The 68,336-nt window shown below is 36.1% G+C and overlaps 10 protein-coding genes and 7 non-coding genes across 19 annotated transcripts; 12 read left to right on the top strand and 5 right to left on the bottom strand.

Moving 5' to 3' along the window:
- The first annotated feature begins 3,553 nt into the window (after positions 1-3,553).
- LOC149405502 (Pentatricopeptide repeat (PPR) superfamily protein) lies at positions 3,554-6,715 on the top strand. Of its 3 annotated transcripts, none has more exons than XM_089601621.1 (3): positions 3,554-3,631; positions 4,512-5,482; positions 6,011-6,715. In XM_089601621.1, exons 2-3 carry the CDS (start codon positions 4,528-4,530, stop codon positions 6,583-6,585), a joined length of 1,530 nt encoding a protein of 509 aa, XP_089457747.1. In that variant the 5' UTR covers positions 3,554-3,631; positions 4,512-4,527; the 3' UTR covers positions 6,586-6,715. The 3 variants fall into 3 exon arrangements, with proteins under 3 accessions (XP_089457747.1, XP_089457740.1, XP_089457733.1); XM_089601614.1 differs by having other exon boundaries at positions 3,621-4,296; XM_089601607.1 differs by lacking the exon at positions 3,554-3,631 and having other exon boundaries at positions 4,357-5,482.
- On the top strand, positions 3,692-3,781 carry LOC149405504 (small nucleolar RNA snoR26). The gene has a single exon (XR_016295951.1). It is a non-coding gene; the product is annotated as a small nucleolar RNA snoR26 (small nucleolar RNA).
- On the top strand, positions 3,844-3,918 carry LOC149405503 (small nucleolar RNA Z199). The gene has a single exon (XR_016295940.1). It is a non-coding gene; the product is annotated as a small nucleolar RNA Z199 (small nucleolar RNA).
- Positions 6,716-6,918: 203 nt separating the features above from the next.
- On the bottom strand, positions 6,919-8,783 carry LOC149405501 (coiled-coil protein). The gene is made up of 6 exons (XM_089605322.1): positions 8,520-8,783; positions 7,881-7,995; positions 7,671-7,796; positions 7,556-7,605; positions 7,331-7,418; positions 6,919-7,225 (listed from the first exon to the last, which is right to left on the bottom strand). The coding sequence occupies exons 1-6, from the start codon at positions 8,700-8,702 to the stop codon at positions 7,128-7,130; spliced, it is 660 nt and encodes a 219-aa protein (XP_089461448.1). The 5' UTR covers positions 8,703-8,783; the 3' UTR covers positions 6,919-7,127.
- A 3,319-nt stretch (positions 8,784-12,102) lies between these two features.
- SOUL-1 (SOUL heme-binding family protein) lies at positions 12,103-12,897 on the bottom strand. Its single transcript, XM_089606473.1, has one exon. The coding sequence runs from the start codon at positions 12,707-12,709 to the stop codon at positions 12,161-12,163; it is 549 nt and encodes a 182-aa protein (XP_089462599.1). The 5' UTR covers positions 12,710-12,897; the 3' UTR covers positions 12,103-12,160.
- A 2,104-nt stretch (positions 12,898-15,001) lies between these two features.
- Positions 15,002-15,091, top strand: LOC149405499 (small nucleolar RNA snoR26). The gene has a single exon (XR_016295952.1). It is a non-coding gene; the product is annotated as a small nucleolar RNA snoR26 (small nucleolar RNA).
- A 34-nt stretch (positions 15,092-15,125) lies between these two features.
- On the top strand, positions 15,126-15,216 carry LOC149405498 (small nucleolar RNA snoR27). The gene has a single exon (XR_016295949.1). It is a non-coding gene; the product is annotated as a small nucleolar RNA snoR27 (small nucleolar RNA).
- Positions 15,217-15,645: 429 nt separating this feature from the next.
- LOC149405497 (small nucleolar RNA Z199) lies at positions 15,646-15,719 on the top strand. The gene has a single exon (XR_016295938.1). It is a non-coding gene; the product is annotated as a small nucleolar RNA Z199 (small nucleolar RNA).
- Positions 15,720-15,883: 164 nt separating this feature from the next.
- Positions 15,884-15,972, top strand: LOC149405496 (small nucleolar RNA U54). The gene has a single exon (XR_016295937.1). It is a non-coding gene; the product is annotated as a small nucleolar RNA U54 (small nucleolar RNA).
- A 52-nt stretch (positions 15,973-16,024) lies between these two features.
- On the top strand, positions 16,025-16,120 carry LOC149405495 (small nucleolar RNA R64/Z200 family). Its single transcript, XR_016295946.1, has one exon. It is a non-coding gene; the product is annotated as a small nucleolar RNA R64/Z200 family (small nucleolar RNA).
- A 2,473-nt stretch (positions 16,121-18,593) lies between these two features.
- LOC149405494 (tubulin beta-7 chain-like) lies at positions 18,594-21,596 on the top strand. Its single transcript, XM_089607241.1, has 3 exons — positions 18,594-19,159; positions 19,440-19,709; positions 20,650-21,596. The coding sequence occupies exons 1-3, from the start codon at positions 18,766-18,768 to the stop codon at positions 21,336-21,338; spliced, it is 1,353 nt and encodes a 450-aa protein (XP_089463367.1). The 5' UTR covers positions 18,594-18,765; the 3' UTR covers positions 21,339-21,596.
- Positions 21,597-22,074: 478 nt separating this feature from the next.
- On the bottom strand, positions 22,075-24,070 carry LOC149405493 (putative L-type lectin-domain containing receptor kinase S.7). The gene has a single exon (XM_089607240.1). It carries the CDS (start codon positions 23,714-23,716, stop codon positions 22,604-22,606), a length of 1,113 nt encoding a protein of 370 aa, XP_089463366.1. The 5' UTR covers positions 23,717-24,070; the 3' UTR covers positions 22,075-22,603.
- Positions 24,071-34,360: 10,290 nt separating this feature from the next.
- Positions 34,361-38,571, bottom strand: PTAC13 (plastid transcriptionally active 13). The gene is made up of 4 exons (XM_089601278.1): positions 38,116-38,571; positions 36,104-36,282; positions 35,346-35,670; positions 34,361-34,516 (listed from the first exon to the last, which is right to left on the bottom strand). The coding sequence occupies exons 1-4, from the start codon at positions 38,518-38,520 to the stop codon at positions 34,442-34,444; spliced, it is 984 nt and encodes a 327-aa protein (XP_089457404.1). The 5' UTR covers positions 38,521-38,571; the 3' UTR covers positions 34,361-34,441.
- Positions 38,572-41,434: 2,863 nt separating this feature from the next.
- On the top strand, positions 41,435-43,913 carry LOC149405491 (uncharacterized). The gene is made up of 7 exons (XM_089607837.1): positions 41,435-41,779; positions 41,920-42,184; positions 42,275-42,478; positions 42,760-43,390; positions 43,485-43,591; positions 43,682-43,741; positions 43,867-43,913. The coding sequence occupies exons 1-7, from the start codon at positions 41,588-41,590 to the stop codon at positions 43,911-43,913; spliced, it is 1,506 nt and encodes a 501-aa protein (XP_089463963.1). The 5' UTR covers positions 41,435-41,587.
- Positions 43,914-43,984: 71 nt separating this feature from the next.
- HCEF1 (high cyclic electron flow 1) lies at positions 43,985-51,094 on the bottom strand. The gene is made up of 8 exons (XM_089607836.1): positions 50,579-51,094; positions 49,531-49,755; positions 48,768-49,274; positions 48,588-48,653; positions 46,809-47,291; positions 45,578-45,802; positions 44,271-44,777; positions 43,985-44,180 (listed from the first exon to the last, which is right to left on the bottom strand). The coding sequence occupies exons 1-8, from the start codon at positions 51,002-51,004 to the stop codon at positions 44,109-44,111; spliced, it is 2,511 nt and encodes an 836-aa protein (XP_089463962.1). The 5' UTR covers positions 51,005-51,094; the 3' UTR covers positions 43,985-44,108.
- A 2,478-nt stretch (positions 51,095-53,572) lies between these two features.
- LOC149405489 (uncharacterized) lies at positions 53,573-56,398 on the top strand. Its single transcript, XM_089607239.1, has 3 exons — positions 53,573-53,717; positions 54,613-54,930; positions 55,982-56,398. Exons 1-3 carry the CDS (start codon positions 53,651-53,653, stop codon positions 56,146-56,148), a joined length of 552 nt encoding a protein of 183 aa, XP_089463365.1. The 5' UTR covers positions 53,573-53,650; the 3' UTR covers positions 56,149-56,398.
- A 2,942-nt stretch (positions 56,399-59,340) lies between these two features.
- LOC149405488 (uncharacterized) lies at positions 59,341-61,559 on the top strand. Its single transcript, XM_089607238.1, has 3 exons — positions 59,341-59,511; positions 59,781-60,098; positions 61,129-61,559. The coding sequence occupies exons 1-3, from the start codon at positions 59,445-59,447 to the stop codon at positions 61,293-61,295; spliced, it is 552 nt and encodes a 183-aa protein (XP_089463364.1). The 5' UTR covers positions 59,341-59,444; the 3' UTR covers positions 61,296-61,559.
- Positions 61,560-68,336: the final 6,777 nt, after the last annotated feature.

The raw sequence follows: 68,336 nt of genomic DNA, 5'->3' as shown, positions 1-68,336 counted from the left end.
AAAGTCGCACCCAAAAGTCTTTTTTGTACTAGTGTATGGCGTGGGATATTAAATGGGTTTGGTGTCACGCCAAATATGGTGTGACATTATTCCCTACACCAAAATATTTTTTTAGTCCCTATAAAGTTTATAATTTATATATTTGTATTGATTTATAAAATTTTATCATATTTATCCTTAAATTATTCATTAAATTTATTTTCAAACACAACATTAACATTTGGAGTTTGGGAAAAACTAAAACGACATTAATTTTAAAAGAGAAATAAAATAACATTACTACGACATCGTAATGTAAAAAAAAAAAGAACATTAAAATAAAAAAAAAAACAAAATGCAACAAAATAAAATTAAAAATAAATTTACAATACATAAACTAGTAGTCGGGAAGATTAGCGCCGGATCATCCAAGACCGGTGAAATATTGTGAATATGAATCAGAATTGGAAAATTGTGTTTGAGATTGTTGTTGTTCTGCTATCTTTTGTAAAACTTTGGCTTGTTCAGCTTCCCAAAAATGCACGAACCTGAGGATCTGATATTTTATTTAAATTCATTTTCATTATTTTATTTTCTTCTCTGATTGTTTTCAAATTATTAACCTTATCTATATTTTCTAAGAGGCGATCCCTCATATCACCTGACTTCTTCATCTGCTCAAGAAGTAGTTTATTTCCTTCATCAACTTTGCTGATGGAGGAAGCTACTTTGTCATCCGTTTTCATTTTTAGTTTGGCTTTTTTCACTCCAATCGGTCGCTCAGAAGGAGATGGTTGTCTAACCGACTCAGGCGTTTGTTGTTCGGACTCCGAAAAAGAACACGAACCTCGAGATGTTTGTCTCGCACTTGAGGCTCCGTCTTGAAATTTTTCAAAATTCTTGATGATGTTCCACACATGATCAAACTTCCAACATTTCTTGAATTTTTCATCATCTGCAAGCAACACTTTAGCTTGATCCATCTGCAAGTAGATATATAACCAATTACAATAACATAATATTAAAAAAAAAGATAAAAATAGCTAAAATACTCACAATATCTTCAGCTGAAGCACCGCTTGGGTGTCTATTCTCAATTTTCCGAATGCATGCATGCATTTTCCTTGTAACTTTCTCAATTACTTGGATTCGGGACTGAATTGATCGCTTTGAACGCATCTCCGAAGTTGGTTTTTTTGCATTGTTGTAGCTGTCTTCAACACGGCTCCAAAAACTATCAGATGATTGGTATATACCAATGATAGGGTCTTGAGAAATCTCCATGGAAACTCGACAAAGAAGTCGGTCTTCTTCATGAGAGTATTTAGAAGCTCGACTTGTCATTTTCTTGTAATGTATCGTACTCAAGGCTCAGTAATTTTTTGGATGAAAACACAACTTATGGAAGATACTATTTATAGAATATTTTCTCACTCAAGGCTTTCACGCTTCCCGGGCTCTGACGTGATGTGACTAATCAATGCCACTACTCATCAAAGCTCTCACGCTTCCCGGGTTCTGACGTGATGTGACCAATCAATGCCATTACCCATCAAGAATCTCACGCTTCCCGGGTTCTGGCGTGATGTGACCACTCAATGTCACTATTGAGGGTTGAATTAGCGGAGAATGATGATACACGATTTCAAGAGTTTTTCAGTCGCTACAGACAAATAAGAGACAAAGATGCACATATCACGCTCCGAAATGCATTGATCGACCATTTGTGGGAGAAATATTCTAATTCAGATGTGTAATTGTACTTTATTTTATTTTATTTTACGTTATTTGTTTTGTATTTTATTTTGTTTTTAATAAATATCAAGTTTACTTTGTGTTAATTTGTATTTTGAATAATTTTATGGAGTAATACTTCATTATTAAATATAAATAAGTGGTATAATTGAAAGATATTAAATAAATATAAGGGTATAGAAATAAATAAGAGAAAGTTGAATATAACATTAATATTTCAATTTGGTGTAAAAAATAGAGTTCGGTTGGAGATGAGATAGTGTTTGATATGATATGTACTGTAAAATAGAGTAGAAAATTGTGTTATCGGGTGGAGTTGGTATAACTAGTATAATAGGTATGTTTTATATTATTGTCACATCAAGATTTATTATATCAGCAATGATGTGCGAACTTACTTAAAATTTTTAAGTAAGTTCGCACATCATTGCTGATATAATAAATCTTGAGTTTTAAGTATGTGATATTTTCTCATTTAAAACTTGTTTATATTTTCTCATTTAAAACTTGTTTATATTTTCTTTAACGAGCCTCCTCAAATGAGTTTTAAGTTAAAACTCATTTGAGGAGGCTCATTAAAGAAAATACAAACAAGTTTTAAATGAGAAAATATCACATAAAATTATTAGTATTTTTTTTATCAAATTACAGGATTACTGTATTTAAAGTGCAATATTTATAAAATAATGGTTGTTTTATGTCTTTTAGAAAATCGGATTTTTTTAAATTATATATAGTTATTTGAAATTATTTTTCCTATGAACGAAACTCTGAACTGTAATTAATGTTTTATAGAGCAAAATATAGTTAACAAAAAACTTTGAAAAATTTATAAACATTATTTTTTTTTACAAATTAAGAAATACACTATCCAATTTCTTCTTGTGGCATTTGCGGCTGAAGTCACAACTTCAGTCATTTCTTGCATTTGTGTCACTTATTTGCTAAAATTCCATCCGTATCACTTATTTGCATTTTTGTCACCTATAGAAAGTCTAAATTACCCTCACCTACAAAAGAGGTTGGTTCCGGCGGAGATTCGATGAGATTCAGCGCGATTCGAACGTAAAATTCGCTCAACTCACGAGGATGGTGGAGCGGGTTCTGCAGACCGCGCAGACCAGCCCACCGGAGAAGGAGGCTGGCGGCCGAGTCGCGCCGGAGCGTCCAGGGGTGCAAGCGAAGGCGGCGGCGGTCGGAGATGGAGTGGATCTGCAGAACCGTGCGACCTCATCGAGCGTGAACCCGGAATCCGGCGCGATTCTTAGATCTAGATCTAAGAATCGCGAGGAGGAGGCGGCGACGAAGCCGTGCTCAGCCGTGAAGGCGTCCCTGAGGGACGTCGGAGTGGCGGCGGCGGCGGCGAGCGTGATGCTGGCCGGGAACGCGATGGCGATGGACGTCCTGCTCGGAAGCAGCGACGGCGGTCTCGTGTTCGAAAGGAGTCTATTTTTTTTTTAAATATTTGACTGCGAGTCTACTTTTTGTAATTTGTTCTGTGAGTCTATTTTTTTTTCGAAATATTTGACTGCGAGTCTACTTTTTGTAATTTCTTCGGTGAGTCTACTTTTTTTTTCGAAATATTCGACTGCGAGTCTACTTTGAAATCTGCGTAAGGGTATTTTGGTCCTATTTTTTTTATCAAAGTGACATCTATGCAACACATTTTTTCGTCGTGACTCATTTGCAATTTGGAGTCGAATTTGTGACTTTGATGCAAATCTCTCTTTCTTCTTTGCCTCGTCGTAATAATTAAAGGCCAATATGCGGAAAGTATTTACATATCACAGATAGGCCCAATATTGCATTTTAGGGTATTGGCTTATTACATATGTAGACCTATAACTTTAATATATTTATACTTCGCTCATCGTCGTTCATCAGCCGACTAGACGAGGTAATTTCATTTTATTTAGCGATTTTCGTTTATTTTCCAATTGAGCTATTCACTTAGCAATTAGCATCAATGATGAACTTCTACAATTGTTATCCTTGCACTTTGATTTCTAATGAAGAAAACCACGGGAATTTTTGTTCTGAGATGCTTTAGTGCGTATGAACTGTTTGATCTATTGCGTAAGTAATATTCTTATTCGATTGTAGAAAACTGAATCAGGTGATGAGAAAAATAACTGCAACAATATGAATTATTCCATGATACCTGTACTTAAGTCTCTGATGATTTTTTTCTCAAGTTTTATATTTGTGTCGTTTCTGAAGTAGTCTTGCTGATATGATGAGAATCATTTGGTCCGTGTTTCTGATTTAACCGTGAACCGATAAACCAAATTTAGCACTCTGATCAATTTTTTTTATTATTTTTTTCAGCTATATTACATTAAATTTTTGGCTCTGTGATTGCAAGCCTTAACTAGACAATATACGCTATACCGATAGTTCTATACTGATAAAGAACTAGGCAATTTTTGTGTGGGTATATAACTATGTCCGTTTATATATTTAATTAATTAATTACTATCGAAGACGAATCATCATCGCAGCGGCGCTGCTCGGCCCCAATTCCGAGAACTGCCTAATTTGTTTCTCCTCCTCCATATTCTGGTCAGTTCTGAAAAATAAAGTTTCTTAATAAGCTCAAACAATTATTTTATTAAATTTCATCATTGAATTGACACACACAACATAACACCTCGGGTTGGTGGGGAGTTTCGAGTTGTTCATCTGAGTAATATGAATACTTTCATGAAATTTATTACTCAGTCACTTTTACGTTTTTATTAGATGTTGTTGCGAATAAAGCCTTAATCTTTATTCAGGAAAAATAGCCACCCAATGGCCTCAGCTCCGGTCCGAAGCCGCCACATTTTAGCTCGTCTCCACTTGACGCCGATGCGATCTTCTCCTTTCTCGGCGGTCTCACGGACCGGAAAACCGGTGGACGAGCTTTATTTGTCGCCGGAGGAGAGACTGAGAGGAGTGTTTCACCAGAGGCTGAGAAGCAGAGCCGCGACCGAGCAGGCTTTATCGAGCGTCGGCGTCGAAGTCGACGTGGATTTGCTCGCCCGAGTTCTCGACCACGGAATCTTCGACGGCGAAAAGATGGTCAGGTTCTTCGGGTGGGCGATCAAGCTTCCGACGATCCCGAAACGCGCCGAGACCTACCACGTGGTCCTCAGGGCCTTGGGGAGAAGGAAGTTCACGAGCCACGTGGCGGCGGTTCTGAGCGACATGAGAGCCTCGGGAGTGAGCCCCGACCTCGAGACTCTCTCCATCGCCGCCGACGCCTTTCTCGGCGCAGGCCACGTGGCGCGAGCCGTGGGGATGTTCTCGGACCTCGGAGAGCTCGGGTTGGAGCGCGGAACGGAGTCCCTTAACGTGATCCTCCGGTGCCTGTGCAGGCGATCCCGCCCCGACTCGGCCGGCTCGTTGCTCGAGTCGGCGAGAGGGAGCGTCCGGTTCGACGGGGAGACTTACAACGCGGTGATCGAGGGTTGGTCGAGCCGCGGGCGGGTCCGCGAGATGGAGAGGTGGGTCGAGAAAATGGTCTCCGACGGGCTCGAGCCCGACTCGACCACGCTGGCCCACCTCGTCGCTGGCCTCGGGAGAGCGGGCCGGGCCCACGAGGGAGCCCGGCTCTTCGACGAGATGGCCGCGCGGGACCCGCGTTCGGCCTCGGCGAAAGCCTACAACGCCGTGATCTCGAGCCTCGCCTCGGCCGGGAAGCTCGACGACTGCCTCGGCTACTACAAGAAGATGACCGCGGCCGAGCCCGAGATTGAGATTAAAGGTGGATATTCTGACCGGTTAATATTAACTGATCGATTTATTTACTTTTTTATTAGAAAAATCTCACGGACTAGGCCAATTTGCAATCTAACCAACGTTTTAGATATGTTTAAAATCTAGCAATATTTGATGACGTGGCTTCATTAATCAGATATTAAGTACATAATTGTCTCTTATCATTTTCATACGTTAATTTTGCTAAATGGCGATAAATGGCTAATTTATTAAAATAAACGACATGTTTCTAGTTTTTTAAAATCAAGTTAGAATTTGGCTAGATAGCTAGAATGTCTATTTTTTTACCGGTTAAAATTAACCTATTGATTAATTTTAACCGTTCTTTTTCGGTCAAAATTAATCAAGTGATTAATTTTAATTGGATATTTCATGATTGACCGCGGTTAACCAACCACCCAAAAAAAAAAAATATTGACACTAACGGTTAATTAGCTAGTCGCTCTAAAAAAACATGGTTAACCGTTCAAGAAGGTTAAGAGTTTAACCGGTTAACCATTTTGTCCACCTTTAGAGGAGACGTACGGGATTCTGATCAAGGCTCTGCTCGGGAACAAGGAGAGGAGGGTCGCGGAGGCTCTCGAGACGCTCGACGAGATGCTCGGAAGAGGGCTCGTCCCGAGCCCCGAGACGGTGGAGTCGTTCCTCGGGCCGTTGTGCCGGTACGGCCCGCCGGACGCGGCGCTGACGGTGTACGAGAAAGTCAAAACCGCGGGCTGCGCCGTATCGCGGGGTTCGTTCAAGACGCTGATCGCGAGGGCGGCGCGGTTCGGGCGGTGCGGGGCCGTGTCGAGGCTGTGGAGGGAGATGGAGGATTGTGGGCCCGGGTACGAGGCTGACGTGGAGGTCTACGAGCACGCCGTGAGCGGGCTCTGCGAGGCTGGGTGGATCGAGGACGCCGTGGCGGCCATGGAAGAGTGCCTCGTCAGAGGGTTTTGCCCGAGCAGGCTCGTCTGTGCCAAGCTCAACCACAAGCTTTTCGGGTCCAATCGGGTTCGGGTCGCTTACGAGCTCTCTCTCAAGATTAAGAAGGCTCGGCTCCATAAAAACTCCCGTACCTATTGGCGCTCCAAAGGATGGCACTTTTGAGGAAATGTTTTGAGTGTAATGTTAAAAAGGATTTCTCTGCAATTTTTCTGTTATTGTCTGCAGGGTTTGTACATAACACTGATTTAATGAGAAATTGAGTAGGATTATAGATAGAGCATTTGTTTCTTTTATTTATTTTTTATTTTGCATGAACAGATTGTGATAACAGTACAAAATATACTTGCAAAGTATATAAAAAAAATGGACTGATAACAAACATTGCTAATGTAAATTAGTGGAAATAGGACAAGTAGGGTGTAAATTCAAATACCAACATTATGGACTGATAACAAACATTGCTAATGTAAATTAGTGGAAATAAGACAAGTAGGGTGTTAATTCAAATACCAACATTATTAATCCCATTTATTTAATTTACAATGGTAAAAGAAATTGGCACTCAATATGAAGTATATTCATACAAGACAAGAAGAGTGTAAATTCAAAAGGCATCAATATAAATAGTAACATGTTTGAGCAAACAAGTTAAGGACAAAACTGCTAAAAGTAAGAGGAGCATATAAGAAACTTGTGTAAAGGCATCATAGTTTGGTTGAGCCGTTCATTCCGTCCCTGACTCGGTTAAACGCAGCGACCATCTTCGAGCGCGCATTGGCTATTTCTACAACCTTGTCCAGCGCTGCGAATTCAATCGAAAAAGCAAAAAACAAAACACCATTGAGTGATGAGAGAAAGTCGAACTGAGATTTTCGTATAGGTATCACATGAAATGTTTCTTGTTAACCTGTTTCGAATGAGAGTTGAGCGGTACGAAGCTTTGGCGATACCAAAGTACCAAATACCGACAATGATTTCAATCTCTCCTTCTGAACCTAAAACCGGTCCATAAAAAAATTAAAAAAAAAAAAAAAAAAATCAGATTTTTACTAATATTGAAAATCCTATCAATCCAAAAACATGCTCACCAAAATCAAACAATCAAATCTACGACTGACCGTTATAGACTTACTTGATCACCACCATCGACGAGCAGAGCTCCATTCTGCGTCGCGGTTTCCTCTGAATTCATATCATTTTTAAATCAGACAAAATCCAATTAGAGCTCATAAAAAGGACACTCTTACCTGATGCTGGAAAAGTCTTCCCGCGTCGCCGTAGCTGCGAAGAATCTTCCGATTTCCCTTCGCCGGGGCTGTCGGAAAAGGATGCCCATTTGCGCAACTCGAAATTTGCCTCCGAAACATCCTCGCCTGCAAAAAAAAAAAAAAAAAATAGTAAAACCCAGTTTGCAGTGCAATATATTATTCATAATTCTAAGCTTGAAAAATTAGAACCTTGATTCGCTGTGTGTATCGACGTTAGAGCAGAACGAGGCTTCAAATCCAACAGCGAGCCATTTAATCGTGACATGCCCATCGAATGCCGAGCGCCGGCCAACTCAAACCAACCCTTTCAATCAAACAAACACACAACACAGATAATAAATAAATTTATTTTGAATGTTCGTTCGAGAGACAATGTTAAAATCACACATTCGAAAATCCAAACGAGCACCTGTCCAAAATTCCAAAAATATTGGATCATGATCCAACTTAAATGAGCTAAGAGAGCAAATTATTATCAAGACAAGTTAAGGTCACACATTCGAAAAGCTAATGGAACATTTAATTACAAGGATCACGAGTTCTTCCTCGTATTGAAATCGGAAAGGAAAGAATGAAGAACTATCCTTAATGTGTGTTTTAAGAAAAATCATTTAGCACTAGACTTAAACACGCACAGTGACATTGCTAATGGATCGAATTTGAAGCTAGGTTTCGGTGATCTCTAAACTTCCACAACTATCCAATACAATCTCGAAAAAAACCAGCCTCGGAATCCAAAGCTCGGTTCGAATCCCCAGGGATGACTTGGCTGCGTCGCGAACTAGGGTTAGGGTTTCAAGGATTCGAAAGTTTGCTTCTTTTTTTTACCTGGCGAAGAATGAGAGACAGAGAATCCATTAGGATGAGATAGTCATCCGCGGAATCCAAAAATTGCAAGACGTGTTCGTCTTCAACTCGGCATTGATTTCCGTTTCGTGATCGTTCTTTCTCTTCTTCTTCGAGCTCGGTGCTCATTGTTCTCGGAGTTTCTTCTTCTTCCCTGTCTTCCATGGAAGTTCTGAGATTGACTGATCTTTTCCTTTCCGAAGCTACAATATAAGAAATAAGATGCACAGTCCAATTTAATTTTATTATTTTGACCTCTTTATTTGCTTTCTTGGTATATTTATTCCATTTCTCTTATTAAACTTATTATTTACCCTTCACTATTTACACTAACATTCACTCATTTACTTGTATAGGATAAAGATTGATTAATGAATCATGTAAAATTTTATATTATATTGTTAACACACTTATGGTGTTAGTCTTGGTGTTATGTCGTATTTGATGGCTCATCGCTATAATCACTCTAACTAGGACATATGTGATCCTATTTTAACGAGTTAAACCAAAATTAAAAAAAAAAAAAAAAAAATTGGGGGAAATCGGACCCTTATAACCATACAACAAAAGTGGTTCCTAGGATAGCCTAGTGGTAATTCCACACCACCTTATGTGTGGAGGTCGTGGGTTCAAACCCCACTGTTAAAAAAAAAAAAACCATATAACAAAAACAAATTCATACTGCTGATCCAAGTTCTAAAGTTTCTTTAACTCATTATAATGTGTCATCATGGGCGTTCTGTATGAAAATTGGAGGAAGAAAAGCTACCTTTTGTTCATTTTGGCTCACGGAAGTACCGAATTTTGTGTGCACGGAAATGGAAAAAAGTCTTCCGGTGACAGGCGGAAATGGCACGAAGAATAACACAAACCATTATGTATCGTTACTTTTGTGAACGTTATTCATTTTGTGGACGTTATGTGTATGTGGTTTTAACATCAAATCTGACTCTTTTATTTTACACTATATATACACAATATTTTCTTTCGATTTTTACAACAAACCAACATTCTCATACTCAAATCTATCTACAAACTACAATTCTTTCTACAAACATTCTATACACTTTATATTACATACTTTTGATTTATAAAAAAAAATATAGTTAAGTTTTTATTATATAGTTTATATAATCTTTAAGTATCATATAACTTTATTTTATATAGTTTAGTTTACATATTAGCAAGGAAAAAAATGCCGTTTTCGTTGCCGTTTCGAGCCTCCTGATTTACGGAAAATCGTCATGCCGATGGAATTTCAACGGAAAAATTGTGGAAAAGGGCAAGTAAAATGCCGTTTTCCATGGAAAACCGACGTGCCGACGGAAAACCGAACGGAAATAATGTGGTAAAATATATTTAAAATATATACATGTAATACATACATATATTTTTCAATTTTTAAACATATATAAAGAAAATACATTATGTATATAATCTTTTTCAATAGAAAATTGTATATATATATATATATAATATTTTATAAATGTGTGTTATTAATAATATTTAATATATATAATTTATAAATGTGTGATATTATCTATTAGAAATTCTATTAATAATTGTTAAAATAATGATGCATCGTATTTATTAATATATATATATATATATATATATATATATGAATACATTTATATAAATATATTTATGTATTATATATATATTTCAATTTTTTCGAATTCAATAATAGATGAGTTTTATGTTATAATGTTTTTAAATTTATGTATGTAGCAAAAAAAAAAAAAAAAATAGATCCATTGAAAAAACTACACCCATATATGTGTTTTTTAATTTTATGTTTTTATACATATCTTTTAGTTTTTTTCGTTAAAAATTAAGTTTTGTACATATATAATACGTTTTAAAAAACATCACATATGTCATTATATTTTAGTAGAAGCATCAGACTAGTAAAGCACCACTTTACCTATTATTTACTTATTTTATTATTTTTCATCCTATCAATAAAATTGATGTGATGTGATAGACCCATCATCACTTTGGATTCCACTCAAAATTAATACACGCTTTACACTCTCTCTCTTCTTCCTCACCAGATTTCCAGATCTACAAAAATTATAGATCCGCGCTCCTCTCTCTTCCCCCCTGTCTTTTTCTTCTTCTTTTTCTTCAACACACACCGCCGGAATTTCAAGGTTCGCCGGAATTTCACCAAAAAATCTGGAAAAAAATATATATGATAGATCGTCACATTACAAACAACTTTCATGAAGAGGATTATATGAAAAAAAAATCAAATTACTCAAGAAATTGAAGGTGCAAGTTTCAGAATCTAGGGTTTCCAAAACGACTTGGAAATTCCTTCATATCGGCGGAAATTCGTCGACATATTGTTGATTTATTCCTTCAGCGTGACGAAAATGGTGGAAAGTCGCCGATAGACGTGGAATTCCTCCGACACCCGAGTTGTCTCCTCCACAGCCGCGAGTCGTTTTTTTTTTCTTTTCCTTCGAATTTCTTCGACTTTCCTGGATAAGAAGATGGTTTTATACAAAGCTTGGAACGATAACTACCGGCATAAAACGACGGAAACGAAATGTCGTTTCGTGGAAATTCCAGCGACATCAAAGATGGAAACGACAACTTTCTCTTCCGCTCGCCGTTCACCCATGGAAATGGAATTTCCAGCCGAAATTCCTGGAAATCCGGCGGCATTTGATTCCTTGCATATTAGTACTTTTGGTTAAAACTTTAATATTTGAGTCCCTTTGATTTACCATTTAAAATTGATTTTTTTTATTAATAACCGAAAATTAGCGGAAATGCTAATTTTTATTATGTCTAACGCAAAAAATTTTATTAACGCAATTGTCACTTCCGTTAAGCAATGGAAGACACTCTAACAAAAGTGGTATTTCAACTTCCTTCCAATGTCCAATATGATATGGGTCGTAGTTGGTCGAGTTAAACAAAAATTATTTCAAAAAATTGGGGAAAATTATGGTTCAATCCTTATAACCATATAACAAAAACAAATTCATATAAATGTTCTAAAGTATCTTTAATTCATTGATTACTCCTCACACACGGATATCAGAGCCCAATCTACTTCACACGTTATCAGAGCCCCAGACGGCTAATGGATACAATTGTTGGGATTTGACCCAACACGAGCCAACACAAAAAGTTGCCGTCTTGAAGAAGCGTGTTATAAATCTCACATTTGAAGTGAATTAAGAATTTTAAACTAACAATATTTATAAAGACCACCGTAGAAGGTTTCGGAGATGGCGAAGAAATTGAGTTTGAACCACGTTCTCTTTTTTACAGTCCGATTGTCTCCAAGTGATTAACGTCTTTACGGCCTAGGTACCGCCTTTGATGGCAATTGGATTGATCATTGAAGAAACTATTTTTTACTTAGAACATGCTTTGCTGCGTGCAAGTTCAAATTTATTCCTATATCTTATTACGTCCCAAACTCGTCTGTTAACTAAATTTTTCTCTGATCTTTGATGTTTAAAGTTTCACTCAATATTTTAACCTGACCAAAACCCATTCGGTTCACCGAGCATCAACACGCATGCATAAAAACATTTATTATTTCATTTCACCACACACACACACACAAAAAACGACATTTTTATTTGTATAATAAAAATTCACTCAATGGGCAACAAGACTTCATTGGTCCTAAATGGTGGCAAAGTCCAAGGCGGGTTATACCTCGCCAACAAAACCTCTCCGGCCACCTTATACCCGTCCCTCTCCAGCCACTCCCTCAGCCTCGCCGCCTTCTCCGCCACTGCCGCCTCCGTCGCCACTCCGGCGAACCTCACCACCCCGTAACTCCTCTCTCCCTCCTCCCCAATCTCCACCCTCTCGTCCGCCGGCCTCGGCGCCTCCTCCGCTCGCTGGAACTTCGCCGGCAAGAGGAACTGCATCGTCACCTTCGGAGCTCCGGGGTTGGTCAGCACCGGGGCCGTCATGGCGATCTTCTCCGGCCCGGCGTTGTGGGGCTCGCCCATGACGCCGATGTAGTTGGCGAGGAGGCTGAAGCCGCCGTCTCTGTCGCCCTTGAGCTCCGACGGCTCGTACGTCACTTGGGCCGTCACCGACGGAGGGTACTTTCGGATCTCGTACTCCTTTGTCGTTTTCACCGTCTCGTATTTTGGGGTCTCCACGCTTATCTTCCCGAACACCATTCCCATCTTTCTACACTTGTCGTTTCGTTGCCTTGTTTTTCTGATTCGCTTATATGGAAACACTTGTGTTGGAGGCTTGAAGAAGTATCTATATATGTAGATGTGTTGGTCAAGTTTGCTTGAGAAAGGGGTTTGGAATTTTTTATTATTTTTTTTTTTCAAGGCTTTTGGGAATGATTTGAGGCTGGGATTTAAGGCTTTTGTGTGGACTCTATCGATCCACGACTCGTGTCGTGAGTTATTTTTATAGTAGGATTGATGATCACTATAACTCCCATAAACTTAAAATAAAATAATAAGACATGGCTATAACATGAAACATTAATATATTATATATCTTAGACTTATATATCTATGATTACATGATACATCTATAACAAAAAAAAATTATACTGTTTGACTTTCTTTTTAATTTCATTTCAATTTTTTTTTTTTTAAATTAGAGAAATTATAAGAAAATATGCGTTTCTCAAATTGCTTAGCAAAATGGCAATTATTTGAACAGGTTTAAATTAATATTTGTTTCTTTCACTAGTTCATATTTATTTTGTATATTATAACTAGTATGTCATTTAGATGTTTCCTAATTCATTTAAGCTTTTCCTATTTTTAAATACATTATTGATTGAAAGGGTACGAGAAAAAAGCTCGAAAACCATGATTCAAAGAGAAAAACGCATTGAGTCAAACTGTTATTACAATAGAATGGTTACAATAATTGTTCGAAGAAAAGCGCAATGAGTCGAGCAAAAATATTTCGACGATGTGGATTTGAAATCAAACTTTCTACATAAAGAACTTTCTCCACGAGGTTATTGTTGTTGGCCAATATCAAAACGAATCATCCGATCATTTTGGTTAAGTTGGCGACGTTGCCTACTTTTTTCTTGCATAACGAATAGTGTGGTTGTTAAATGACTTTGTATGACGGATTGAAATATTGCTTACCGCAATCGCCCAACACCTTCGATTTTAATGTTAACCTGCGTACCGTCTGAGGTATACCGTGGTATTTGACTAAAGTTAGTTGAATTCTGTGCCGCGAGGTATATAGAAAACGTTAGCGGCTTTCTTTGTTAGCAACAAAATATATATATAAAAAAAAAAATTATGCAGCCAACTAAATACTAAAAAAAGACTAAAATGTAAGGCTATGTTATGTTTTTTAAGAGTCCCACATTACTCAAATATTTCAGCAATAAGAAATTTAAATTCTATAAATATGAAAGAATTTTCTGAGATGTATAGAGCTTGGCCCTTGCTCAATTAAAGCTTGCTTATGGGAGTGCTTCTCCAACTTGAGTTACGTGTAATTGCTCTTAATTCCATGAGAGATCCCTCCACACGTGAAATCGTTCGCCAACGACGATACAAAAATTTTATAAGAACAAATAAATTCAACACAATACTAATGTTTGTCTAATATTGAGACTTTATTAATAAGAAAATGGAAAAACAATGTTGGCTTATGTAAGAGACTCTTTGACGACAGTATGCTATATAATGGTTCAAATAATACAATAAGCATAAGTAGGAAGCTCTTTCTTAAATTGTATAGAAAGTGATCTCAGCTTCGTCGTTGAAATTGGATTATATAGGTAGTGGGGCATGTAGAAGTTAACTTCTCACTTTACTCGTTTTGCTTTTTCTATATTGTCGTTGGTCGAGATAGCAGGGGTTATGGGAAGAGGTGACTTCGTATTTGGACTCCCATCTCGTTGACATTAGTGTTGAAGAACTTGTGTTTATTAGAGATCGTGTCTCCAAGATGGTAGGTTGAGTTGAGAAACTAAGTTGAGACGTCGATTTGGGTCATGCGATGAACATTATTTTTTTTACAACTTAAGAAATACATTGTCCAATGGGAAATAGCCTCAACTAGTAATAATTTTGATAATTTGGATCAAAATAGTAGCACTTATGTTTTTTGACACTTTTACGAGTAACTGTAAACATTTCGTATACAGTTGTAATAAACTGTAGATTTATAAGTCTTTAATTAACAATAATTGTAGATATATAAGTCTACATTTATTATAAAAGCGTCAAAAAATAATTGCTATTAAGTTAAAAGTATTAAAGTTGTTAGAGAGTTTCTTTGCGTCGTCGTAACTATTACAGGCCCAATATGATAGGCCCAATATTGCATTTTAGGGCATGGGCTTCTTACATTTGTAGACCTATCACCTTTATATATTTATACTTCGCTCATCGTCATTCATCAGCCGACTAGACGAGGTAATTTCATTTTATTTAGCGATTTTCGTTTCTTTTTCCATTGAGCTTGTCACTTAGCAATTAGCATCATTGATGAACTTCTACAATTGTTATCCTTGCACTTTGATTTCTAATGAAGAAAACCACGGGAATTTTTGTTCTGAGATGCTTCTTTTTTTATTATATATATATGAACCCGATTTTACTGGATCTATGATGTTTTACAATACTGCGTTATCTATCTGCAATTTCCTTTCGAGGAATTGAAGAAGTTTTTTTTTATACTGAGATCTCAGCTCTTCTGTGTTTATCCAGAACTAGGATTTCGTTTATATTGCAAGTGTTGATTTGAGAGATTGGCGTGGTCATTTATGTAAAATTTAAAATTAAAAGGGCATTGGCGAAAATAAAGGGGAGAGTAGTCAAATGTGGCTCTTCAACGCCTGTGGGTTCTCTGCAGGCTTCCCTGCCGTCGTTGCCCTGTAAATTAAACACGTGGCATCATAGTACGGGTTTTGTGCTTTTTTTTGGGTATTTTTGGATTTTGAAATTTATTTCAGTATTCTAATTTTACCCAAAAGGAATTTATATTCACTAATCCGCCTCCATTAGCCATTTCATTTCTTCAACTTTCTCAACTAATTATTTTACAATTTCGCGCTTTAGTGCGTATTAACTGTTTGATCTATTGCGTAAGTAATTTTAATATTCGATTATAGAAAACTGAATCAGGTGATGAGAAAATAACTGCAACAATATGAATTATTCCATGATTCATGTACTTAAGTCTCTGATGATTTTTTTTCTCAAGTTTTATATTTGTGTCGTTTCTGAATTAGTCTTGCTGATATGATGAGCAACATTTGGTCCGTGTTTCTGATTTAACCGTGAACCGATAAACCAAATTTAGCACTCTGATCTATTTTTTTATTATGTTTTTCAGCAATATCACATTAAATTTTTGGCTCAGTGATTACATGCCTTAACTAGGCAATATACGCTATACCGATAAAGAACATGAGCAGAGCATATTTAAATACATGATGAGAGCCTCAAATTAATCTTCTGTTTTTTTTTTTGTTTTTTTTTTGTGGTTTGACTCTACTCTGCTGTGATGAAGTATGAATTAAATTAACACATGTCAGACTTCGGAGACATTTTTGTCAGTGAGATTAAAAATTCACATTTCCTGAGCATGAGTAGAGTCATTTATTTTACTTGTTTTAAATTGTAATGGAAGTCTAGGTTTTAGCTATAGTGTGACATAAAATTTTGCCCTTCTTTCAGTTCAACAAAGCTGTTGCAAAAATATTTGTAACCCCTTTTTTGGACTAAGAGTGGCAAAAATCTTAATGTGTGTCCCATTAAGCCTATTAGCTTTTACTTTTTCTGTGAAATACAAGTATTCTTGATATATTATAACAAATATCCGATGCTGTTTTAATTAACGTGACATTGTAGTTTGTTAATCGAGATTTTCAGATCTCAATCAAATTTTGTACTAACCTGAAGGGCGTTATTTTGGAGATCATGTCAAGCACCAATAATATCTCGTTTATGCCGATTGTTTATTCGGAGCTTGCCAATATATGCTCAGATGCCAATATGCCATTTATTAGACTTGCCAATACAGCCATTTGGACGAAACAAAGCTTGTACAAGCTCGTAATCGTATATGTAAAGTTTACAATAAAGATGACCTATTTCACAACCTTGTGATAGGCTTTCTCACGTGATGTGATGTGCGTTTATTGGATTTAGTCATTGTCTCGATGTCTCATTATTCTTTGTTGGAAATTCTTCAGTAATGTTGGAAGATTTTGGTGTTTGTATCATTATTGTTTAAAAAATACAACCTTGTTAGAGATTTTCTAATGGAAAACATCCCAAATTGGACAGATTTTTGTATAAACATACCAAAGTGGAGTTAGTGACCGATTCAACAAGTACAAGCCATTCTCGAGCCTCCCTTAAAGAACTACCTGCCTTGTGTTTGTCATTCACCACACAACAATCAAAGCAAAATTCAAATGTATAAAACGTCAATAGAGGTAAGTTTTGAGATGATACATAGGTTCTATTTCTATCTGTGGTATCCAAACATCGCTCTGTAACTAAAGGTTATTGGTCTTCTAAGGTGTTGTGAATATTGTTTTTTTTAAGCATTTACCATTTCCCACAGTGAGTTTTTAGATTCCCTGAATATTTTGAATTCAGGCTTATCGGTCACGACAAAGTCGTTGGTGTAATTTACCATGGCATTTTGAACAACAATAGTGGTGTAAGAGTTGGACTGATTGATTCGAAACTCTTGAGAGTGGCACATTTTGAAGCCGAGCGACGATTATTGGATATTCCAATGGTAAACTCGTTAGAATCGTTCTAATTAGATCTTTATCGGTAATGGTTGTTGACAATAAAAATTGCATTGGCGGTTGTTTCCATATTCGCAAAGAAAATTGTGATCGAGTGATTTCCAATTTTTGTTGTATGAAGATGAACACACGTATTCATTAGAATAAATAAGAACATTGGGAACAAGTTTGAGAAGAAGATTATTGGGAAAGATCTTGAGAGAGAACATTCTCAAGTTGTTCTGATTGATTAATGATTATATCACAAGAGTTGACTAAATTCAATGACATTTGTTTTAACCATAATCATGTAGCAATGGTAGTTAAGAACTAATACAATGTGTCTGGTGTGGAATTCTCATATGATTAGTTCACAATTGTCACTTCGAATAATTTGTCCGTGAGATGAACAGTTTTTCCGTCTGCTCCGGGACGGATCCGAATGCTAAGTACGGCTTACTTCTTAATACTCAGTTTTTAAATTATTAAAATGAAATAAAAAATTAAATTGTATGATCTAAACTCTTTTTTCTGTTTGGTACATTATCATATGTAGAAATAATTTGTAAGAGCTTCTTTAATGCATCCAAAGTAGAGATGAGACAGTGTTCTACAAGATGGAAATACATATGCATTTCCTAGCAGTCATTCAACTTTCAAATACAAATTAACCACTATTCAAAGATGCATTTGTAAATTGATTAAAAAAACGATACATTTGTAAACAATAGCCACGATTTTCTAATTTTTTTTGCTTAATAACCACGATTTTTTTAATTGTGTTGTAATTTTGCTTGTTTATTTTGTACATTTTTTTTAATAAATGCACTAACCACAATTTTTTACTTGGTATAAAATTTTGTTAGTATATTCTCCATAATTTTTATTAAATTATCTAGACACAATTATCTAATAAATGAACTAGCCAAAATTTTGGTACAAATCATAATGTAATATTCCGTTCTAAAAAAATGGCCTACAGTTTCAATAATGAAACTTCTATTCAGTATTATTTGTTTTCTTAAATATTTGTAAGACTAGCGTAATTTGTTATTTGTGTTACACATAATTCTGTACCTAATGTTTACTTAAAATTTTTTGTTTGTGTTACAATTTCGTACTACGCGTCCTCAAACCACCGAGGAATTATGTTTTCTTGAAATGTAAAAAATTAAACATAACTTAAAATCCAATTTTCAAAACAGAACCGTTATTCCTCTAACAAATTCAAACTCAAAATAAGTAATCAAAAATAGGAAATCCCTCCAAATCCTGCCTTATTTGTTCCCTTTCCACCCGTAAATTTAAAAACAAAACTAACAAATAAATACCAAAAAAACGCAATTCTCTGTCTGAGACACAGAGAGAGAGAGAGCGAGCCAATAAACCCAACTCATTTTTTCTATTTCCAATACACGACAACAGAGAGAGAAAAAAAAAACTTTTCTCTCCATTTCTCTCTAGATCTTCCAACACTTCACCGAGAACAAAATGCGAGAGATTCTTCACATCCAAGGAGGCCAATGCGGGAACCAGATCGGAGCCAAGTTCTGGGAGGTGGTTTGCACCGAGCACGGCATCGATTCCACCGGAAGGTACATCGGCGATTCGGATCTCCAATTGGAACGGATTAACGTGTACTACAACGAGGCCGGTGGAGGAAGGTACGTTCCCAGGGCGGTTCTAATGGATCTCGAGCCCGGAACCATGGATAGCATCAGATCCGGGCAGTACGGTCAGATCTTCAGGCCTGACAACTTCGTCTTCGGTCAGTCCGGCGCCGGAAATAATTGGGCCAAGGGGCACTACACCGAAGGCGCTGAGCTCATCGACTCTGTTCTCGACGTCGTTCGCAAGGAGGCTGAGAATTGCGATTGCCTTCAAGGTCTCTCTATCTCTCTCTGATCGCTTTTGTATTGTTTCTCTTGTTCAAGGTTATATAGGAAAGCGTTTAGGCATTACTATTGAATTGACTTAAGAGACTTACTATGTGTTTGATCTGATGAGATTATATCTTGAATTTTGTTTGATTATTCAATGTTGGTTTCCAAGGTTTAACAATTGATTTGAGGTCTTGTTGGATTTTGTTTGATATGGTTTCTGTGGTTATGTTGAGATTATATTGCTTGATTGTGCATTGAATTTGTGTTATCGGGGATTTGTAGGGTTTCAAGTTTGTCACTCTCTTGGAGGAGGGACCGGATCGGGGATGGGCACGCTTCTGATATCGAAGATCAGAGAGGAGTATCCGGACCGAATGATGCTCACATTCTCGGTTTTCCCGTCCCCCAAAGTGTCAGACACCGTCGTCGAGCCCTACAATGCCACGCTCTCCGTTCACCAGCTCGTCGAGAACGCTGACGAGTGCATGGTTCTCGACAACGAGGCTCTTTACGACATTTGTTTCCGTACCCTCAAACTCTCCACGCCCAGCTGTAAGTCTGTTTTATATTTTTGAGCATAGCATTCTTATCACGACCGTTTATCTAGTTGTCAACAGTTACAGATGATAATAGATCGCAGTCAGTTTTTGAATATGTTGGTGGTGGTTATTGAGGTCAATTGTGTCTGTATAAGGTGTTCAAATCATGCTGAAGTAGTCAGCGGTTCATTGATGTTCTGATGCTTTATTTGACAAAAGCGTACTAGAGTCACAGCTGGTTTTTTTTAATCTGTATAATAATATTTGTTATAGGTGATTGAGAACAACTGTTAGTTATAAATCATTCTCGTAATGATGAATAGTTTGCAGGTTTATTGATGTCCAGTGCTTTTGAAATAGTTTGCGGGTCATCGATGTAATCATTAATTCTTCTTGATTAAAGCTTAAAGTTTTTGAAAATTCAAGAGCACTAATTTTTTTTTTTTTTTAAATTTCTTTATTTCTTGAATTGACCTGAACCACTTGATATGGGGAACAATGTCGGGGGGGATGCTCTTTAATACATCACAGTCAGTTTTTGTATCATGAATGAAAATATATTGCTGGTGGTGATTGAGATCAATTGTATCTGTTGTTTAAATTGTTCTGATCATGATGAAATAGTCAGCAGTTTCATTGATGTTCTTATATGTTTAATTTATTTATTTATTTATTTTCCAACATAAGTGTACAAGAGTCGCAGCTTGTTTTTTAATCTGTATCATAATCTTTGTTATAGACGACTGAGAACAACCGTTAATTATAAACCATCTATATTACGACGAATAGTTTGCTGGTCCATTGATGTACTAGTGCTTTTGAAATAGTTTGTGGGTCATCGATGTTATCATTAATTCTTCTTGTTTGTCATTTGATCAAAGCTTTTTAAGTTTTTCAAAATTCAAGAGTGCTAATATTTTTTTATTTTTTTATTGTTTTGTGTGTGACACCAGTCGGTGACCTGAACCACTTGATATCGGCAACGATGTCGGGGGTCACGTGCTGTCTGAGGTTCCCGGGTCAACTGAACTCGGACCTGAGGAAGCTCGCGGTGAACCTCATCCCGTTCCCGCGGCTCCACTTCTTCATGGTGGGGTTCGCTCCCCTGACCTCTCGCGGGTCCCAGCAGTACCGGTCCCTCACCGTGCCCGAGCTGACTCAGCAGATGTGGGACGCGAAGAACATGATGTGCGCGGCGGACCCTCGCCACGGGCGATACCTCACGGCCTCGGCAATGTTCCGAGGCAAAATGAGCACGAAAGAGGTGGACGAGCAGATGATGAACATACAGAACAAGAACTCGTCGTACTTCGTGGAGTGGATCCCGAACAACGTGAAGTCGACGCAGTGCGACGTGCCTCCGACGGGGCTGAAGATGTCGTCGACGTTCATCGGGAACTCGACGTCGATCCAGGAGATGTTCCGGCGCGTCTCGGAGCAGTTCACGGCCATGTTCCGGCGCAAGGCGTTCTTGCACTGGTACACCGGGGAAGGGATGGACGAGATGGAGTTCACCGAGGCCGAGAGCAACATGAACGACCTCGTCTCCGAGTACCAGCAATACCAAGACGCCACAGCCGAGGAAGACGACTACTACGACGAGGAAGAAGAAGCCGAGCACGAACACGAGGAAGAGCATTGATTGATCGATCGATATTAACGGTTTTGTTTGGTGATTCCCTCAACTTCCGGTTGATGGGTTTCTCTCTGGTTTAACTTTCTGCTTTTTTGAATAAGGGCGTGTGTGACAATGAGTGTTAATCATGTATAAGTGTTTGTCTGCTCTGACTTTTAGTTCGAATTGGTCTTTTTATATATAGTAGTACTAAACCCCCCCTTGTGATGATGGATGCTATTTTTTAATGTTAAAATTGAGATTTGGGATTTTTTGGGATATCAATTATTCGTTTGTGCTACAATAATAGAAAATGTCGGCGAGAATGTTTCATTTTACGCAAATGTCGGCGGTTGATGGGAACACCGACGCAAAATCTGTACAGCAAAAATGAGAAGATCTTGCCGGCATTTCCAAACTCTTCGTCAGTTTTCTTCGGATTTCAGGCTTTTAAGTGATTTTCGACAACGAAAAGTGAAAAAGGAGTATTTTTTTTTCTTTTGATTCAAATAAAAAACGCATTTAGTTATTTTGCCTTGCATAGTCCACAAATCTTCAGTCACAATTTATAGGACCGGTTCTAATTTGATCGTTAAAATTGTGTTTGGTAATATCAAAATAACTTTTTCCTTCTACCAGAGTACCAAATGGTATAGGGCAAATACATTTAATATAAATCTTCTCTTTTTCGTTTTATAACACACTTGACTCCCAGCGTACGCAATAGGTAAATAAAACTAGTGGACGAAAGACTTTGGTCAATCTATTTATCTCACACTCCTTGCAAAAAATACAATAATACTAAAAGGGTAATTCAGCTCACAGGAAAAGTTTTGGCCTCGTCTACCATATCATTGAATGTAGCTGAAAACTTAGTTGGTGTATAATTAATAAACGCATTAAAGACATTTCGATTAAAAAAAAACGCATTAAAGACACACACACCAAACCCTACACGGCAAGTCTCACCACCTCAAGAAAACATATCCCACAAAATATCCTCTCAAAGCACTTGCAAAACATCTCAATAATTAGTTCTTCAAACTTCAAAATCCAAAGACTCCAATATGTTCACACAAAAAAAAAAAAAAAAAAAAAAAAAACACAAACAAAACCTACCATTGCTACATTTTTTTTCATGACCAAACGGCATAAATAAAACCCAAAAGACTAAAAAAACATCAATTTACAGCACCAAAATAAAAAAAATTATAATAAAAGACAACTTTTTTTTTTCTTTCTTCCTTATCTTCAAAGTTCAACATAATCAAAGATCTAGTACTTGCTTAGGATTAGGATTTAGGACCATCTTCGACGGCCTTGTCATCTACATAATCCACTTTGAACTTCTTGTACTCAAACTCCACAGACTCTTCAGGCACAACCGGTCTCTTGTTCCCAAACACACTCCACAAATACAACCCCATGAACGCCGTCAGAGCTCCACAAGCCACTCCGAATATCATGGACGCCATGATTTTGGTCACGCAATCTCTCTTCTCCTCCACAATCTTCATCGGCTTCGAATGACGGCCATCCATAGACGACTTGCTCGGATCCAACGGCTGAGAATGCATCGAGTGAGGGACGTGTCTTTGCTCGAACCCCCAAGAGTGGACTGTGCACGAGGAAGAAGAAGAAGAAGAAATTGAAGAGTTCACACCAGCGAAACCCATTAAAGCCTCGTGGTTTGACCAGAGCTTGGACAGGTCAACCGGGTACCAGAACAGAGGGTTGACCGGCTTTGACCCACTGGATTGACTCAGCCTGACTTCTAACCTCTTCGAGCTCGCTTCGTAGTCGATCCAAGCGACGGACTTGTTGTTCCCTCTTCTCAGGGTCAAATCCACGGTCGAAGCGTTTCTAGCTTTGTTTGACTTTGACTCCAAACCAACGGCTTCGATCCCAGCGTGGACTCTCACTAACCCATCGTCATCAGAACCGTGTAAAGTCCCGAACTTTACTGTCAAAATCTTATCTTTCCCATGGCTGCGAAACTCGGTGAGATTGAAATCGCTTGGAAGCAAAAGAAAGGCCAAACCTTGCGAAACTCGGGGATGATTATCGCTACTATTATTCTCTCCCTTGGACGATGGCAGAGAGAAAGAGAAGTGCGTTGAAAACGAGACTGATTTCTGAGGCTTACCTTCGATGAGCTTCATGGGTTCTTTGTAGACGACTCTCCCGGAAGTTCCGAGCTGAATAGCCCCAAACCCATCTCCTCCATTAACGACCAGCTTTGAATCTCCGTAGAAAGCGAGCTTGGGATCTTTACCTCCTCCAAAGTGTGGGAACGAGAACGAGATTGAAGAATTTGAGTCGCTAATAGAAGGTCTGATCACGAGGCATAAAATTGTGAGGAAAAATAAGGCTGAGATAGGAATGGAAATGGGTGAGCAAGCCATGGCTTGAAATGAGGTCGGAATTGAAATCTAGTGAAGCTGGAAGAACAAAGGTTTTAGCTCATCTGGGTATTGTTGTGTTGTGTTTGTTTAAAGGTGAGATTTTTTTTTTCCTAGTTAGGGTTTGAGAGTTGAAGAAGAGAAATGGAGAGAGCATTGGGAAGAAAGTAAAGAATATTTTGGTTGTGGGGGTTGGCTTGGAGGTTGTGAAAATTTAATACAGTCTCTCACTCTTCTTTTTCTTGGTTCTGCAAAATTAGGAAAAAGGAAGAATTTAAAAAATAAAAAACAATCTTCCATACATTCACTTTCCTTTTCCAGTGCGTTGATGGCCATGAGTGAGTGAGTGGGATTAATATAATAGAGGCATTCTTGCTTTAGTGCCCTTGTTCTTTTTTGTGTTTTGTTTTATAGGTGCCTAAAGCAAAAATTAACTCATTTGTCGTTTCATGTCCACGTTAATATTTAATAGGGAAAAAAAAAACTGACAGTCAACTTTATGATTAGATAGTCATGCCGACTCATTACCAAAAGAAATTTCATAAGCTAGATTTCACAAGTAGCTAAATATCAAAGATATATACCTTAGTTTCAAAATATCTACAAATGAACGGTTGTGCATAAAAAAAGACAAAAATACCATTCAAAGCAAATAAAACATTTTTTTTTGTTTAAATTTCATATCTTATCGTAACCTATCATACTTCATCGTATCCTATTGTAACCATCGTATCTCATCGTAAATTATTTTAAGTGAACATCAATTTCATGGTAAACATCGGTTGAAATTCGTCATATTCTATCGTATTCCATTGTAATATATGTGAAATTACAGATTTTTCTACACTAGATCTAACATCCTAAATCATTATATAAAAATAGATCACTAAATGAATTTAAGATGACTAAATAAGTGGGCTTACCTATTATTCAACGAAAATACACGAAATCAACCGACGTAGAATGATTTGAGGGTGGTTTGAGAGTTAGAGAGAGGGAGAATAGAGGAAATGAGGAAAATTAGAGAGAAAGATGGTTAAATAGGCTGAAATGATATTTTATCTTTTTTTTTTGTCAAAAATTCATTTTTATATATTTTACAACTAAGAGGTCCGTTCTTGATATTTCATAACTTATGAGGTCTATTTTATGAAATTTCTCCTACCAAAACTCTATTATATTATATGATATTGTTGAAGTTTTTCAATGTTAAAACTTTGAAATTAAATATATAGCTTTTATGTTAAATAAATAATAGTACACTAGATTTAATATAACACTATTCATTTGATATAAAAATTACATTAAATATTACTTTAATTTACTTAATTCATTATTCGTAATAAAAAAATATATATTTTAGTTGATCCAAACTTAATTTATTTATTTTTTATTGTTTGAAATTTTATTCATAAATTTAATACAATCACGGTATTAATACTACAAGAAAGTGGCTGGTTTTTAGATAAATTTATTTATTTAGAAAAAAGACAATGATTATTTTGTGACAATGTTGTCACAAAATATTCAATATGATAAAATCTGTCACAGTAATAACTTTACATGATAATATCATAAATAATAACAAAATCGCCATCGTTTGTCCATCTCCCTTATTTTGACCCTATAAGTCAAATACAAGACAAACACTAAGGGCATGTTTGGTTTAAAATAAAAAATGGAATGTTAATGGCAATGGGAATGATAATGGCAATGACAATGGAATGGTATTATATTTTTTTGTTTGGTTTGTAATATTAACTCCAAAAGAATGGAAAGTAAAATTTACCATATTACCATTTTCATAACTTTACCAACTTTATCTTTTTTATCACTACCACTTCGTCTTCTTCTCAGCATGGACTGATACAGTAAAACAAGATGAACTAAAATGGACTTTAAACCATATTTCTCAATAAAACTTCAAATCCATTGTCTATTTAGGAGAATAATCTGAGGGCCCGATTTTTTTTCCCTTTCATTGGGTGTTGTGCAGGCAAAACCAATTTCAATTTTTTTGGATCTTTACTGGTTAATCTCCCATGCCTAACAATTTCCATACACAAACTCGACAAAACAATCGATAAAAGAAAAAAATGAAAATATGTTGAAATCGCTTTGCGTTCATCTATGAACCTACTCTAGACTACTCGTCTCCGTCGTCTTCATCGTCGGCGTCGCATCTTCTCCGGCAAGAGAACGGCGGCGAAGGCGGGTGGTGCCGAATGTCTCGTCAAAGACCTTCACAACCTCCCATATCAAAGTTACCATTTGCGGTGGCTCGGCTGTCGACGGCGCCTTCGAGATCCCTCCGGCGTCAATCTTCACTGTCGCCGCCCTGGGAATGATCGTCTCCGTCGTGCTCTACGAGAAGGCGCTCGTTTTAGTTTTAGATTACAAATATAAATATATATTAAATGATATAAAAGGTCAGTTTGGGAAGAATATTTCATTACACGGTGGAATGGTTCATTCATCCCAATTTATAAAGAATCAAATTAATGCAATGATCATTCCGTATAATGATGATTACCTCATTTAAAAATGAATCAAATAAAAGAATAATAAATTTAAGGAATCCATTCCATTCCATTCCCTTAAAAAGTCACCAACCAAACATACCCTAACTTCCTATCCTACCGTATAAGAAGCTCCACCACAAGATCTTATTTTGTTGCAATACTACTAGAGAGTACATACTCCAATCAAGTTCAAAGACATAACTTACTAGCCTTCTTTTTAGTTGCTAAAAGACAATCGATAAAATTAAAAAATATATGTAATGATTTTTTGTCGTCCAATAAATAATAAGGGGTAATGGCCCTGCTACCTCCAAAACCTTTATTTTATGGTGTATTCTTAACCGTTAAAATCGAGCACCAATGTTCTTTATCTTAAAATTTAATTCCTTACATTGACACACTTACATAATTTTAACACGTGAAAAACTATATTCGCCTATGTTGGACGACTAACTAACAACACATTATTGGTGTTAATATAAAAGTATGCTTAATTGACTTTGATTTAGCATATTATAAGCGAAACTAAACAACAAAAAACATTTGGCATGCATACTTAGAAATATTTGACCATAAAACATATCGAGTTTGAGAAGCACTTGATAGCTATAGTAACACGTGGTAAGGTCAATAATTTGGAGGAGTCAAATAAAAATAAGAGAAATACTTAAAATGTATGGACACAAGATGCTTAAGTATGGAGAGCATTGGCTTTATGCTCGTCATTATTTGCTCTTTGTCCATGGACTATATTGACAAGCTCATGTGATTATGTCAATGCCTTGATGTAAAAATTAATATAAATATCTCTAGCACGGAGGAATTGAAAAAAGGCTCCCTTATTTTTATCAAAATAAAAATGTATAATCACTATTATATACAACAATATGTATCCGTCAATTTTATTAAAAAAAAAATGATATAAATTGTGTAGATATACTCTCATTACTCAATTCAATAGACAATTGTTAGCAACACAACTTTCAAATTAAAAGTGTTACTCACTACTTTGTTATAGTACCCTAAAACAAGAGAACATAGGAGTTGTTTTCCTCAATCTTAAAACCAAAAGTATATTGTATCCCTGCAATGAAAAATGCTGTAACAATCTGTATTATTTTATTTCAGTGTATTATTTCTTTTTCGTTTTCAATTTTAACATATGCTACATGGTTTCCTAAACTAGTAAGAAAGAACATAGATTGGTTTGGTATAAAATTTCAATGTCGGCGTTAAGAGAAGATATTTCAAAAGCAGGGACTAAAAGAAGGGGTATCAATGTAAATAAGCAAAACTGATTTGAGGATCTTCACTGAAGTTGGTCGAGTCAAATGTGAAAATATTTTCTAAGACCTTTTATGTAATTTTTCTTCAGTTACATTTTCCATGTATTCCTTGACTACGGACTACGGACAACTGTAAACTTATTTATTATTAATATTATTATTCGAAAGATAGAGCAAAAGCAATGATATATATTGAGTACCCAAATATGCAACAAACCTACTCAACTTTTGGATTTAGAAAAGACAGCTGTGCAAAAAAAAAGGCGACTGAGTGTGCGTAATTTAAAATAAAAAAATAAAAAAAAAATCTTATAGCTGATGTGGGATTCCCACTATGCACTTGCCACTTTTCACTTTAGTTTTCTTTTTGTAATGGAAAAAGGTTTTAGTGTGAGTTGGGTTTTTGAGAATTTCAGAATCTGAGATAGAGATGAGATGAGTGAGAAACTATTGGATTTTGGTTTTTGGGGACCATTTTGAGAGTATAGCAACTGTTTGACAAACACCAAACAGAGAGTGTTGTGTTTTCTCTGTCTAATACTTCACCATCGCTAACGCTTTCTTGCTCCCAAAAAATAAAATAAAAAACGCATGCTTCTCCATTAAATTATATTAAAATAGGTAAGTAGACTTTACTTTAATCCCTTGCTGTAAATCTCAATAGTTGGAGGAAAACTATTTTCGAGAACATACATCGGACGGAATAAAATATTTTTTTCAGGAATAATTTTTTTTTTTCAGGAATTAAATATGAAAGAAATCATAAAATTTCCACGGATGAACAATTTATTTTATTTTTTCAACGAAATGTTATATTTCCTTTTTTTTTCATATTGATTATCCATGTTTCTGAACACGGTATCCCAAAAAATATTGCTAGTGTATTCTACAAATCTTAAAATTTTATGCAAGTGTAAATATAGATAAACATGAAATTTATACAATAAATATATTTTAAAAAAAAGAATGAAAAGATGATGATAAGAACAAGGAAATAATCCAAATTTTAATGCGATATTAAAACATTATTGCGCGCAAATACGTAGGGGATAATAATAAAATTGTGATAATTTAATTTTTTTTTTTTTTTACCGAAATACATTATTGTTTATCAAGTTCGTCAACAAACACAGTTGTATATTGACATGTTTGTTGATAATCACGGTTATTTATGTTTTGATATAATCTCAATATTTAAAGATATCACTAATATAATAATTGAAAAGGTAAAGATAATTTAGAAATAACAAAGGATTCCAAATATGGTTTGTATTGGATACCAAAACTTGAGATAAAATAAATACCAATCTTACGCCTCCAACTAACTTGTGTCATGTAAATATGTCATTGAAATCTCTCCGAGTAAGTCTAAATGAAAATACTCGATGAAAGAGTGCCTATAAATTTTATTGATAATACTATGAAAAAAAAACGATACTAATTGATGGTTACTTTAAAAAATCAAGTTCAATATAATTTATGAGGTCGATATTGACTATTGTTTTGTGAGCTTGTCTTGAATGTAGAATTTCGATATTTTCCGACCGTCTCAAAACATAGACCATCTCAAAAGCTAAATAGCAATGCCTACCGTTGATAAAAATGATATATATATATATATATATATATATATATATATATATATATATTAAGAAAATTGATATGGTAATCGCATCTAAATAAATAGACCGTATATAATGTAGCTAAATAGCAAATGTACGTCTATTATTGAGTAAATAGCATTTAAAATATGCTGTTGATTCTGAGATGACACAATAAATGCAAAGGTGAAAGGTTTGGGGGTTGATTTTATTATATTTGCGCACAGACACTTTGAAAACCTAATATTTGGACATTAATTGTTATGTGTATATATATGCACATATATAATTACAACTTACAAGCGTACCAGTTTCTCTGCTCTTGCATTGAATGATCTTTTACCAATGAAACACAGTTACACAGATGAGCATTAACTCTTCAAGTGCTTTGATTCGTGACACAATCAATTGGTCGCAAAAAAGCTATAAAACAAATAATAATACAAAATATGGACCCACTTTCGTGGATTATTTTCCATTGGTTTTGGTAGTTTCTCATCTCATCTCTCACCATCCTTGGACCCCAAAGAATTCAATTTTGAACTTTAATTAATTCGTGGATTGTGACGATGGATGAAGAAATTGACGGAAAACAGAAGGATAGTTTTTGCTTGGAAAAATTAAAAAGGTTGTTACACTTGTTCTTGTTGGAATTTTGTGATGTTGTAGAGATTCTATACACACCTGTTTTCCATTTCCAATACCAATTTTTTTTATGTGAGACAAATTTCCAATATTTGACCATCTGAAAAAAAAAGTTATAAGAAATGTTTGTTTGAAAGCACTGTTGGAATTTTTTTTTGTGAATTGCTTTTTTCCCTTTTATGCATCATGACATGCTTGTAAAAATATATTTGAATTTGAAACTTCCATACTAAAAATAAAATAAAATAGACAAGTCTAAATATCAATTTCTGATAGCCCTCATCAACATATGAAAGAAAATGCTGATAGCTACACTTCAGGGAATAAACTATAGCCTTTAAAACATTGAGGCTATTCATATGCATTAAAGTGAGATGAAAATAAAATAAGAAAACAACCTTTTGTTTGTTTTAGCTTTTTAGTATGGGAAGACAAGAGGATATATTGAATTCTCTTCCAACAAACAAAGAACTTTAGCTTTCAAAAAATAAAAATGAAAATAACGTCACTATTAGATAAGATAAAATATATATATAAAAAGTTAAATAAAAGAAAGATAACGAAAAAATTGATAAATGTTGTGAAAAAACTCCCAAAAAATTCCCTTACTTTTACTCATTAGCACATATTTTTCTTGGTCAACACAAAATAGAATCCAAGTTTCAAATTTTAGCAATGAAAATGTTACAATGGTAGATAATTTGAGCTAAAGAGCCTTAGTCAACTCTGTATACATCTGCTAAAAAGGTTCAAATTGAGAGATCGACGATCATTTATAAAAAAGAACATATTGAATTCATAAGCTAACGAAAACCACCGAGTAATCAAACAAATACCAGAATGTGGTCGCAAACTTCTAAAATAATCGTCCAAACCCCAAGGTGCGACAATTATTACAATAACAAATCGAACTAAAGTCGTGTAGTCGACGGTTATGAACGTGTAACTGCTAAACATGGACAATCCGACTAAACAAAAATATCATCACAAAGAACCTATTATTTTGTGACAAACGTTGTCACAAAATTGAGTGTTGGTTTGTGGTAATATTCCTATTATTTTGTGACAAACGTTGTAACAAAAGTGAGTGTTGGTTTGTGGTAATATTGTCACAGAATAGTCATATACACCCCTCAACTCACTTTTTCACGTGTATACTAACAGTTTAACGACCAATGATTCATTATTTATGAGTATGACCAATGAAAACAAATACACAAACGGTCTCTATAAGCCTAATGTGTTAGTTTCGTAAAAACGGTTTTTTGATTTAAATCCGTTCGGTTTAATCCATTTATTGTTCGTTTGCAACTTATTACATGAACATGAACATGAACGAGACCATTTAAAACTAATGAACTTAATATGTTAAACTATGCGTACTCGTTGTGAAAAATAGTATATATATGTGTGTGTGTGTGTAATATATATATATATATATATATATATACATATCTATATATACATACATATCTATATATATATATATGCGCTAGTAGGACCATTATCTTTATTATTGGAGAGGATTTTTCTGACGAGTACTGGGATTATCTTATTGAAATTGCTGGCACATTTAATAGGAATTGCCTTAAAAAGTTCTCATCATGTTAGGACCACCATAGGATGTGACAGACAATTAACCAATTTATAAATAAATAGCGAAGCAAAGAAAATAAATTGCAAGTAGTCTATATAGAAGTTATTGGCCGCTGTGGAACTCGTAAATATATAAATAAAGGTAATAATTTATCTCAAAATATGTACATCTATATTGGCATCGTTTGGCATAGCTTTGTTTTAAAAAAAAACGCTTTTAGATTCAGTTTTTGGAAAAAACTGTTTTTTTAAAAAACTGACAGGTGTTTGGTAAACTGTTTATAAAACAGTTGTTGCTGGTAACAAAAGCTGATTTTGCGTTTGGTAAAATAAATATATTATAGTAAAAAGACTAAAATAGACATAAAATAAATATTTAACAGTGCTATGGATAATCACGTGAGGATATTAAAGTAATTTTATATCAAATACAAAAACGCTTTTTCTAAAAGCTAAGATTCGTAGCTTTTGTGACTCATGTACAATTTTTAAAATCGCTTTTGAAATTTTTACTAAAAACTGCTTTACCAAACAGTAATATTGCAGTTTGGTTTTTGCTAACAGCAAAAACAGGCTTAAAAAAGCTGTGTCAAACACGCCCATTATATATATATTATATATATATATATATATATATATATATATATATATATATATGTGATACCTAGGATAGCCCAGTGGTAATTCCACAACACCTCCTGTGTGGAGGTCGTGAGTTCAATCTTCAAAAAAATATATATATATGCAAAATAAGCTATTGGGGTTCTCAAAAACTCTGGTGGATTTCGCTTAAAAAGATTACAAAGATTCTCACTTTGCATTAACCCCATAAAAATAGTCAACATGTAACGGTTCAGTGCACGCTTGTTCTAGTATTTTGACCAATATCTACCTGCTGTTTAAATTGGGAAATTACCCACCTAGTTCTCTTTATTTATCTACAAGAAAAAACAAAAACAAAAAAGAAGTACTAAGTTTAATACCTTGCCTAGGGCTCATAAACATGCATGGATATTGGAAGCCGTTTAATAATAATGATAGTGATGATACAGGCTACTATTATAATGTTAAAGCAAAACTCAACCCATACTCATTTGTCTCGATGAGTGAATCCAAAGATTAATAGATGGATTTGAGACACAAAAATTGAGGTTATTTGACTAGGAAGCCCTGTAATAATGCTGAGGTGATTACTGAGAAGCCCTTGTAAACAAAAAGTTAGCTATACTATCCTTAACTGAATGATTATTTGAATGACATCTTGATCTCAAAACCAACATATTTTCTTAAGCCGATGATCTGTAAACTATTGATTTTCTGGTATTTAGTCCTCATTCATATAAATATGAAATCTATCCTTAAGCAAGATAAAACATATTTGTTAGCTTAAGTAATTTATCAATTTTATAGAGAAGAAACTATTTAAATTATATTATAAATTAAAGTTACTAATTAATTTTTAAAATTATAAATAAGTTATTTAAGTTTGTAAATATATTTTCCTGTTTAGTTAAATTTGTAAAAAAATTGATTACCAGTTTGCATAAAAAATAAAAAACTAATTTATAGACCAAATTATCAATGCTAATATGCTTGATTCTCCATTTTTACGATAGACTTTGGAAACACCTAAAATAACAACATGATTGAGCCAATTACTCTCATTATTCTATAAATAAATAGGATAGTGATTTTTTTTTTTTTTTTTACTATTTTTTTACCTTTGCATATATAATGTACAATTGATTTTATTGAACATTTAAACACAAATTACAAAAAAAAAATTCCTACAAATTTAGTAAAGCTATTTTCCGAAGATTGAACTCACCCCTTCGCACAAAAATAGACCTAAGGAAATTGGGAAATGATTTTTGTCTCGATTCACGAGTGGGAACGATCCACTCACGTGTTGACACGTGGCAACGAACTGCCACGTGTCAACACGTGAGTGGATCGTTCCCACTCGTGAATCGAGACAAATAGCTTTACTCAAGGAAATTTAGTATCACCCATAACAAGTCCTTGAGGTTGAGGATAATAAAATATTCATATTATCTTATTCCATGAAAACTTTAAGGTTACAGGTCATTCAACAATTTATCATTACGAGGAAAAAAATATAAAAAAAAAAAAAATTGGCACACCCGATAATAGCTTGGCACATCATTCTTTTATCAAATGATTACCGAGGAAAAGAGAGCAAGATCATTTTATCTCAGAACAATTATAGCCAATTTCTTTCCATAAGCATTTGCTCCCAAAACGATTACTAAAGTAATGTGGCTCGAACTCACTACTTCCACCACATTCATGTAACACAACTAAGGTCAAACGACCGTAACAAATGAAGTATAAAGTGAGCGGATAATTTTAAACTTGTCATGTCAACCAACGACGACGCATATAATGATGATATTAAATTCATAATCACAAAGTTAGGAAAAAAAAATCGCAGTAGTAGTCCTTGAACTTTTTATAAGTGTGCTATTTTAGTCCCTATTTTTTAGAGCGTTTTGATTCCTAATTCATCAATTTTGTAGCATTTTCAGTCATTTGTGCAAAGTGTGTGTGAAATTCAATACTTAAAACGTATTTACAAACTAAAATATCTTTTTAATATTATAAAAGAAACTAAAAACACTAAATCAAAGTTAAACAATATTAGATAATTATTTATTAGAGCCCTGTTTTATTTTTTATTTCAAGAATATAATTTAAATTACAAACAAGTTATTTTAGTTTGTCTATGCAAGCTGTTTATGTGTTGAATTTAATTCAAAATTATGATTTTTATTTTTTTTTCCTAAAAAGACAAAAAAAATGCTAGTATCAATAGCTATGAACCAAAATGCTCCTAAAAAGGTTAAAAAACCAAAATAGCACAATCATAAAAGTTCGAGGACTACTTGCGCAAAAAAAAAAAAAATCACAAATTATAACAATGAACAGAATTCTACAATATATGTTAGTTAGGCCTTATGTTTGCAGCTTTAATGATATTGACCAATCTTTCTTGCATTATATTTAAGACTTTAAAATGGGATTGAAAAGCTTACCAAATAAGAATGCTTATTCACATCATTGTACAACAATTTCATTGACATCTAGATCTACTAAGCTCTCTTTCCCAAAGAGTGTGAATCCCACAGTCGCCTGAAACACACACAAAAGAAGGCCAAGATTGGGTCTTTAAGATTCTCTCTTTATGTGAAATGATGTGTTAAGAAAGAGGAAAAAAATCAAGAAAGACAAAGTTGCAATTCTAAGAGGATGTTAAAAGACTCGATTTATTCATCTTCCAAATCAAGGTTCCTCATAATAGCTGAATGTAATTTTTGGGATATTTGATTGAATTTATTTTTTAGGCCCTTTTTTGGGATATCTGTAAATATATATGTATATAATTTTTGGGATAAATGTGTGTACACTATTGTTTACTGAAGAATTAACTTAACAAGAAAAACAAACAGTCATTACTAAAATAACCACAAGCGAACACTTAGAGAAAGGTGCCAAAAATCAGAATGATTATGACAGGATATAGTGTATAAGGGATGTTACAATAATACAGTTAACATATGGTACTATCATAAGTTGTATACTTGTTTTAGACATTAATTAGGAAAGAATTACATTAGAAATTTATTGGATCAACTTGTCAAATATTCCTGAGAGAGTTGTGGAGAGCCACGGGTCTCTCGAATTACCCAGAGATTCGATCAATACTACCAAATTCATGACAATTTCTCAATATTTTACACAGAGATTATACTTGGTTATAAAATTTAGTTTTGTATAACTTCACAATAAAAAAAAGGTTCAAATTTATATATAAAAAAAGGGGAATCAATTGCAACATCTCTACAATTGTCATAAATGACCATACCACATTAAAATATAAACAGGTCAAAGTAATTAAAAGTCGACACATTTCGAACTGGTTCTCACATTCACACTTTAATCTAATTTTTATTAGACGTACCTTTTTTGTTCTCCGATTAACCTTCTTAACAGTTCCTTTGAATTCAGCGAAATCCCCCGATACAACTCGAACAGTAGAGCCCGGGACAGGCTTTCCACTTTTCTTCACGGCCGTGTCAGAAGGTTTCCGAGATTTTGATTTCGGTTTAGAATCTGTCGCTGATCCCGATGCAGTGTCTGCACTCGAATCGGGCTCTTCACTTTGCTCTTTTTGCTGTTCTTCCTCGAATTCCTTATCATGTTTCTCTTGCGCTTCTTTTGCTTCTTTGAACATCGCTTCTATGTCAAGCTCATCTACTGGTCTAGGCCTGTTGATTTGTCTTTTTCTGCACAAAATGAAAATAGAATATGAATAGCAGAAAATAAAAACCCAAGAGCATGTTCAATGTAATTACCATTTTTAATGCCAGATTAGATAATAAGAGAAGCATTTTTTTTTCAGTGTTCTGTACTATATTTCCAAAAACATCCACACATACAGGTTTTTAAAAGTGAAACGGTAAAACCCGCATTCTAAATGAAACTGCAGATAGTAAAAAAAAAATGGAAAGTAATTTGTTATGCCATTAAAATTTTTTGGTTCTTACCTTTTCATAATTTTTGGTTCAAGCTAAACTGTGTAATGATACGAAAGACGCGGAACTGCGTTTTAGTTCGATCAAATCTAAAAGTAGAGACTAAAGACGACAAGGAAGATTATATATATATATATATATATATATATATATATATATATATATATATATATATATAACTTACGTATTGCCAACCATGGAACCAACAAAGCCTCCGACCCCGTCCAGCTCTACGACAAAGTCGTGAATCTCCTTGTTCAATACACATCTCAAGAAGACACAGCCTGGGAACAGAGGTTTCGGTTTGACCGAGATGGTTCCGTTCTTTAGCTTTCTCTTAACCTTGACAGACGGAGCGTACACCTGAAAAAAAAAAGTAATAAATATGGTGAGAATGGAAAGTAAATAAACGGTGCTAAAATACATTTATTAACACGGAATTTACAGAAGAGATTGATCATCCGTCTCGTATGAAGATCAAGTATTTATTACAGCTTGAGCTAAAGTTTAGGGCTCGTTTAATAAACGAACCGAGTATGAGCTCTTAGATGCTTCGGCTCAAAGAACCCGTGAATAAACTCGTTTAGGAGCTCGTGAACATGCTCTTTAATGAATTTTCAAGCAATCTCGTTTAAAAGCTCGTATGACGGTGTATTTAATAAAAAAAAAAAATATATTAAACAAAATATACTATAAGACTAAAAGAGAAAGTTGAGGATAGTCCAAAGCAAAATACAATCTAAATGACAGCAGATCAATCTTGAGTGAGGTCAGCCATAAAGATGGCCGAAGAGCTATGGAATGATTAATCGTGTCCCAGAGTTCTATAGAGAGCTTAGTAAGACGACGGAGTTCTATAGATTTTACTCTCTGAGAGAAAAAGGAAAAAAAAAAAGAAAAAAGAGGTGAAAGCTGTCAGGATTTATCCCCAAATCCCGACCTAATTAGAAAACGAAATAATACGCAAAGAACAAATAATACACATATTTATACTGGTTAACTTTCAATTCAAAAGCTACATCTACAACACTGCAGATTCTCACTAAACCCAAAATCAGGGAGAAGGGTGTTTACAACTCTCTTGCGCTCTACAAATATAATCAGCGCACAATGTATAAATAGGGAAACGCTAGGACTAACAGACAAACCTGAAATTCCAAAAATACTCTCAACCAACAGGTCAAATCATCGTCGTAAGTTCTTCAGTTGTCAAGTCTATCAATTAGGCTCCACATCTCAACAATAGCGGGTTTCATGAGCTGCTGAGCAGAGGCATCAACAACTGCTTTGGCATCGATTTTAGCCGGGAAAAAAAAATCTTTGGGCTCAGACAGCAAAGCCTTGTGATCTTCAACTCCTTTCCAAATGGAGACGAGCTCGGAGTGAAATTACAGGACAAGTTGAGGTCCCAAGAAGCTTCAATGGATGAAGAATCGGAAAAATCGCAAAAGAGCTAACTGGGCAGCAAAAAAAAAAGAAAAAAAAAAGAAAAGAAAAGGAAGATCTGATCTCCAAGGGTCTTGCCAAAGTCTTAACAGATTCCTGATTCCACGGGCCGTGGAAAGAGCTTTCGACCGTGGTTCCCGGGTCCCACCCACTTTCGTCGAGACCATGAATCACTACAATCACTTTATGCCACAAGGCATTTTTTTTCTTCTTAAAAAACAATCCACGATTCTTAAAATAAGCAGAAACGGAAGATAACAGGTCTTAGATGCCGATAAAGAGTACTTGTTACAAGCTTCAAGGCCGAAGGCGATATTGATAAATTTGTCAATTGCTCTAGCTAGAGTCTCCGAAAAACAAGAGTATCGACAAAAACAAATAAATAAATTGACCTCCCACGTCGAAAGGAAGACAAAAACTCCAACCTAATGCGAGCACGAATGTTCTAAACGAAAAAAGAGTGGAGCTTGAACTTGATTATTTGATCTACTATGAGGTTCTAGCTCAAACTTAATATTTATATACTGAAATGAGCTTAAGCTCGAACTCAATAATAATGATAATAATAAAAAAAAAAAAACACACACACACACACACAACTATTTCCTCAATTCCAAAATGTAGTTTCAATTTTCAACCTCCAAGACCTACGTAACACTCGAGACACAAAACAATTATGTTCTCTGTACTGCAATCATCACTCACACACATCAGAACACCGAAAATTGAAACCCTAAAGAAAAGGATTACCTTGAAAGGAAGTTGAGGGTGGTTTCTGGCGAGCAAGCGAGCGATGAGATCGGCGGTCACGTGGCCTCTGGTCCTGGCCACGCGTACGGCCCACCACTGAGGTCCGTCGTCGGCGAGGTTGTCAAGGTTAAGCTCCGCCGTCCACGTGGCGAACCGCTTCTTCGGCTTCTTCAGAAGCTTCATCTCCACCTCTTCCCTCCAGTTCTTCCCCATCTTGCTCTCCCTCCGCTCGTTCCTCAGCTTCCTTCTCTCCCGCGCGCTAAGCTCGCCGGGATTCTCGCCGGAGATGGACGGCGACGGGACTCTCTCGGCGGGCGTTGCGCTGGCGCGGAGGTTTGGCGGCTGAGGATTGGTTCGGAGATGGTTACAAGGGTTGGGACTCCATAGCAGAAGCCCATGAGCCATCTTGGATTAGTCTCGTAGTTGATAACTTTTTTTTCTTTCACATTTCTGTTTATTTTGATCTTTTTTTTTTTTTTTTTAAGATTTTTATTTGGTGGTTTGTGAATTCAAATAGGTAAGCTATTTTCACTTTGAAATATTTGATTTTATTCATTTTTTGGGTGTTTAAGCTGTAGAATCAATTAAGAATAATAAATTTACAAAGCCTCAGAAGTTCGTACAAACAACTAATGACTCAAGTTCTTTTTTCTTTTTTTTTTTTTTTTTTTTTTTTTTTTTTTTTTTAACGATATCAATTGGGGGAATAAATTTATAAGATTTGTAGCCAATCTTACATTATCTTTCCAATTTTTTTTTTTAATATTATAGGAGAGTCAAAATTATAGAAATTTATACTCCAATTCGGAATGGTTGCTTTTCTTTGTCGATTTGAAACCATAGATATCGATTAAACACCCAACCAACTTGATATTTCTAGAAATTCATGGAATAAACAACGCATTTCGATTAAACTAATGAGAGCTATATGATATTTTCCCAAAATTTTTCATTTTATTAAGAAAATAGTCCATCAGCTCGAAGTAAATTAAATTAACCGTTTTAGTTCATTTAATTTACTTCGCGATGATGGACTATTTTCTTAATTAAATGAAATTTTGGTTATAATAAATAAGTTGGGGGATTATTATTGCTCTAAGAGTATCTCCAATGGTAAAAACTTCAAAACTCGAAAACTCTATATTTGGTGTAATTTTTACACCAAATCTTTAAACATTATTATAATCTAATTAATTTAGAATCCTTAATTTAAAGTGCATATTTTGAATAATTCAAATTCAATCCATATTTATTTTAAATGTTTGAAGTTTTGTTTATAATCCAAATTAATTTATTCAAGACCACTTAAATTAAGTCAATAATTAAAAAATGTTTATAGATATCAAATCAAATCAATCCGATAATTAATAATAATAATTTAGAGTTTTCTAACGAACTAGGCCTACACAAACTTATGGATTTCAATATGTTATACATTTCCGTTTTTTTTTATCAAATTAGCCATTTTAATGACATGGCACTAATTAGTTTAAGATGAAATCTCCTTTTTAACCTTTTCCATATTACATTTTATCTAATAATCAATATGTGCGTGGATTTATTTTGTTTATTTGAGACACGGTAATTGAAAAGCTTATTTTTTTAGGAATCGATTCCGACTAATACTCACACGATTCAAATCGGCGTTACATGATATATTTTGAACTACAAACGGTTTTTCAGAGTTAGGTGCATTAACGTTTGATTTTCAGCCAAAAAATTCACGTTTAACATAATTAATAGATATACACCGACTTTATTGGATTTTTTTTAAGAATCATTTATAAATTTGCTTCACACATTCATAGAGACAGTTTACATTTTGAGATAGTTTACAAATCATGGACTTACCATTTATTATCTATATATTACCATTTATTATCGCTATATTACCATTTATTATCATTAAAAGAGTTAACAACATTATATTACCATTTATTACGCAATACCATATTTCAATTACATTTTTAGTATATATAAATGCCGTGTATTATCATTATATTACCATTTATTATCATGTATTTTTGTATTTTTTTTTACAGTTTCAGTTTCAAGGTCGTAAGAAAAAAAAATTCAATATTTGAACAGTTCTTATTGGAAAACCAGGGAAAACTAGCTTTCATAATCCACTTCCAATACAAGATTTCATAATCTCCTTTTTTCGAACGCTTTGTCTTTTTGTTCATCAAGCTATTGTTTTTGGCTTTTTGCGATTTTTTTAGAGCTTGGTTTATTTTTCTGTGATTTTTTTTTTTAAAGAATGGGTTTGACGTTTGGTTTTCATTTTTTAAATGTTGTAAGTGGTTGCGTGTATGCTTAAATTTTTTCCTCATCAATCGCTGCCTTAGTTATTGTAATTTATTTCGTTTTTTAATTATTTTTCCTCATATATTTGTGTCATTGGGCAAGAATGATAGTAGAGTCTTTAAACATTAGATAATAAATTGAAGTGACTAATAACAAAAAATTATCCAAACTGTGGCTATATTACAACTTCAAGTTTGTAAATGGCTAGATATCTACTCTGCCCAATAATTTATAGATATCAAATTCATTAAGTCAATAATTAAAAGATACTACTACGAAAACTATTTCTACAAAAGTCTTGACATTACAAGAAAATACTAAATACAAAGATAAAAAAAGATAAAAAAAGACAAAAAACGTAAATGATTGATCATTTGTGGAATGAGTATATGAAATATAAATTAATTTTGTCATTTTCATATATATGTTTTTTTATTGTGTATTATTCATTTCCTAAAAAATGTTATATTATCTATTGAAATTTATTAATTTTTACTTTATTAATTATTTTTTATTTTTAAATATATATTATTGATTTAAACTATATTGTACACATAATTGATCAATAAAATAAAATTACATTTTTATATATCTAAGTAAACATTACAAATAACTAATAAAATGAAGATACTTAATCTAAAAGCATTTAGATTAAAAAGGCTAATCCAAAATTATATTAATTAGAATATTTTTTTTATTGTAAGATATAGTTTAATAACATCATAGTAGCAACACAAAGATTTGGTATGTGCATTAGATTAGATAAGCGGATGTAGAATTACAACAATGTTTATAGACTCTATACTCTATTTAGTTTTCCATTAAAGATATCAGTCAATACAAATGGGCCCACATTGAGACTATTCCGAAGTTTTTAAGTAACCGCTAAAACATAAATTTACAATCCAAGACATTACTAAATTTCAAAACTTGGCGCCACTTTTCCCACTCTTTTTTACAATGCTTAATATTATAAAACTCATTCCCTCCCTAATTTCCCCGCTATTCTTCTTTCTCTATTTCTTTTCCGCTTTCAGATCTCACTTCCGAATCCATTTCTTCTTCTTCTTCATCAAAGAATACTATTCCTCTTACGCTCTGAAGCCAAATTCCTCAATCCCCTCTCAAGCCCTAAAACGAAAACGGCTTCTCGTTTTCATCTCCAATGGTAAGGCAAGCGAGCCGAGCTAGCAACAATGGCGGCAAGGGATCGCCGAGCTTTGGGAAAGGCGACGTGACTCCGACGCAGGTCGCGTTCATCGTCGATCAGTATCTCCTCGACAAAAGCTTCAACGAGACTCACTCCGCTTTCAGAACCGAAGCCTCTTCTTTTCTCGGCAAAGCCGTTCTCAACGATGTGAGTGGATTGAATTAAATTGAAGAGTTTTTTTTTTTTTTTTAATTTTTTTTAAGTTTATTTTTAGGGGCGATCGATTTTTAGGGAGATTTAATGAGCAATTCGTGATGTAAAAGCAAGAGATTTATTATTTTTCACAGGCTCCGCGAGGGTTGCTGAGCCTAGAAGCGATCTTGAACGAGTACATATCTCTGAAAGCGCAGAAAGTTATGGTGGATCACGAGAGAGTCCGTCTAGATCAAGAGAAATGCAGAGTCCAGAATCTGTTGCAGGGAATGCAAAACGCCATGAACGCTTACAATGGAAGCTCTTCTTCTTCAGCGCCTTCGATGGTCCCAGTCATTGAACCGAAAACCACAGCCACGGCTCTTCCTCCGACACAGTCTCTTCGTAGTTCTCCTTCAGGTACAGCACATTTTTTTTTCTCTGCTCAGAACATGCTATGCTTTTTCAGGTGTCCGATTTTCTGACTTTTTGAGTCATTTTTTTTTTCAGGCATGGTCACCAATAAAACTCCGATGGGTCATCCGGTATCAACGCCTTCGAGTGTGAACACACAGCTTGTAAAGTCTTCATCTTCAGTGACAGTCTATCCACCGGCAACGAACAAGAGAAAGGGTTTGGCATCGCTCTCAGAGGCTCCTCAATTAGCCAAGAGATCCCGAGGAAAATCGACCACGAAGAGAGTTTTGGCGAAAGGTAGATCACCTATCCCTCTAGGAAACGACAAATTGTACAAACTAATAAACTAATTGATTAGCTAGATAGCCAAAGTTTCAAAATTTTAACGAAATAGTTGAAATTACCTTTCAATATTTTTTTTGACAGTGTCATTAAATTTGGACTGTTTATTTAAGCAATTTGTCACTTTAAAAAAAATTTAATCTCGTGGTACTTGCACACATTGTTTAGGAAATACGATGGTTTGCTTTGTTCTCTCGTGTTGCGAATCTCATGAGTATTTATTTATTTGTTTTCAGGCGATTCTCACAAAGCTTCTCAGCCATCCTCGGCAGCGAAACCATCACCGAAGGAGATCAACGCTCTTCCTTCGGTGGCCAAGTGTCTCTTCAACCAGTCGGTCCCACCAACGACGCCTCCTAGGCAAAACTCTTCCCAGGGCGAGAAGTCGATATCTCCGCTCGAGTTCTCCTCGGCCAACAATGGAACCCCCGAGAACGAGAACGGGTTCACCACGACCCGGTGCACCGTGATCTCGTCCAAACGGGTCACAGTGAGCCCTTTCAAACAGATGGCTTATTCCATGGAGAGGAACCACTGCTTCACGACCACTTCTTCGCCGGTCAAGAGGCAGGCCAGTAGTGTCAAGCGGGACCACGTCAAAGGGAGGCTCGATTTCGACGGCTCGGATGCGTCCATCAACTTGGACTCCTACAATCCGACGGTGGCGAGCGATCAAGATCACGATCACGTTTCGGCTTCCGAGTCGGATAAGGACGTTGACCTCTTCGACATTGATCTCCCGAGTCTTGATGTCATCGGGTCGGATTTCTCGTTCACCGATATGTTGCGTGATTTCGATTTGGAGTGCGAAGAGATGGGATATTCTTGCCAAGGAACTTTGGACGCTTCCTCGGATGATGCTTTGGGGTAATTCTTTATTTAATTAAGTTTATTTATTTTCTTTTTCTTTTTCTAATTGGATTATCTTGGCTGGTATTGATTTAAATTCGGAATCTTATAGGTCGTCCCCGGAATCAACGGAAGGTAATTTAGAAGCCGAACAGCTTGTGGAGGAATACTCATCCACAGTGACTGAAGTACTGTCACAAAAAGACATCACTCAACAAGGTAGTCAGTCAGAAATAACTCTTTTTAGACCGTTCAATTCTCTAGTGAGTCCAAAACAAGTTTATTAAAATGGGATTTTCATTGCATCAGGCCAAGATTCTATGACCGCAGTGCAATCTGTAACAAGATGTATCAAGATCATCAGCCCTGGTAATTATTCACCACCATTCACATGTTTTTTTTTTTTTTTTTTTAAATATTTTTTCACGGTTCTTTTTGTCATTGGCAAAGACTTGAATAACATATTTCTCTCTCTGCTTTGTTTGGATTTGCAGTTAAAAATCACAGAAGCCCGGCTCAGAATTGCTCTCCTACAAGCTGATCTGATCTCTTCTTGGAATGACTTTTATTTAGGATGACCACATTAACAAGATATGTATATTATGCGTACTGTTCCAATCATTAAACTTGCTTACTTGAATCTAATGAATGAAATGAATGATTTTACACCTGTTCAATATCAGTTTACGTTGCTCTAAAACAATACAAAATCGAAAAACTTCACTTCAAGTTTATATCAAGCCAAGTACTCCTGAAGCTTGTCTATTTCATCCGGGCTTCCGATGAAAATCGGCGTCCGTTGGTGTACCTGCCGAGAAACCCAAACAAAACATCTCTTCTCAAATCCGAAAAACAAATCGATTAGTTTGGAAACAAAAACCCGGGTTTTAACAAATACCTTATCCGGTGTGATCTCGAGTATTCTCCGCCGACCGTCCGTGGCTTTCCCACCAGCTTGCTCCACCAAATAGCTCATCGGCGCACACTCGTACAAGAGCCTCAGATTCCCGTTCGGGTTGTTTGCGTTATTGGGATTCCCGTAGATTCCTCCGCGGAGTAGCATCCGGTGGATTTCGCCGACCAGACAGCCCACGTAACGGCCCGAGTAGGGCTTCCCGTCCGGGCCCGCCCGCTTCAGGTGGTCGATGTAGCTTTTGAGCTTATCGTCCCATAGGTCGTAGTTTCCCTCGTTGAAGGAGTAGATTTTCCCGGTCTTTGGGATTTGAATGTTCTCGTGGGTCAGAATGAACTCGCCGTAAGTTGGGTCCAACGTGAAGGCGAACACGCCGTCGCCGATGGAGAGCGTGAACACCACCGAGCTCGAGTACAGGCAATAACCCGCCGCCAGCAAGTTGCTGCCAGGCTGGCACGCGCTGACCACGCATCTCTCGGCCGCTTGGTCCAGCTATGGGAGAAAATAAACAATATTAGAAAGGAAAGAAAAGTGAATGACAAAGACTATTTTCTTTATAGGGCTATATGTTACTATTTTCATTGTCGATTGATTTTAAGATGAAATCTCGTGATACTGGACATGACATAAGAGTTTTCAGAGCTCAAACGAACAACGATCCAAAATAATGAGGTCCGGTCCAAGATGAGTGAGCTCAAGAGAACCGGAATGTCAAGAATATAGTAAATGTTGGTGACCCAAAAAAGCCTGCGGTGCGACAAATCAGATTTTTTCGCAGCTTAGTATTGGGTATCGGGATTGGGCCAGTGTTGAACCTTTCATATTTTTCGGATTTTTGCATAGGGTTGACTTATCTCATTTTGTGGCGTTTTAACTGGTTTGGTCCGGTCTGGTTTTTTCTCTTGTTTGGTCAGGTCCGATTTAATTTTTAAAAACCGTTAGACTGGTCCGATTTAGTTTTTCGACCGGTTTTAGACCGGACCAGACCGTGCACACCACTGACATTTGTAACGAAGTTTTGTAACCTATTTTTCGACATAGTAAAATTTCTCTCCTCTACCCATGAGTTTTATTTTTTTCCTTTCCGATTTGGGTTTTCCACATTAAATCTCCGTGTTCATCTTTATCTTATCTCAATTCCTTTTGTCATCGAGTTTTAACATATACAATACAAGTCAAAGTTCACTCATTGGAAGTCACTTTAGAAGTCACTGCTTTCACTTCACCGTGATTGGTTTTGAGATGAAATATGAGACAAAAAAATTGAAGATGTGGGTGAGATGACATAATACCGTGATATCATCGTCGTAGTCGACGAGGCATTGTTTGTCGGGGCCGTAAATGCCAAAGATAGAGCCGGTGGTTAATGCAGTGTCGATGTTGGCGGAGCCGTCAATGGGGTCGAAAACGACAATGTAGTTCCCCGAAAACGTCTCTTCCACCGCCACCGGCACATCTTCTTCCTCTGACGCTATAATCCCCGTCCGCCCACTCGACCTCAGGCAGCTGCAAAACAACTGCAAATTACCGAAAAACCAGAGAAACCTTCATCTACGGATAGTCCTATCCAAAATTGAGAAACTTCAAAACATTAACTAGTTTTCTAAAGGAGCATTGTAGCCTTAACTTGTCAAGGTTCCGAATTTTTTACATCATCATGGCAAAACTAAAAAGAAAAATGTAACGGAATCTGATGTGGCAAAGTTAATTTATGTTATATTTTGGATATTTGTATACCATTAATTTTTGTTAATGACTACTTTGCAAAATTAATCTAACGTTGGCCATTTATCAAAATTTAAGTTTGTTCGTGGCTAATTAGCTACAAAACCCAACAAAAAAAAAACTTATGACATTTAAATCTTAATATATATTTTACTATCTTATAACATGGCAATATATATATATATATATATATATATATATATATATATATAAGTTTATTATAAGTTTCTGATGCGAATAAATGTCTGAATTGATGATCAAACTCAAAATGGGAGAAGAAGTGATCAAAGCCAAGCTTTCAAATTTGTCAGATCATTATGCAAAAAAAAGGAGAAAAAGAAAAGAAGAAACATTTACCACGTTGAAACCTTAATGTTTAATGTATAATTACCCTAACCGCTTTGCCAAAATGTCACTCAATATAGCTATTTTGTGATATTATACAGTTATACTAGTGTCTGCTGACGTGGCAGGTTAAGAGTGTCTGATTGGTTATTTGTTAGTAATAGCTTTTTATTAGTGTTAATAATTGTATTAATAATACGGTTAAATCAGTTAATCCTTTAGCTTTCCTTTTGTTAATATACATTACATATACACCTCACTCGAGTCGAGTAATAGATAAGTTCAGAGACTCTATCCAAACATTTTTCTCCTTCTACTTTTGCTCTTCATTTTATCAATCATGTCAATTTCATTTTAAATTTCGAACAATTAGTTTGATGTGCGAATGTAATGGACTAGCTAGGTCAATGAACGACAGAGTCAAATCGGGAGAGAAGAAGAACAAGAAGAGACCTCATTGGAGATGACGTCAAGCTTCTTCTGATCTTCGCCCTGGATGTTGATGGTGCCATAACCTCCGGTGAGATTCGTGATGCTGGATCGCTGGAGCAGAGCGGCGATTTGCTTGGCGGCCAAGGAAATGCTCGAGAGAACTATGGCCAGCTCCGAGTCGATCTCTCCGATCTGCTCCTTCTTCAGCAGCCACGTCGTCAGGTTTCGGACCTCCCTGAACCCTGCCTTTCCTCCGTCATCTCCGGCGGATTTCGCCGCCCTCAGCTCCGCCGTCGACGAGGAGGCCGAGCGGAGACGGACGACGCCGGGGCCGGGGACGGAGAGAGTGCTCCGGCGGCGGAGGGGAATGAGCGGAGAGGAAGAGAAGAAGAGGTGCGAAGAAGAAGAAGAAGACGGGGATGAGATTGTTCGGAGCATTGTGTTAATATCTGATGACACTTTTTGTGTGACTCTCAGTCGTTTGCTTTTGCTTTGCTTGAAAAACTAACGTTCAAGGGAATACTGATTTTCGCTTCTCTGTGTGGGCCAGTGTTTGTTGTAGTTTATTTTTTGGATTTTTGGCGCAAATAGTCCTCAATCGTTTATCATATTGGCGTTTTGGTACCTAAACGTTTTTTTTGAAGTATTTTGGTCCTTAACCTATTGATTTTGTAGCATTTTTATCCTTTTTGAAAAAAATTACAATATTTTTATAAAATTTAAAACTTAATCAATTTAAAACATATTTACAAACTAAAATAACTTTTTTATAATTTTAAAAAGTATAAAAAAGTAACATAATGCTTTAAAAATCTAATATTGTATATTTTTTAGTGCTTTTAAAATCAAAATATGATTTAATATATTTATTTTGTAAAATTAACAATGTATTTTAGTATGTAAACATGTTTTAAGTTTATATGGTATATAATTTCATAACATAAATTATATATTTTTTTTAAAAGGACCACAATGCTATAAAATCAATAGGTTAGGTACCAAAATACTTCAAAAAATAATTTAGGGACTATAATATCACTATAAAAAAATTAGGGACTATTTAAGCCAAACATCCTATTTTTTTTTAGCGAATAGTCATTTTCCTTACGTGTCAATTTTGTCTGATTTTTTAATCAAAATTAAAAAAAGAAATATGATTAGTTTTATTTCTTATTAATTACAATTATATTTAAATGCCAACTCAAATGTCGTTTAAATTAACTTCAATTTACAATAAAATCAAAATTTGATCAATTTATATACAATTGATGTTATTATTATTATTATTTTTTCATTTATGTGCTGATAAAAAGGCGTAAATTTGATCCAAAATACATATAGTTTGTGGACTAGTTCAACAGTGTTTTTTTTAGGGGAAAAGTGAATAAAGTGTTCAACTTGCAATTTAGGAGAAAAATGAAATTTAACTTTAAAAAATTAGAACAATATGAAACTAACTTTGAATCCCTATTTTATATGTCGTCTCTACTGGACGTGTGTGTTCTCTTTAGAAGTATGCTGAGTTTCACTCTGGTTTCTATTTTATAATCTATCAAAGCCATTGCATTGCAGTTCTCTAATAACCAAAGATGAACTTTTTTTTGGGCCTATTTAAGAGCGGTATTACAAGGTAGTATGGAAAAAAATGGACAGGGATACACAAATTTATTCATTCTAATTCACTGCATTTCTGGGAAAGAATATGCATGCAACACATAATGACATAAACAAAACAAAATTATTTTCTTTGCTTCTTCTTTTTTTTATTTATTTTTTTTTATTTTTTATTTTAAATCAAGCCAAGTACTTCTCCAATTTCTCAACCTCTTCCGTGCTTCCGATAAAGAGCGGAATTCGCTGATGAATCTGCCGAAAAAAAAATCATTAGTACTTAAATCAAAATCACCAAACAATAAAATGTACACAAAACAAAAGCTCAAGAAAGAAGGTTGAAAGTAAATACTATTTATTTGAACTTACTTCAGTGGGTTGAATATCAAGCACTCTATGTTCCCCGTCGGAACCTTTTCCACCGGCTTGTTCAACGATGAAGCTCATCGGCGCACACTCATACAATAGCCTAAGCTTCCCATTCTTGCTCTTTTGGTCCCTCGGGTACCCGTAGATCCCACCGTACAAAAGTGTTCGATGAAAGTCCCCGACCAAGCTCCCTATGTAGCGGGCCGAGTAGGGCTTCCCACTCGGCCCCGGGTCCTTGAGGTCGTCGATGTACTTCTTCAGCTTGTCGTCCCACATTTGGTAATTTCCCTCGTTGAACGAGTAGATCTTCCCCGATTTCGGTATCTGGACGTTTTCCTGCGTCAGCACAAATTCTCCGTACATGGGGTCCAGCGAAAACGTGAACACCCCTTTCCCGATGGTGAGGACGAATATCACGGAGCTCGAGTACATGCAATAGCCGGCCGCGAGCAAGTTGTTCCCCGGCTGGCAAACGTTCACAATGCACCTCTCTGCTGACGATCCGAGCTGTATTGCCACGTGTAAGAAATCACAACGGCGTGACAAGTAATCATTAGATATGAATAATCATTAAATTATGTCCAATCACTATTTTTTATTATCAAGTATCACATGCCAATTGACACTGAGATGGGATGAGTAATTCATGACCTTATAAATACTCCCTAGATATCATCAAAATTATGTCAGAGAGAGAGAGAGAGAGAGAGAGAGAGAGAGAGAGAGAGAGAGAGAGAGAGAGAGAGAGAGAGAGAGGACTTGCCGTGGGATCATCGCCGATGTCAGCGAGGCACTCGTCGTTGGGGCTGTAAATCCCGAAAATGGAGCCGGTGGAGACGGCAGCGTCGATGTTTGAGGAACCGTCGAGCGGGTCAAAGACGACTATGTAGTTCCCGGAGTAACTCTCTTCCACCGCCACTGGCACGTCCTCTTCCTCCGACGCTATGATTCCCGTTCTCCCACTCGATCTCAAGCAATTTGAGAAAACCTGTTCATAGAATAACCACACACTCTCAACCTTGAAACCGCACACTTTTCTTTAGCATTATTGTAACTCAACACAAACACATTTCACACCGCCGATTGATCAGTCATCTCTATCTTTTATATATTTTCTACGGTGATTTTTTTAGCCTTCTTGCTTGGAAATATAGTTACCATGGTTCAATAAAGTCACAATACACCATAAACAGAGCAAACTGCATTACTAAGCAAATTAATGCCGCTCACTCATCTCGGCCATGATTCTATCATTTGACCAAGTGCTCTTTTGAGCCATTGGACTCTGCTATATTAGCATTAAAATCAATTGTAATTATTTCTCTTGTAGCCTGTTGGATTTTTTATTTGTTTTATTTTTTTATCTCTTAATATTTTTCTAACGAGTCCTACGTTTAATAGCTCATGATTATTAATTTCTAAGATAGAAATACTCTTGAATTTCTTCCTAATGATAAGTACTTTTACCCTTAGGAAATTTAACTTTGACATTTCGCCCCCTCCAAATTTAATTTGATTTCTAGCTATCCGCCCCTCACACTTCAATTTATTATTATTATTATCAAAATAAATTACACTGTTGTCCCATCAACTATGACTCGAATAACGATTCATCTCCTGAAATCTGAAATCGTATACGACAGACTTTAAAATCCTACATCTCGTAACAAACTTAATCCTTATATATGTAGCTCCCCGTAAATTACATTGTTCACATTTTCTTTATTTTGTTTTGCATCGAATAATTTCACATTAGTTACCACTAAACTATATGTCTAGCTATGGACGATTGAGATACAATAATACTAGACCTCATTGGAGACGACGTCGAGCTTCTTTTGGTCCTCGCCCTGGATGTTGACGGCGCCCTGGACGCCGGTCAAGTTGGAGATTGGGGCGCGTTGGACGAGTGAGGCGATCTGCTTGCAAGCCATGGAGATGCTCGACATCACTATCGTCAGCTCCGCGTCTATCGTCCCCGCCTGCTCCTGCTTCAGCAGCCACCCCGTCAGCGTCTCTATCTCGTATGCCCCCCTCTTCCTCACCGCCGTCCCCGTCGCCTCTGCCGCCACTGCCGCACACCTCACCGCCCCCGCCCTCCTCCTCGCTGCCCGTGCCCCGCCCATCCGCAGGGCAGCGCTGGAGACGGGGCACCGCGTGGCCGGGGAGTGGCCGACGCGGCGCTGGGACGATGGCGGCGATGACATGAGAGATGTTGCTGCTGATGAGGACGCCATTGCCTTTTTTTTTTCTTCTTCTTTTTTTCGTTCTTTCTCTTTGTTTTGGGGTTGGTTTCGTTGGTTGTGTTTTAATTTGAGTAAGGATTTTTTTTTTTTTTGCTCGATTTGAGTTAAGGATTGTGTTGTGAGGTTGTGCATGCAATGATCTCACTTGATGCGGGTCCCACTTATCTATGTCTTCTCTCGTTGCTTTGCGTATGTTAAAGATATTATTTGTGATGGTTGAGATGACATTTTATTTTATTTCAGAGTAAAATGAAATACATTAATTAAACTATAGTAATTTATTTTAAAAATTAAGTTGATATTTAAAGTGTTGCATATTAACTTAATTTTTTGAAAACTCATAATTACTTCATTGTATATTTCTTAATTTATTGACCATCTACTTTTACATTTTTTTTTAAATAAGGAGATGTAATAACAAATATATAAGGATGACGATGATGGTCTGAGTAGAGTCCTACAAAATCAGACACTATCCACGAAAAAAAATAATTAAATCATACTCATTTATTTTTAATGCGTTTGGATTTAAGTAAACTCTAGAGGGTACAAGGTAACCCATTGATAGTTTTTTACACATTTAATATTAATTTTTTTGAGAAACAAATAAACAATTCTTAAAACAAATATTAATACACCAACAAAATTGCTTAAAATTAAGGATGACTCTGGCTAGCGGGTACACATCAACCCGGAGCACTGTGCACCAAGGTTTTGAATACCGCAAATACCAAGCGGTTTCCGCACGAGAGTTGCATACCGCATGTCCACGGAAGAGTTTTGGAAATATTCTGCAAATGTCTTCACTTTTCACAAATTTCACAAATATCGCAAAATATTATGCAAATATCGCAATTATTTTAGCAAATACCGTGATTATTGTAGCAAATACCGTAGATATCGTAATTATTTTTAGCAAATACCGCATTCATATTCATTTATTTGTTTAGTAATTTTTCGCGATATATCTTCATCAAATACCACGGTATATCACGGGCGGTAAGAAGTAAATCAGTAAAATTGAAATCACGGTATGATAACGGTAAGCGATATTTTCAAATCTTATTGCGCACATGGTGTCTTCCGTGAAAAGGCTCGCATATATTAATACTACTCATATGACAGAGGGTGTCGGGGTGGGGACAACGAGCAAATAAGGGCGATATGTTATAATGGCTACTATAAAGGGAATATCAAAATTGCCTACAAATTCGTGGCGTCGAGATCTTCATAAATAGACTCATTGTGTTTGATGAAAAATTATGTTTAATGCATCATATTTACGTTTCCATTTATGTTTTTGATAATTTCAAAAAATTCCAGTTTTTTCCATATTTAATGTAGTAACGTGATTTTTCTACATCTATGGTATTAAACATGATTTTTCATCAAACACAATGGATCTATTTTTGAAGATCTCGGCGTCACGAATCCGTATGATTTGAAATCACTCAATTTCGAGTTCATATGAGATAGATATGATTTTTTTTTGAAGTTTTTATGTAACAAAAGTGTAGGAAAAAATAGGAAAGAGAAAATGAAGAATTTGTTAATAAATAAGGGCAAATCAGACCTTAATTATTGCCACATAAACCTGTTGGCTATTTCCCTAAAAGTTGTGAAACGTAGGCTAAAAACAAATTTCATAGTTTCATTTTGACTATTTCGCTACAGTGTCCAACAAATATTCTCTTTTATTCATTTATATATCAATTTCTTTTTGAATATTTATGATTCATTTGATTTGTATCATGATTAAACTTGTTGTATGTCAATAATAATACATAAAAATATATTAATTAATATTAGATTGATAAAATAAAATAAAATAGATCTGAAATATTGTAAAATATATAGAACAAAAATACAATTAATAACAAAGTCTTAACACCATTTAAGTATTGGTAAATAGTACCATCTCTCAAATTTAAGACCAAACTTAATGGGATAGTATTCATCCCACCATAATTTTCATCAATGTGGTGTTAAAGTTGGGTTGAACTGAGCAAACTCCAACATCATTTCTCTAAATCGCAAGCCAATTTTGGTGTGGTTTACAGATGGTTTAAGGGGTCTTAAGCTCCCTAAATTAAATTCTATACACCAATAAAACTCACAGTATTGAAAATCGTAAGAAAATCAGAGACTTTTCTTTAATCAACCAACAGGAGCCAGATGATTCGGCAATAATTATACAAGTGGGGATCCAATATTAATTGATGGTGATCCAATGCTTTTTGCTTTCATCAAAAATATATTAGACTAAATCGACCCTCGTAATTAATTCCCTATATTCATATACCAAAATAGTCTTCTCATAACCGCGTCAACATTATGTAGGAGTAGAACTACATACAGGTACGTGATTAAAATTCATCATTGTTATATGGTGATTCAGATTTTGACATCAACAATCATTATAAATTTATAATTAATGAAAGCTCATTAAAACACAATAATTAGAAATGAACGAATCAAAAGCCACGTAACCACTTTCTCATCTTTCTCCTACTATATATAGCTAGCTACTGTTTCCTTTAGTTCTCATCGATCAATTTGCACACCTTTTGCTCATAATCATAAATCTCTCTACACAAAGCATCATATTCCCTCATTTCACTCCAAACACACGAAAAAATGGCTTTCTCAACCAAAGTACCTCTCGCCCTTTTCCTCTCCTCTCTCTTCATCCATGCAGCTCTAGGTGACCATTCCATGAACTATCTATAATTAATATCATTTCTCTTTAAGTTATTATACCCATATTTTTTTTTTGAATAATATTATACCCATATTTATACTTTGAAATTGTTATTTAACCAACATTTGATAAATATTTGGTAAATAGCCACATCCACATATTTATATACTTAAATTGACGTAAATACCCCATCTTTTTAATTCAATGAAATGACAAACCAAGAATGCCACGTCATATTTCTGGCTATTTACCAAAAGTTGGCTATATAGCAATTCCAAACGTCTAAATTAGCTAGTTACCTAAATTTTTATATTTTCTAATATATTTATTACACTTTTCTCTACATTTTTATAAGGATATTTTCTAATATATTTATTACACTTTACTCTATATTTTTACAAGGATGTCATCTCACAGATGCATATCCATGTTTTCTTAGTAATATAAACTATATTATTATTAGGGTTATTAAGTTATATAACCACACAGATATAGTGAATTGAGATATAGCCCACCTTTGGTTAATTTATTGTAAATAGCCAAGTAAACTTATTAACAGATTAGTAAAAGACTTATTTAACACAACCAAACATATATTTTAGGTAGGTAATAGGCTGCCACATATGCAAGTTGGCTATTTACAAAGTATTTACCAAAGGTTGGCTAATTTACAATTCATATAGTTTAGGTGGCTTATGTAGCCAATTTTTTGTTATTATTATTATTATTATTATTATTATTATTATTATTATTCTTATTAATAATTTTCATGTATATAATTTAAAGTATCGGTTCCATCTCAAAATCAATTTATAATGAGAGCAGTAACTCATAATCTCATAAACTTTTGTTAATTCCTTCTTTTTATGTAGAATTCCTAACAATAATTTGGTGGCAGGTGAAATTGTGTGTGAGGAATTGCCGTTGAACGTGTGCGCGTTTGCGATAGCGTCGTCAGGGAAGAGGTGTCTGTTGGAGACGGGCGGGATAGGGAAAGAGAGGCAATGTCGTACGTCAGAGGTGGTGGTTGAGAAGATGACAGAGTACATCGAGACCGACCGATGCGTCGGGGCTTGTGGAGTCGAACGGAGCTCTGTCGGAATCTCGTCAGATTCGCTCCTCGAGCCTCGTTTCATGGCCCAACTCTGCTCCAAGGCTTGCTACCACAACTGCCCCAACATTGTTGATCTTTACTTCAATTTGGCCGCCGGAGAAGGTAATTGTTTAGACAGTATTATACAAAATAGCTATTTGAAGCTAATTGATTGAAAAAAAAAATCAAAATTACATTTTCCAATATTTTTGACACTATATGAATAAAAAAAATATTGACTTATGTATATAAGTGATTTACCGCACTATCAACAAATTTATTTATAAGAGTCAAAATAATTATTGACATATGTTGCTTATACATTTTTATAAATTTGGGCTATTTTAGGCTATTTTACTAGTTTGAGACAAACATTCAATTGATTAATCAGCTAGAATACCCATTATTTAAGTCGATCAATTATTTATTTATTTATTTTTGCGTTTTTTTGGGTGTTGATTACTAGTAGTTATATTTTTGGTTGAGAAAAAAACACGTTGTTTTCGGAGATGCAGGAAAAAGCCTATCCTTCCAAAACCAATAAATGCCATTGATTTAATATGCATTGCACGGTTTGCACCTAAAACCTAATTAGTTATTAAGAACAGAAGATGGGATTGGGAAGCAAGATATGTTTTTCTTTATCATTATATTTATGATTATATTTATATTGGTTATAAATTGGAATCGGTATTGTATAAATTAATGTGCACGGCATTTTGACGAGCTATAGTCATAAATACTATATTAATATAAGATAAAATAAATAAAAGAACAAGAAGCAACAGGTATAGAATTTTCATGAAGACAATCATTCTAAAATAGGAAATATCGGATTTTTTTTCTTAAGATATGCACATATATACGTGAATCATCACCACTATCTCCGTATAATTCTTTATAAAATAACGAAGCTGGCCAGATTTTCGCAATCTAAGAGAAATATATTCATATTTTGTAATTGTAACTACTCTTTTATGATAAACCTAACATGCTATAGATTTATTTTCATTACTCGTTACACTTTCAACTTATTTAATCACATATTTTTTCTTCCTATTTTTAAGTATCTTTTTATTTTAATTTACCATGCCAAGTTTTTTTTTCCTACAAGAAAATAGAAAAAAGAGACTAGTTAATTAAAGAGTAGCATTAATTCAATGAATAATTTCAGGTGTGTTTTTGCCCGATCTATGCGAGAAGGCACGTTACAACCCACACCGTGCCATGCTCGGGTTTAGGAGCTCCGGAATTGCCCCGGGCCCACAATCGGCGTTTATGTCTGCTAATCTTGTGGCTGTGGCCGCTCCAGCTCCGGCTCCCGAACCCGCTGCCATGTAATCGCACACGCAATGTTTTCTACGATATTATTTTGTTGCCGGCGCTTAGTATTTTTGCGTCTATGTGTAATTGAGTGAGATTGAATGATTTTTTTAGCATGTTTATAATTATATAAAAGAGATGGGAGGATTGTATTGGCCACACATTATTAGAGTTTATGGGTATAAGTGGTGGGCTTATGCTCTGCAAATCATATATTCTTGTGTATCTCAGATTATTATGAATAAAAAATTATTGTTTTTGTTAATTCTTACTGCCTGCGTGAGTTTTCGTATGCATAATTATTTAATTCAAAGGTTTATAAAAGCCAAAACATATTTAGCATTACACTTATTGTCACAAAAACATCAAACATTCCTTTCTATTTTTATTTATACAAAAAGGAATTTTTATCATTCTTTATATTATACCAATCAACTTATTAAAATTTATAATTCATTACTTTCATTTCTTTTTTCTCTTCCATCATACTTAAACCATCCACCTATTTTTTCCCTCTGTCCTATTAAACAAAGTAAAAATCTAAAATAAATTATTTATAACAGATAAAATGGTAATTTTCACTTTGCTCATCTATAAGTCATCGTTAGTATAATTGGTGACTGTTGGATCCTCAGTGGCATACCTTTATGTTTGGCTAAACAAATTGTAATAGTTGTTCAAGTCAAAGCTTCAAAGAGTTGTTCAAGTTACTTAAAAAAATCGGGGTACTTATGTCTTTGTCCTCCTGCGTGAAAAAGGAAACTAAATATTGGGTTTAGTTATGATTTTATTCGATGTATATGATTGGATTTGGAAGATCCGACTTACTTGTTTTCGCGAGAGATCAGGAAGTGCATCATATAAAACCCACCTAGAGTTTCTTGCGATTACAAAACTATCCTGTGTGGCCAATTACAAAACTTTAGTTCTTGTGTTCGTTTTTTCTACTTTGGAGATCTTTTTCGACAATGAACTCAAAGAACCTTGCAACTTGTGTACCGTCGTACTAAGTGTGTGAGAGCGTGTTTTTGCATTGACGTGCTTGTCAATCTTCCGAATAGGATTGGGTGAAAGTGAGAACGAGTCTCGGATCTGAGGGGAGCTCAGATTGCAAGAATCCATCGGAGAAAAGTCAAAGATGAAAGTGTTTGCGAAGATGAGTTTTGTCAAATTTAATATTCTTGTACCTTTGACTATTTTGAGTTAGTGGATTGCTTTTCACCCCAGACGTATCAATCCCCCTGAGTAGGTGTATTTCTCCGAACAAGGTTTCCAATTACTTGTGTTCTTTATTGCTTTCAGTTATTGCTTAATTGATTATTGTTTTAATTAATCATGTTTTAGAGACAAAGATGTCTCTAAAACGCCGAAACATATTGTTGCGATTGCAAAGATTCTATGAAATTTGGTCACTATCGATTTTGTGGTGAGTTTCCCGTTTTCTCTAAGATTGGTTTTCGATATAATTTGCACATGTTATCACGACTTGAAATCTTCTTCGAAACTGTGCTTGACATCACGATATTGGCTAACCTATATAAATAGTTTTTGGAATTGTCCCTAGAGGATTTTATTTTACATATGAGGAGTACTGTTTCAATTCTTGAATATATTCGAGCGTGTATTTTTGTTCGTCTTGGAGTCTTTTGTGTGTGCAGAGTCTAGGCTATAATTTGATTTGTTTAATTACAAAGCGCATTTATAAGTGTGTCAAATACAAGAGAAGAGAAAGTGTTTAAAGAAAGAGGACTGATCACATCAGCGGTATGCTGATGAAAATCGTTATGTTAAAGAAAATTGAGAAATTCTTAAATTGATTGGGGCTGAGTCAAAATTCAAGGGAATTTATTTTTTATATGCAATCTATATATGAAATCAGAGATGCGACCTATCTGTTTGTTTATTATTATTATTTTTAAATAGGCGCAAATTATCACACCTATTTGAAGTCAATTTTTAAAGGGAGCAAAATCAAACCACCAGATATATTAATAAAATGTTTAAATCACATGCAACTTCTCGAATGTTTCTCTTTACACAGACGCGACTTCTCGCTTCTATCTGAAGTCAAAATAATTATTCGACTTCGAAAAGTCTCAAGCAGACGCCGAGAAATAACATATGCATATTTTTGATAAATCAAACGCGATTGTCGCATTTATATCAATTCAAAATAAAAAATGGCAAATTTCCCGGCGAATGAAAATTTGAATTCTTTTTAAACATACTAGTCTGATTTTCCAAGCAGACAAGCTCATGGCGATAAATTATAACGAACCTAACTCATAGGTTTATGACACAAGCCAGATATTAAAAAATGGAGAAATTATCGGGAAATAAAATACTCGGCAACACATTCACAAGAAGAAAATAGTAACTTAGTGTCAGGCAAGAAGCAGCTCAGAATAACTAAAAATATTGTAAATCTGATCAACACATAAATTATGAAAAGACTCGACTATAAAGGGCATAAAAAGAAAGGACACTAAATCTCACATATGGCGTCAATTATTTATCTTTATAATGAATTTACCTGTATATAGAGACAACTTAGACTAAAACCTGTGTCAATCACTTATTCTTGACACAGTAAGTTTTTCTTAGATTAATTCTTGTTTATGTTTTGTTCACCAATGAAGTATATTTCGTTTCGATCATCTTTGAAAATGTTTACTTTTAATTTTGATGGCTGTACCAGATGGAATGGCATAGGCCAATCTAGAAATTGGATGTCAGGAGATTTTTAGTCATGAAATGCGTTACATCAAATTAAATCCTAAGGTCACAAAATTAAATTCTATACACCAATAAAACTCAGAAAATTGAAAACGGTAAGAAAACCAAAGACTTTAATTTTTAATCAACGAAAAGGCACCAGATGATTGGGCAATAATTATACAAGTGGGGATCAAATATTTAGTTGATGGATCCAATATGCCTTCCAAAATAAATGCCTTTTTACTTTCACCAAACATATATTAGACTATATTGGCCCTCGTAATTAATTCCCTAAATACATATACCAAAATAGTCTTCTCACAAGCGCGTCAACTTTATGTAGGAGTAGAACTACAAACAAGTACGTGTTTAAAATCATGGTTATAATTAGTGAATAGCTGATTAAAACACAATAACTAGAAATGAACGAATCAAAAGCCACGTAACCACTTCCTCACCTTTCCCCTATATATAGCCATCGAGAGTTTGCTTTAGTTCTCATCGACCAATTTCCACACCTTTAGCTCATAATCATAAATCTCCATCTACACAAAGCCTCTTATTATTCCCTCATTTCACTCTAATCACACAAAAAAATGGCTTTCTCAACCAAAGTCCCTCTCGCTCTCTTCCTCTCATCTCTCTTCATCCATGCAGCTCTAGGTAATCATCCCATGCACAACCAACAATTAATTTCATTTCTCTCCAACTTATGATTATTCTTTTTCAAATATTTGTTTGACTTTTCACTATATTTTGTTGCAAGGATGTCATGTCACAATTGCATATATATCTTAGTAAAACAAACTATGTATCATTACAATTATTATAATCAATTTTCACGAATATAATTATGAAATATAAAAAAGATATGAAAAGAGTAACTCATGACCTTTATAAACTTGAAATTCTTAACATTAATGTGTTGGCAGGGGAAATTGTGTGCGAGGAATTGCCGTTGAACGTGTGCGCGTTTGCGATAGCGTCGTCAGGGAAGAGGTGTCTGTTGGAGACGAGCGGGACGGGGAAAGAGAGGCAATGCCGTACGTCAGAGGTGGTGGTCGAGAAGATGACAGAGTACATCGAGACCGACCGATGCGTCGAGGCTTGTGGAGTCGAACGGAGCTCTGTCGGAATCTCGTCAGATTCGCTACTCGAGCCTCGTTTCATGGCCCAACTCTGCTCCAAGGCTTGCTACCACAACTGCCCCAACATTGTTGATCTTTACTTCAATTTGGCCGCCGGAGAAGGTAACTATTTCAAGTCATCAATTTTTGTTTATTTATTTGCTTTATGATTTTTACAATTTTATTCCTTATTCCTTTATTTATTATTATTATTATTATTACTGATCAAATTTTTTTTGGACCAATTATTAAGGAAACTAGACGGTTATATTTAAGCTCTTAATTAATGAAAGAGAATGCTAATTTCGTAAAAAAAAAAAGAAAAAAAGAAAGAGAATGCTAATGGTTTTTAGAAATAAATACCACCCATTAAATAATAATAATGCCTTGAGCAGCAAGACTTATTTCTTAATTATTTCTTTATTGGCTTGTTTATTTTTTTTTTGTTTGAAAACAACTACCAAAAAAAAAAAAAAAAGGTGGGGAACCTCCTAGAATTCTACGTAGTGTCTTTCACGTTCAAGTTATCATAAACTGGAATTGGTTAAACCGCACCACATTTTGACCGGCTATAGAAGTTGACATAAAGAATCTATTATATAAAATGCTAATAAATTAGAAGAGCAATACATGCATATAGTTTTGATTAACGTAATCGTAGAGTTTAAAATATGAAATTTCCCGGATATATACATTTTTTTTAAAGAAAAAAACAATGCACATAGTCACGTAGATGAATCAGACCACCACCATTCTCACAGTTTTTAGACACTTGTATCTATCTTTTGTAAATTGCAAGGTTTTTTTTTTATTTTTATTTTTTATTTTTTATACCTAACGTTCGTTCCCACCGACTAAAAGTATTAACAACATAACCTTTTCAAACAAGATATCTCCACGACGATTATGTTTCACCAATGCATGACTTGTGAACCTTTAGAGTTAATTAATCACATATTTTTTTCCCTTCCCATTTCGCAATTGTTGATTTTTATGATACAATGCAAATTATTTCCTTTTCCCTTTAAAGTAAACTTAGTTTTCATTTTTATTCTTAATTTCTTATTATTTAACCCTTGCCCCTCTACACAATTTCTATCTCCACCCTGATGGTAATATTTTATTTCATCTAAATAATATTGAATAATTTCAGGTGTGTTTTTGCCCGATCTATGCGAGAAGGCACGTTACAACCCACACCGTGCCATGCTCGGGTTTAGGAGCTCCGGAATTGCCCCGGGCCCACAATCGGCGTTTATGTCTGCTAATCTTGTGGCTGTGGCCGCTCCGGCTCCGGCTCCCGAACCCGCTGCCATGTAATCGCACACGCAACATTTCGTATGATATTATCTTGTGGCTGCTTAATTTTTCGCATTCATGCGTGATTAAGCAAGATTGGTTAATTTTTTTTTAGCATATTTATGTTTATAGAAGAGAGAGGTGAGGGGAAAGAATTAGGTGGAGTTTGTATGGTATTGTGATTGTTTGGATTTATTTGTTTATGCTACACCCCGTTTGATGGGTGACGTTGTACTATTGTATCCATTTTGCCAATAATTGAGATTTATAGGCTCATTCGTTCTATTTATCTATGTTTACATTTCATAATTATTCTCGGTGCTCAATTTTTTTTTTTTTTTTTTTTTAACTGGGCGTTGATAATGAAAACTGAGTGATATGAGTGTGCAAAACGATTAAAAATGATATATATATATATATATATATATATATATATATATATATATATATATATATATAAGGGTTAATCCCGAAGGCCAGGCTAAAGTCACTTACAGAAAGCTTTAGACCCCACATTACGAGAATTATACACATATAAGAGTAAATAAGTTAGTAATTTCACGCTACTATTTTTTTTTCTTCAAATTAGACAGATCTATGAGTGTTTAGTTACAAACATGTAACTATAATTGTGTCAATTTTGTCACAATTAGTTACATATTTGTAATTAAACACTCTTAGATCTGTCTAATTTGAAAAAAAATTATTGTGTGGAATTAATCACTTATTTATTCTTATTGGTGTCTGTTGACCTGTAAAATTAGTACAACAATATCTCACGAAAATATACCGACTCCGAGTACAAGGCCTCCGAGTACAGAGGTGATTTAGGCAAGATTTTCTCTTTATACAGACGAATCTAATACAAGAGAGCAATGTTTTCTAGAGATTCTAAGTGACAGAAAAGTATCTGAAAAAGTCCGTGCTTCGTTCTGTGCTGCTGCCTCTATTTATACTCGTCTGGTCGTGTCTTTGACGGTTATTTTGAGGAACGTGGGGTGATCAATCCCACGTTCTGGACGGTTATGGGTAACTGCTTTTCGCCTCTCTCTGAGGTAGGCGGTTAATGCTCCTCGTGCGGTTTCTGAACCGTCGAGGTGTGCGTTTTAGAGCTTGAAACATGTTTTCTATTAGTTTTGACTAGTCTTTGACCCACGTTCTTCTCTTCTCTTCGAAGTTCTGATCGGTGGGTTTCGTTCTTAACTTATGAACGGTTCGTTCCTTTTTAATGGATGACCCTTGGGTTTACTTAACCTGAGCTCGGTGCTGGATTCGTATTTCTGCTCGGCGGTCCGACTAGCCAGGTCGGAGTCTGACTAATTTATCCCGTAACAGCTACCCCCCAGTTTCTTGGTTTTTTCTTCAGCAAAAATGGTAAGGAACTATTTCGGTTTGCTTCGTGACCGTGTTCATCTTTGCTTACTTGTCTCGGGATGATCCGAGTAGAATTCTTCATTCTTTCTTTTTACAGGACGACGTCGTTTGTCATCGGGCCTTTCTGAACCGTAGCGTCTTTTGCTTCGACGGTCAGATGTGTTTGGCTTCCTGGACAAGCTTAATCTCCACCGCTCATGAAGTCTTTATATAAGGCCTATCCTCAACTTTCGAATTCATTTCGCTTTTTTCTTCTGAATTCTGATCTCAGAGCGTTCTCGGCTTGACCTGCTTATTCAGATTTTCTCTTGACTTCTTCGTTTTTGCTCGGATCTTCCGACCTCCAATCTTGCGGGTAAGGTCTGTTCTCTTTTGTTTTATTGTTTTTGGTATCTTCCTTTTGTTTTGAGATTGTTGTTTGGCGATCGGTATCTTCTTTATTTATTGTATTCGGACCCTTCGGACTTTAGGAATCTTAGTTTCTCAACTTCATTAGGGCTATGGGTGGACTTGCGCGTCCTGATCTGAGCTTTGATCCTCGCGTCGTTCGGCGATCGGTACCTGATCCCGATAGTGTTACCTTGTTGGATGGGTCCAAGTTTCCTTTCCTCAGAAGTCCCGTGTGGTATCATATCCCAGAGATCGGATGGGACCGTCCTGTAATGGCATATGATGAGTCATGCGTGCCTCCCAATCCTGAGTCCGAGGGGGTTGATAACGAGAAAAAGGTTATTGACTCGTCTTCCCTGTCGTGTAGGGACACTATGGTCGTGGAGTTATCGTCCTCGTCTGATTCTTCGAAGGAGAGCGGGTCGGAATCTCGTGATACGACGAGCCTTTCTCTTTCGCAAGACCGAGGAGAGGGTTGCTCTCACGGCACTCCGGGTCCAAGTGGGAGGGCTTTTGGGGTTGATCTTCCAGAGGAAGAGGAAGAGACCCTGGTCTTTGAACGGAAAGAGGGCCAGTTTTCGGCCAAAGTTTGGACTTCTCGGGTTACCGAGAAATATCTACAAGGGTTGAGGGAGGAATTCGAGATAGCTGAGGGAATTACTCTCTCGGCACCTTTGGAACACGAGAGAGCCGATCAGCCTCCCGTCGGAAAGATTGCGTTCAATAGGGCCATTTTGAACGTGATCGGAGGGTTGCCAATGCATCCGCTCATTTCCCAGTTCGTGTCCGACCTGGGTTGTTCTCCTACCCAGCTCGTCCCCAACGTGTATAAAATCTTTGTCGGGATGGCCGTGTTGTGGGCGAAGATTTATGATCGCCCTGTCACTTTGCAAGATTTCTCACAATACTACTCTTTTAAGTCGGCCCCAGGGCAGCATGGTTACTATTATGCTCGGGCTAATGACGATCAGTCTAAGGTGGTTACTCGCCTGCCGACCAGCCAGAAAAATTGGAAAGATCATTTCTTCTGGGTCGAAGGGAACGCCTCTTATGAAAGATGCCCCATAAGGGCTCCGTTCTCGGAATTGGGTGTGATTTTGGTCCAGAATTTTTTGCTTGATAATCTGAGCCGGGCTTTTGTTCTGGGTTTTTATATGTTTTATGTTTGGTTTCAGGTCCCCTTCCGCAATATTCCGAGGAGGAGCGACCACTTCACTCGGAAATTTTTGATCTTTCAGAGGCTGATCGGTCGACGTTCCTGTTATCGGACCCGGACCTGCTCGACCAATATTATTATTACCCTTATTCAAGTAAGTATTTTACCTGTCCTTTCTCAGTTTACTTATGTTCTTTTCTCATTTTCATTTTCGTTTCTTAACAGAGATCGCCCAGATGGCAAAAAAGAAATCTGCTCCCGAGCTGATCCCTCCCAATCCGAAACGCGTCAAGGCTTCTAAGGCTTCGACGGCCGGCAAACGGGCTTCCTCGTCGATTTCGAAGGTTCCGGAGCCTCTGAGCTCTTCTCCCGCTAAGGGTCTGGCCGAGCCTTCATCTACCTCCGATCCTTTGGCTCCGGTCGTTTCTTTCTTCCGCGAGCGTTTCCCTGCCGAGAAGGCTCAGGAGGTTCTCAGGCTCGAGCCTTTGGAGAGGCTTAACCAGGCCACTGACTTGGCGATTTCGGTAAGTTTTGACTCGTCTAGTCGGTACCTCTTCTCTTTTGATAACTCATTGTGGCTGATCGTTTGATCGTTGCAGAATTTTGTCAGTATGACCGGGCTAGTCGGACTGCTAGGCTCCGAGCTCACCTCCTTGAGACAAAGGAATGATCGATTTCTCAAGGAGAGAGATGCCGCCAAGGATGAGACAGCCAAGGTCAGGTCTGAGTTAACTCGAAAGTTCCGAGAAGACCTCGAGGCTGCTCGTCTAGCGGCGGTGGAAGAGTACAAAGCTTCCGACGATTATCGTGATATGCGCGATGATCTCTATACCGCTGGGATGACCGAGGCTGTTCGGCTTCTTGGTCCGAAGAATCCTAATCTGGATGCGACGGATCTTGATCTCGACTCGGAGTCAAGGGCTAGCGAAGAGGGCGACCAGGAATAGGATTTATAGTTGTTGTTTTTATATATTCTTTTTATATTTCTTGTTAACCCGCTTGGGTTTTGAACAATCAGTCCGAGGTCGGATCTTCATTTTGTAATTTTTGTTTTTCCCTTTCGGGATTTGAACAAGTGATCCTTGGTCGGATCTATATTTTGTGTAAATTTAGTTTCAAAAATTTGGTAAAGTAAAGTACTACTATTACTAGGTAATTTTTCTAAAAATTGTTCGTTAGTTATCTAGCCGCCCAGTTTACTTTGTCGAAATTTTTGAAAGATGATTAATGCGATACATAAGTAATTGCGAACAGAGGAAAGAAAGATGAACAAATACTTGAAATTATAAGCGCGTGATTACTCGAAACTCCGAGTAGAAAATTTGAAAGATAGAAAATTACTTGAAATCATAAGTTTGGCGACCAAGCCGCTTTTCGAAAAATTAACAAGTGAACATAATTCATGCGACCAAGCCGCTTTTTGAATTTGTAAACGCGATACATGCGACCAAGCCGCTTTTTAAAAGATTAACAAATAAACAAGTCAAACGTAAAATCGGCGAAGATGCTCAGCGTTCCAGGGGTTTTTCTCCATATCGCCGCTCAACTGTTGTAGTCGGTAGGCCCCGTTTCCGAAGTCTTCTCGGATGATGTAAGGTCCCTCCCAGTTTGCGTTGAAGGCTCCCTCCTGGTGGATTTTGGTGTGGAGAAAAACTCTTCTGAGGACTTTGTCGCCGACTTTGAATGACCTTGGTCGGACTCTCCTGTTGAAATACCGAGAAACCTTTTGCTGGTTAGCTAGATTTCTTAATCTGGCGTTTTCTCTTTTTTCTTCTAACAGGTCTAGATTAATTTCAAGCATTTCGTTGTTTACATTTGTTGAGTATTTTTCCCTTCTCATTGTTGGTATCAAGACGTCGGTCGGTATGGCCGCGTCGGAACCGTATGCGAGGGAGAAAGGTGTTTCGCCTGTGGTGGAGTGCTCGGTGGTCCTGTATGACCAGAGGACTTCTTGAAGCATATCCACCCACTCTGACTTTTGCTCGTCTAACTTTGTTTTCAGGCCGTGTTTTATTGTTTTGTTGACGGCTTCCACCAATCCATTGGATTGTGGTCTGACTGGTGTAGAAAAAACTTTGTTAATGCCATATTTGTCACAAAAGCTTTTGAAAGAATCGCAGTCGAATTGGGTTCCGTGGTCGGATACAATTTTGACTGGTATTCCAAAACGAGTAATGATATTTTTCCATACGAATTTCTCAATTGCATGGGCCGTTATTTTATTTAAGGGTTCGGCTTCAACCCATTTTGAAAAATAGTCGATGGCTACGATCGCATACCTGCATCCTCCTCGGCCTGTTGGCAAAGCTCCGATTAGGTCTATTCCCCATTCTGCGAATGGGATCGGGCATGAGAGGGTGATAAGCGGATTAGGTGGAAGCCTCGGGATGTTTGAGAACTTCTGACACTTGACGCATCTTTGCGTTATGTGCTGTGCATCGGCCTTTAATGTCGGCCAGTAGAGTCCTTGTCGGATGATCTTTTGCGCCAATGCTCCGCCTCCGATGTGACTTCCGCATATCCCTTCATGGATTTCTTTGAGAGCGTACTCGGCTTCGTCTTCATCTAGGCACTTGAGTAGAGCTTGGGAAAATCCCCTTTTGTAGAGATTCTGACCTTCGAGGAAATATCGGGCAGCTCTGAACTTCAAACTTCTAGCCTCGTTCTTGTCGTTGGGTAGGGTTCCCTGCTGCAAGTATTTTCTGATCGGAGTTTGCCAAGACTTTCGTTGCTCGACATGAAGCACGTGGGTGGCCTGCTCGATGCTGGGCTGCCCAATTTTGATCACTGGGATTGACTCTGAGTCTGATCCTTGAGTGGCGTGCTTTGCTAACGCGTCGGCCTCTACGTTCATGGCTCTTGGGACTTGAGTGATCTCGCAAAGTTCGAATTCGTTTGCTAAGTTTTTGGCCTTCTCGGCATATAGCGACATCTTTTCGCCTTTTGCCTGAAATTCACATTTCATTTGATTAACAATTAACTGAGAATCCGAATATACTTTGAGCTTTTTGATTTCTAAATCCTTTGCTATTTGCAGCCCATGTATCATAGCTTCGTACTCAGCTTCATTGTTTGAAGTATTAAAGTTGAATTTTAAAGCGAATTTTACCTTGTCTCCTTCTGGACTGGATAGCGCAATTCCGACCCCGGACCCCTTTTCGTTGACTGCTCCGTCTACATACATGTCCCAAATCGGGAATTCGACTGGCCTGTATGTGAACTCTGCAATGAAGTCGGCGACTGCTTGTCCTTTTATTGCTGGTCGGGGGCTGAAGTGTATATCATATTGTGTCAACTCAATTGACCATTTCATTAGCCTTCCGGATACGTCCGGCTTTTGCAGCACCTGGCGCAGTGGGAAATTGGTGAGGACCGTAATCGGATGTGCAAGGAAGTAGTGTTTTAGCTTCCGAGAGGCAGTGATGAGAGCGAAAGCTAGCTTTTCGAGTTCCGGGTATCTTCCTTCTGCCTCGTTAAGACGCCGCGAAGTATAATAAACCGGGACTTGGTGTTTTCCCTCATTCTTGATTAGTGCTGAGCTTACTGCATGCTCCGAGACGGCTAGGTAGATCTCCAAGGGCTCTCCCTCCTGTACTTTTCTCAAAGTCGGAGGCCATGCCAAGTGTTCCTTTAGAGATTCGAAGCTCTCGTCGCACTGCTTGGTCCATTCAAATTCTTTGGAGCCTCTGAGTATATTGAAGAAATGAATACTTCGGTCGGTAGACCGAGAGATAAAGCGACTTAGTGCAGCTATGCATCCCGTCAATTTTTGCACCTCTTTGATATTTCGTGGTGGTCTCATGTTCCATAGAGCTGTGATCTTCTCTGGATTCACTTCAATGCCTCGTTCATGAACGATGAAACCTAAGAATTTTCCTGCGGACACACCAAATGTACATTTTAGAGGATTCAATTTCATGCGATATTGCCTTAATAGTTCGAATGATCTTCTAAGATCATTCGTATGTTCAACTATTTTTCGGCTCTTAACTAACAAGTCATCAATGTATGCTTCCATTGTGATCCCGAGTAATTCGGCGAACATTCGATTTACTAATCTTTGATATGTTGCTCCAGCATTTTTTAACCCGAAAGGCATTACCGTATAACAGTATAGCCCCCGATCAGTTATGAATGCCGTG

The sequence above is a fragment of the Urtica dioica genome, chromosome 2 (assembly GCF_054948205.1).
Source record: "Urtica dioica subsp. dioica isolate 48M chromosome 2, U.dioica_male_clone48M_v1_H2, whole genome shotgun sequence".
NCBI lineage: Eukaryota > Viridiplantae > Streptophyta > Magnoliopsida > Rosales > Urticaceae > Urtica > Urtica dioica.
Note: the sequence above shows the minus strand (reverse complement) of the source record. Positions and strands in the feature narration are given on the sequence as shown.

Excerpts from the sequence above, each read along its gene's own strand:
- LOC149405502 (XM_089601621.1), top strand. The coding sequence starts at position 4,528 with ATGGCCTCAGCTCCGGTCCGAAGCCGCCACATTTTAGCTCGTCTCCAC. Across the intron at positions 5,483-6,010 it reads GCCCGAGATTGAGATTAAAG|AGGAGACGTACGGGATTCTG; the intron begins GTGGATATTCTG and ends GTCCACCTTTAG.
- LOC149405501 (XM_089605322.1), bottom strand. The coding sequence starts at position 8,702 with ATGGAAGACAGGGAAGAAGAAGAAACTCCGAGAACAATGAGCACCGAG. Across the intron at positions 7,419-7,555 it reads TCGTCGATGGTGGTGATCAA|GTTCAGAAGGAGAGATTGAA; the intron begins GTAAGTCTATAA and ends GACCGGTTTTAG. Across the intron at positions 7,226-7,330 it reads TCAACTCTCATTCGAAACAG|CGCTGGACAAGGTTGTAGAA; the intron begins GTTAACAAGAAA and ends TTGAATTCGCAG.
- SOUL-1 (XM_089606473.1), bottom strand. The coding sequence starts at position 12,709 with ATGGGAATGGTGTTCGGGAAGATAAGCGTGGAGACCCCAAAATACGAG.
- LOC149405494 (XM_089607241.1), top strand. The coding sequence starts at position 18,766 with ATGCGAGAGATTCTTCACATCCAAGGAGGCCAATGCGGGAACCAGATC. Across the intron at positions 19,160-19,439 it reads GAATTGCGATTGCCTTCAAG|GGTTTCAAGTTTGTCACTCT; the intron begins GTCTCTCTATCT and ends GGGGATTTGTAG. Across the intron at positions 19,710-20,649 it reads CAAACTCTCCACGCCCAGCT|TCGGTGACCTGAACCACTTG; the intron begins GTAAGTCTGTTT and ends GTGTGACACCAG.
- LOC149405493 (XM_089607240.1), bottom strand. The coding sequence starts at position 23,716 with ATGGCTTGCTCACCCATTTCCATTCCTATCTCAGCCTTATTTTTCCTC.
- PTAC13 (XM_089601278.1), bottom strand. The coding sequence starts at position 38,520 with ATGGCTCATGGGCTTCTGCTATGGAGTCCCAACCCTTGTAACCATCTC. Across the intron at positions 36,283-38,115 it reads ACCCTCAACTTCCTTTCAAG|GTGTACGCTCCGTCTGTCAA; the intron begins GTAATCCTTTTC and ends TTTTTTTTTCAG. Across the intron at positions 35,671-36,103 it reads GGTTCCATGGTTGGCAATAC|AAAAAGACAAATCAACAGGC; the intron begins GTAAGTTATATA and ends CATTTTGTGCAG.
- LOC149405491 (XM_089607837.1), top strand. The coding sequence starts at position 41,588 with ATGGTAAGGCAAGCGAGCCGAGCTAGCAACAATGGCGGCAAGGGATCG. Across the intron at positions 43,592-43,681 it reads AAAAGACATCACTCAACAAG|GCCAAGATTCTATGACCGCA; the intron begins GTAGTCAGTCAG and ends TCATTGCATCAG. Across the intron at positions 43,742-43,866 it reads TATCAAGATCATCAGCCCTG|TTAAAAATCACAGAAGCCCG; the intron begins GTAATTATTCAC and ends TTGGATTTGCAG.
- HCEF1 (XM_089607836.1), bottom strand. The coding sequence starts at position 51,004 with ATGGCGTCCTCATCAGCAGCAACATCTCTCATGTCATCGCCGCCATCG. Across the intron at positions 48,654-48,767 it reads TTGATATTCAACCCACTGAA|ATTCATCAGCGAATTCCGCT; the intron begins GTAAGTTCAAAT and ends TTTTTTCGGCAG. Across the intron at positions 45,803-46,808 it reads TTGACGTCATCTCCAATGAG|TTGTTTTGCAGCTGCCTGAG; the intron begins GTCTCTTCTTGT and ends GGTAATTTGCAG.
- LOC149405489 (XM_089607239.1), top strand. The coding sequence starts at position 53,651 with ATGGCTTTCTCAACCAAAGTACCTCTCGCCCTTTTCCTCTCCTCTCTC. Across the intron at positions 53,718-54,612 it reads CTTCATCCATGCAGCTCTAG|GTGAAATTGTGTGTGAGGAA; the intron begins GTGACCATTCCA and ends ATTTGGTGGCAG. Across the intron at positions 54,931-55,981 it reads CAATTTGGCCGCCGGAGAAG|GTGTGTTTTTGCCCGATCTA; the intron begins GTAATTGTTTAG and ends GAATAATTTCAG.
- LOC149405488 (XM_089607238.1), top strand. The coding sequence starts at position 59,445 with ATGGCTTTCTCAACCAAAGTCCCTCTCGCTCTCTTCCTCTCATCTCTC. Across the intron at positions 59,512-59,780 it reads CTTCATCCATGCAGCTCTAG|GGGAAATTGTGTGCGAGGAA; the intron begins GTAATCATCCCA and ends ATGTGTTGGCAG. Across the intron at positions 60,099-61,128 it reads CAATTTGGCCGCCGGAGAAG|GTGTGTTTTTGCCCGATCTA; the intron begins GTAACTATTTCA and ends GAATAATTTCAG.